Source organism: Lepeophtheirus salmonis, chromosome 8, assembly GCF_016086655.4.
Source record: "Lepeophtheirus salmonis chromosome 8, UVic_Lsal_1.4, whole genome shotgun sequence".
NCBI lineage: Eukaryota > Metazoa > Arthropoda > Copepoda > Siphonostomatoida > Caligidae > Lepeophtheirus > Lepeophtheirus salmonis.
This window is the reverse complement of record NC_052138.2, coordinates 6989216-7047492: the sequence shown is the minus strand read 5'-3', so window position 1 is coordinate 7047492 and position 58277 is coordinate 6989216. Positions and strand designations below refer to the sequence as shown.

The 58277-nt window shown below is 33.0% G+C and overlaps 8 protein-coding genes and 1 long non-coding RNA gene across 11 annotated transcripts; 3 read left to right on the top strand and 6 right to left on the bottom strand.

The window, feature by feature from the left end:
• Positions 1-13707: 13707 nt before the first annotated feature.
• LOC121122696 (uncharacterized) lies at positions 13708-15267 on the bottom strand. The gene has a single exon (XM_040717721.2). The coding sequence runs from the start codon at positions 15092-15094 to the stop codon at positions 13775-13777; it is 1320 nt and encodes a 439-aa protein (XP_040573655.1). The 5' UTR covers positions 15095-15267; the 3' UTR covers positions 13708-13774.
• An 857-nt stretch (positions 15268-16124) lies between these two features.
• Positions 16125-18959, top strand: LOC121123418 (N-terminal kinase-like protein). Its single transcript, XM_040718540.2, has 5 exons — positions 16125-16443; positions 16512-16719; positions 16779-18422; positions 18476-18594; positions 18654-18959. The coding sequence occupies exons 1-5, from the start codon at positions 16381-16383 to the stop codon at positions 18807-18809; spliced, it is 2190 nt and encodes a 729-aa protein (XP_040574474.1). The 5' UTR covers positions 16125-16380; the 3' UTR covers positions 18810-18959.
• Positions 18816-22396, bottom strand: scat (VPS54 subunit of GARP complex scat). Of its 3 annotated transcripts, none has more exons than XM_071890352.1 (8): positions 22284-22396; positions 21820-21940; positions 21650-21758; positions 21492-21584; positions 20642-21436; positions 20289-20583; positions 20016-20205; positions 18816-19952 (listed from the first exon to the last, which is right to left on the bottom strand). In XM_071890352.1, the coding sequence occupies exons 2-8, from the start codon at positions 21902-21904 to the stop codon at positions 18979-18981; spliced, it is 2541 nt and encodes an 846-aa protein (XP_071746453.1). In that variant the 5' UTR covers positions 21905-21940; positions 22284-22396; the 3' UTR covers positions 18816-18978. The 3 variants fall into 3 exon arrangements, with proteins under 3 accessions (XP_071746453.1, XP_071746454.1, XP_040574473.1); XM_071890353.1 differs by lacking the exon at positions 22284-22396 and adding an exon at positions 22073-22233; XM_040718539.2 differs by lacking the exon at positions 22284-22396 and having other exon boundaries at positions 21820-21990.
• Positions 22397-22506: 110 nt separating this feature from the next.
• LOC121123422 (thrombin inhibitor rhodniin) lies at positions 22507-23832 on the bottom strand. Its single transcript, XM_040718543.2, has 3 exons — positions 23343-23832; positions 22887-22997; positions 22507-22808 (listed from the first exon to the last, which is right to left on the bottom strand). The coding sequence occupies exons 1-3, from the start codon at positions 23532-23534 to the stop codon at positions 22746-22748; spliced, it is 366 nt and encodes a 121-aa protein (XP_040574477.1). The 5' UTR covers positions 23535-23832; the 3' UTR covers positions 22507-22745.
• A 52-nt stretch (positions 23833-23884) lies between these two features.
• On the bottom strand, positions 23885-24960 carry LOC121123420 (probable U3 small nucleolar RNA-associated protein 11). The gene has a single exon (XM_040718542.2). It carries the CDS (start codon positions 24958-24960, stop codon positions 23971-23973), a length of 990 nt encoding a protein of 329 aa, XP_040574476.1. The 3' UTR covers positions 23885-23970.
• Positions 24772-27060, bottom strand: Nop60B (dyskerin pseudouridine synthase 1 Nop60B). The gene is made up of 2 exons (XM_040718541.2): positions 26574-27060; positions 24772-26486 (listed from the first exon to the last, which is right to left on the bottom strand). Exon 2 carries the CDS (start codon positions 26478-26480, stop codon positions 24960-24962), a length of 1521 nt encoding a protein of 506 aa, XP_040574475.1. The 5' UTR covers positions 26481-26486; positions 26574-27060; the 3' UTR covers positions 24772-24959.
• Positions 27061-28941: 1881 nt separating this feature from the next.
• Positions 28942-30168, top strand: LOC121123415 (uncharacterized). Its single transcript, XM_040718537.2, has one exon. The coding sequence runs from the start codon at positions 28942-28944 to the stop codon at positions 29890-29892; it is 951 nt and encodes a 316-aa protein (XP_040574471.1). The 3' UTR covers positions 29893-30168.
• A 1053-nt stretch (positions 30169-31221) lies between these two features.
• On the bottom strand, positions 31222-33817 carry LOC121123414 (protein MTO1 homolog, mitochondrial). Its single transcript, XM_040718536.2, has 2 exons — positions 32902-33817; positions 31222-32827 (listed from the first exon to the last, which is right to left on the bottom strand). The coding sequence occupies exons 1-2, from the start codon at positions 33222-33224 to the stop codon at positions 31264-31266; spliced, it is 1887 nt and encodes a 628-aa protein (XP_040574470.1). The 5' UTR covers positions 33225-33817; the 3' UTR covers positions 31222-31263.
• Positions 33818-39614: 5797 nt separating this feature from the next.
• On the top strand, positions 39615-41739 carry LOC139906177 (uncharacterized). The gene is made up of 2 exons (XR_011781514.1): positions 39615-39756; positions 39823-41739. It is a non-coding gene; the product is annotated as an uncharacterized lncRNA (long non-coding RNA).
• The last annotated feature ends 16538 nt before the right edge of the window (positions 41740-58277 follow it).

Sequence of the window (58277 nt, the reverse complement as noted above, 5' to 3'; positions counted from 1 at the left end):
TCTGACTTCAATCCCTCTCTCCTTCTATAAAATAGGACCATTAAAGATATTTTTATTATTTAAGAGAGTTTTCATCGTTCTGGCAAATCACCCTTCAAATTTATCAGATTTTGAGCCCTTCAATCAGTCTCAGTTCTGATAAATATAACGTTAAAAAGATTCGAGAGACTAGAAACGTTGATAATAAAACAAGAAATGGACACCCAAGGTCCGTTCGGAACCCGAATTACGTCCGGAAAGTTAAATTAACAATATACAGAAACCCCAACAGATCAATGACAAAAATGGCCAAGGAGATCAACGTGTCAAGGACTTTGATGAATCGAATCATCCATAAGTACCTAAAGATGGTTTATCTGAAGGTTAGTTACGGTCACAATCTCACGGAAGATGTACGGATGAAACAGATTCAAAGAAGGCAAACATTATTAGAACTTTGCATGCGGAGAGGAAATATGGTATTTTTGGATGAAAAGAAATGGGACCTGGATCAAAAATTCAACCGACAAAAATCATCAAAAGATGTATCCTTAGAGTAAAGAACATTTCCGAAACGGATTAAAATCCATTTTGGTTTGGGCAGGGATTTCAAGTAAAGGAGATAAGCTTCTTTTGGTTTTTATTACGGAGAGCCTCCGTATGAAGACGGGTGACTACATTTCATATGTTTTGGAGCCTGTGTTCCTTCTGCGGTTTAAAGCTAATTCATCTAAAATGATTAAGATGACCTTTCAGAGGGATGGAGCTCCAATACATACCAGCGTTCAATGCCAGAAGTGGCTTAAAGTAAATGTTCATTTTTGGGACAAATCTATTTGGCCCCCTTCGAGTCCAGATCTTAATCCCCTCGACTACTTGCTGTAGGATTGTCTCGAGTAGAAGGTAAAAACTCGTCAATATTTAAATTTGAAAGATCTCCGTACCTCAATTTAGATGGAATAGGTGAAACTTCCCAAATCTATAGTGCGTGGATCATGTGAAGCATTCCAATCACGTCTAAGGGAGGTAGTCAATAAAAAGGAAGTTATACTGAGCAATCTAATAAATATGGAATAAAATTTGATAAATTTTCTAAATTATTTAGTTAAAGTGTTTGTCTCTACGATCAATTTATCACTCAATATATAACATTTAAAGAGGTTTAAAACTTATGGTCACCCCTGTATATACTCGTATATTGTGCCCAATATATAATTATAATTTTTGACTTTTTAATAAACATTATTAGCAATTAATAAGTTTAAAATGACACATTAGATAATTAATTAATCAAATAGTCGACAGTTCGAATAATCCTAATTACGTAAAAAATATCTAACTTTAAAGGATCATAATTAAATGAGATCTTCAATTAATAGATAGTAATTAAAATGATGGGCGTTTTACTTAAATAAGACGTTATGAGTGATTTTTTACGAGTTGTCACGTGAGCATACAAGTATATAATATAAATTGCACTGTCTTTGTCTTAAAATTTTGTTGATTTTGTTATCAATCCAACCGTTTTAATCACAAATTTCATTTTGGTCTATTAAAATTAACAGGTTATTATGTATTTAGGAATGTACAAAAGCGGGTTTTGGAACTTGATTATTTGCCTCCTAATTAGAGTTGAGTAGTTTGTAATGAAAAAAAGACTGGGATGAGAAAGAGAGAGAGAGATACATATGGTGCACCTGAATTAAGATACTAGTTATTCACAGCTGCTTGTTATATGATCTTTGGAGGAGAAAATGAATTACAGCTATAAAGAGGAGAACCTTCTACATTTAAAATTGTCCTAGTGACGGAAAATATTCTAATTTATATTATTATATTAATATTTAAATTCATATATATTTATAAATATATGCATTTTTAAAATATTTACAGCAAAGATATGCAAGGATGCTTACTTTACAGAGAGAATTTGACGACCATTTTAATAATAAACAAAGAAGAAGAAAAATTACTCGCAACAACCGTTTTTCCCTTTCTAATTTTTAAAAGTAGTTTTTTTCCATTACAAACTACTCAACTCTACACATAAATGTCCTATCAATTAGCAGAGGTTGACATCTGCTAATAAATTTGACTAATCTGTTAATTAGTGGATTAAGAAAAAAATTGCGGATTAGTAGTTAGGAAAATACTAATATTGTCATAACACTAATCCCATAATTACCTTTTACTTACGTAGAGATATACTGGTTTTTGAAGATTCGATGTTTGAGCCTTGTGTTTCAGTAAGGCTTTGTGTTTGTTCTTAATGTGCTTACTAAAGTCCAATTTTTGAAAGGATAGATTTATAAGCACGTTGCCTCGATCCTCCCACTCTGTTAATCCCTCTTCCACAAGATCAAATGAGGAAGAAGTCTTAATATACATGCAAATTATAATGAAGACTAAAAAAATCAGTTGGCCTTTTAAGATCATTTTTTTAGCACATTAGCTTTAGCTAATGTGGTAAATGAACGGAATAAGAGAGAGTGGAACGCCCAAGAAAATTAGCAGATTAGTGTTTAGTGGAACCACAAAGAAATTAGTGGCATCCCAAATATATAATTACTAATTATTTTAAAAGTCGGAAACTGTACTATTAACATATTTATATTTTTATATATAAATGTTGAATTGTCCTCAATTTATGTACTTTCAATTTTCCATTTAAAATGATTCATTTCATTTTTTGGTTGCAACTTGTACAATTTGGTTATACAAGTTACAGCTTGTAGACAACATATACAAAGTGCGCAAGTTATATATGCCGCCACTTTCGCTCGTATCTTGGACCAACACAGGGACGTAGGTAGCTGATTTTTGTTAGTTAGATAGCTTGTTTAAACTTTGATCAGTTGGAAAAAATCGAATAAATTGACGAATTTGTTTTCCCAAATATTTGGGAAAGGCACGGAGCCCTCCTTGGAATCCGTGCCGGGAACGACAACATAACAATTACTTGGACTCTAAAACGCAATAAGACGTCTGTTTGCAAAATTAGAAGGGAATTTAAGGCCAGTAAAGCCTCCTCGGCTCCCTGCCACACCTCGAAAAAAACAACACAATTTTGACGGCTTCATCTAGCCGGAGTTTTGGCCTTCAAACTCGCCAGATCTGAATCTGATGGATTTTTTTTTGTAGGGCACGATCGCAAGCCAACTGAATCCCCTGCAAGAACAAAGACGAACTTATCCGTCGTAAGGAATTCCAGGATTTGCCAAGGGACTAAGTGGTGAACACCTGATTGCACATTCAGCCTCGTAACCCTTGTACTTTAATTGAGGCTGGAGATGATTTTATTGAATAAAATAAATTGGAATCCATCTATCCATTTCCAGACTCTGATTTTTTTTTTTTTTTTAACTGATAAATTATTTTCGAGAAAATTGTATTTGAAAAAAAAATCATTTTTGCAGCTGAGATAGTTTGTACTTCATGTACATATATTGTGTACAAGTTCCAATAAAGAATGAAATGGAATATTTTACAAGAAGAATTAACAGGACTTACTTGTTATAAACTAAATTATAACAAGTAAGCGGGTATAATTATGCAATGACTAAAATTATATTAGATTAAGATATAATTTTTGACATTTTGATGAAAATTAAAAGTTGATAAAGGAGTCAAAAATTATGTGACGTTAATAAATCAAAATGAAAAATTGAAAACAATTAATAGTTAATAAACTAAGTAAAAAAACTCATTTTACGTTTGATACTTAATTATGCTCGTATTTTACACACAAGTTACAAATATATTTTATTTTGTTATCAAATCTACTTCTCGTGAAATTTTAATTTTCTTTAGTATTTTTACATATAGATTTTAACGTACTTTTTGTGTTGAGTGAGGGGAACATGCACAAAAACAGACTTCTTTGCTTTAAAATGAACGGTTATTTTCAAATATAGATTTAAATTCCATGTGGGATCATTTAATTATATGAAAAAACAATGTGAAGGCTAAAAAAATAATTTATTTTTTTGTTCTCAGGTTTGCAGATGAATGACCTCACAATTTTTCATATGTTTGAAACGTGAATAATAATTATATAATACTAAACTGGTCTCACATTTTTAAACCAGTAATTCCTTCTAGAATCTAGACTAGGGATTCTCAAACTTTTTACAGTGAGTACCACCTCAGTAAACATCAGGATCTCCTTGTTACTCCATTATGATAAAAATTACATAGGCAGGATTAGCGGGGGCAGGGGCAATGTTACTATAACAAAGTTAGTCAACAACAATTTTCAGTTATCACTGAAAATTTACTAGTATAACGGATGACGTCATAGCGACTCTAAATGCAGGAATATAAGGATGGAGAATAATTGAAAAATCTAAATACATATAGCTTTAGAAATTAGAAAGCGATTGTATCTGAGGGTACTGATAATTAAGTCCTCTTAGAGTGACCACCTACATGAGAGGCAAACTCGTTGACTGAAATAGCAGAGAGTCATAGATACAGCATGGAAAAAATGATCCTAACTTCTCTTAAGACATAACTTCAACCGTCTATTCTTACAATCTTTAAAATTATTATTTATCACTCATATTTTTTGATGTAATCTCATAAGAAAAGAATAAAATAATTGGGATTTTTTTGCTAGTATCTAATGGCGTCCACAATTATACATAATTATGACAATCGAGTTTACTTTTTAGCTTGGTCGGTTTTTTTTGGGTTTTTTTGAGTTAGCAAAGTGAAGGTTAAATTTTCTTCTCTTAAGATGTCATTATTTTATAATTTCTGAGGCGTGAACTTTCTTTTCGCGCCCATGAAGAAACCCTATCATAATTATTTTTAGCAAAAAAAAAAAAAAAAAAGAAGCCAGAAGTTACTAATAACTATTGCAGCTATAATTGACCAATGGCAGTAAAAAAAAGCTATCTGACGGAAAAATGAAGGTTAATAGAAATACAAGATTATACCATAAAGCGTGTACTGCTGATGTTTGTCTTCCACCACAAATTTAATATAGACGTCATAGTGTATGAGTGGTTGCGTGTTTTGTCAAAATCTGTTTTTCTTGCCCAACAGTCGATACAATAATACATCAGATTGAAAATTCTAGCAAACCCGATTACATGAGGGTGTACCCCTGTATTTCTATTAACCTTGAGAAAAACAATGTTTACCGATTAGGAAAGAAAAAATGGTCGATAAATGTAATCTTTCTTCTTTTTTCTTAATTCTTTAATAGATCGTGGGGGTGTTAACGTCTTCCTCTAGAAGAATAATTCTCGGCTATCTTTCGTATAAAATGGTCTAAAATATGAATTTAAATATAATTACAATATTTACCCTGCACTAATGCTATGTTTAATCACGAAGACTCTTTAAACCAGTAAATCCTTTTCTCTCTCGTAAATAATATAACAGTCAGGTGATATTAGCAAAACTTCTTAATTCAGGTATATGATATCTATGGCTCCCGCCTTCTCCTTGTTTTCTAACAAAAAAATCCATCTCTATAGCGGCAATTAAACCTGACGAAACGAGAACGAGTTCTGAACGAGTTGAAAACTACTAGAAACGAGTAGTAAACTATTAACGCTCTAGATAAACAAAGTTTGAATATCTAATGTATATAATCAGACGAATGTTGTATGTATCAAATATCTAGATTTTGATACAAATAATCCCTAACGTAACGTCAATATCCACAGATCCTAGGGTAAATCTCCCCCCTAGACAATTATTCTTATTTGTATTTACCTCATTCTCAATTTATAAGCATCTGAAATGAGCCCAAACTTAATTTATATTCAAAGGACTGGTAATCATCAGGGGCGTCCGGAGGGGCTGTATTCCTCCCCAAATTAAGGAATTATTGATTTTTACTAGAATTTTTTTGGTAAGGATAAATAATGTACTTGAAAATAAGGGTTATTTTTTTTTTTATTCCGGCAAATTATGTAGCAGAGCAAATAATGTAACATTTAATAAAAAAATGTGGATTTTGAAAAAAAATTACGGAAAAATTAATATTTGAATTTTTTTTTTTTTTGCTATGGATTTTTGATATTTTCTTTACAATCCCCCCTCCTACGGACACCCCTAGTATGTAGCCAACAACTGATTGGCAAATCAAATAAAGAACAATTCAATAATAGTTCAGTAATATTTATTATTATCAGTTTTCACATTTAACTACTGGAGGGATTATAATGAATAATGAATATGTACTCTTTTCTTATTTCAACTAAAATAAGCACTGCTTTTAAAATTAAAATATATAAGAAAGAGCTTTTGAAAAAAGAGCAATTTTGAAAAGTGTTTCATTTGAGAAAAAAAAATCCAATGAATTGCTTTCTCTTTTTTAGTTAGGGAAGTGATATTTAGCTTGTTCCGCCAGGATTTTAAGTCTGGGCTGGATTGGTGTAAAGGCCATTCTCATACACATGTGAAAAGTGTTCATTGGTCTTGATAATGCCCATAGTAGAGAAGCTACCTCACAACTGTATGTGAACCCAAGCATGGTCAAGATATACAGGGCTACTTTCCTCAGATTTGGAAAAGCTTTCTTTGAGACCTTTTAGAGCCAGAAATTGGCAGAGTTAGTACCTCCCAAAATGCTCATTCAGTGCCACATCTGCTTGAAGATTCTCCGGTTGCATCTAAAGAGGTCTAGCAAATGACCACTTCAAGTGACTTCCTTTGGGAAGTCACTTGCAGAGTTTTCCTACAGGGCTTCCTTCAACAACTCAAGTTTCCTCTGGAAAGAAGGGATATCTTTCATCGGATCACGAACTGAATTGCCCTGTAGCCTTAAATTCTGTTTATTCAGGTTGAAGTGATATCAGCCAGTAAAGTCACAATATCCATCTTCTTTTCATTTTTTAAAAAGAGTAAAAAGTGTGTAGCCTTCTGGCTTTTCGTCTGTTCCAGAAATGCAGCGACTTTCCTTCGGACTAGGATGGTTGCATGGGTTTTTTCTTCTTTTTTGTTTATTATTTAATAGTCAAATCCTCTATCTGAAGTAAGCAATCTCGCCTATCCTTGGTGTAAATTGTTTTAAAAATGCATAATAAAATAAATATATATGAATTTAAATATAATTACAATATTTCCTGCACTAATGCTATTTTAAATGTAGAAGGTTCTCAACTTGATAGTAGTAATTCATTTTCTCCAAAAACATATAAAAGGCAGCTAACATCAACAAAGGGCTCCTGAGCTCTCCTTGGGCTCTCTAGTTATGAGACATAAATTTTAAATTAAATCGACCGTTCTTTCCATCCTAATCGGTACAAATAGTCTTTCCCAAGCTTAAAAGAAATACAGGGTTAGACCATCATGTAATTATTTGGCAAATTAATGTATGAGAAACCGTTATTTAAAATACTGTCGACTATCTACTAAAATAAGTATTTAAAACACGTTCTCAATTGATGATAAATTACACAGGTTGAATGTGAAGTGAGCAAAAAAAATCATTACAATAACAAAGGATTTAAAGTACCTGCCTAAATTCTACATTATTAATAATAGAACTACTGATTTAAATTCCATTCAATAACGGTGTTATTTTGATTTTTATCAAGGAATTGACAGTTTTTTTATTTATTTAACGACACATTAATCAATTCAAAAATCCTTTGATGTCTTTGACATGGCTAAATGGAAGTATCAGGATGATTAGTTACAATCTAGAATTGTGGTCAAAACTGGAGAACAACTCGAAATCCGAAATGAGGATTACTTAAAAATCTAAGGATTAGAAATAAATTTATTTATGCAGATAAGAGTAGAGTTATAAAAAGGGTTACAGTTAAAAACTCGATCGAGAAACGAATTCAGCCCCTAGGAGTTTAGTAGCAATACAGATTTTTTTTTTTTTTTTTTTTTTTTTTTTTTGCCACTCATTTTACACTACTGAATTCAAAAATGCATTACAAATGACTTCAACGGAGGGAGATTAATTTTAATTCTTAAACTTTATGTAAAAGATACATTTATGCTATAATATATGTATGAATGCGAAACTTCTGCAGGGAGAAACTGCTCGGGGCGTAACACCCTAGAACCGTGTTGGATCAGTTTAAAATCTAAGAAGAAGGCAGTACTGTCAGCCCGGTCCTAATAAAAGTTTTCAGTCCTAAGTCCGGTCTTTATCTGTCTTTAAGGTAACTACAACAGCCGAAATGACGTAGTTTACAAAGTCCTTTCATCTTTGGAAACTAACTTCTTTAAAATAAACAAGATTACTGAAGTTTAAAGTAGGAAGTATTTGTCTATAACTTATTATCATAGGTTCTAGCCATAGAGAAAAAAGAAATATTATTTGTATAAGCAATATATTGCGGTCTCGATTCGACTTTGTTCAAGAACCGTAACTGTTTGAACTGTTAGAACTGCAAGACCGCTAAGGCCACAACCTTGGATCGAACCGATAAAAAAAAGACTGAAAGGGAGAGAGACCGATTAGAAAATCAGTACTAACTACTAAGAGAGATCCAACACAAGTTGTCGGTGGTTTTAACTTCCCCTCTGTATTTATATATATAGATAGATGAATTTAAATATAATTAGAATATTTTTCCTTGCACTAATGCTATTTTAAATATAGAAGGCAGTAATTCATTTTTAAAACATACAAGAGGCAGCTGATATTAACAAGGTTCTTAATTCAGTAAGACCAAATGAACATCGTTTCATGAAACATTCATTTGTGCTCATAAAAGACGGAGCATAAGCAAGTAATCCGAAATCCGAAGTAATTCCTTGTTGGACTCAGAATAGAATTGGATATCGATATCGGAGTAGTTCTGGACAATGTCAATTACTTCTCCCCCTCCAAAAAATATAATTTTTGTAATTTGTTTTCAAAAAAATATTGGACTTTTGGTTTTTTTTTCAAAATATGTTAGGATGAAGTTTTTGGTCGCAACTGAATGCAGAACTCACATTTATGACACAAAAGCTTCCAATAAAAAAAATGGGCGACATTACTGTGATCTCCTCATTCATCTTCCTGGGTAAAATAAGAGCAGAGGAGAACATGAGAAAAACTGCAAGAACAGAGCCAATAGTAATTGTTTTTTTTTGTTTTTGTTTTTTTTAAATAAATAACATTAGTTTTAAAGATATAATAGCTGTGACGAGGGAGGAAGAGGAGAAGGAAATAAACAAGGACATTGGCACGAATTATTCCGATATCGATCCTCAATTCTACTCTAAGAGCAACAATGACTTACAATTATAACTTCCTGACAAATCCTTAAGGTTACTCTCCGTCTTTTATGAGAACATACGAATTTGCATTCAGGTTTTGAATAAATTGAATGTAGTAGAAAATGAAGTTCACTAGTTAGAAGTTAAATAATATGACAACAGATTAGGAAAAAAAATCATTCTTCAGATTACCAATTCCAAAAAAGGGGGAAGCTATAATATACACACGATTTTCATTACTATATATACTCATACTTGCCTGCATCCCCCCTTCCCCCCATTAAGTATCAAATCGGGAACACCTTTGACCGGGGACAGGTCACACTCAAAATGTGGTGTCCTTGAAAATAGAGGAACAATTAGAGGGTCAAAATTTCTACCAATAAGGTTTAAGACAAGAATATAAATTATACTTGATTGCAAAATCCAAAACTGATCTCATTTTTTCTCTGGGTCGTCAGGTTTCAGAAATATTTGAGATTATAGTAATTCGAGACTATTATTGTTCAGAGACATTTTTCATCATTACGAGAATAAAAAAATTGAAGTATGATGAATAACACTGATTTAAAAAGGTATTTTATGATTATAAGTGGGTTTATTGATTCTATATCCTCTTCTGAACTCGACAATTTCACATTTTTAGGGTGAGAAATGGTGAAAAACGACACTCTTCTTGAGCCCTTTACAACTTATTCATCATTTATAGGGATAAAGAGTAACATAGCTCATATTATAGAATAATATTCTCTCTTTTATTTTAAAAATTACCTATTTAAAAAATAAGGATCTCCAAGGACTTTAGTTCGATTTGGTATTTTTTGAGTGATCCTATTTTTTAGGTGGGGGTACCCGCAAATATGCAACATTATTTTATATTGTTTACGATTTCAATTACCTCATAATGACGTCATAATCCTTAATAACCATATACATATATCCCCTGTGTTATTAATTCAATAATTTTTTGAGCATTTAAATAAAAAAAACCTTCAACTATGTTTTTGGGGTTATCATACATGGAATCCAAAATAGTTGAAGAGATCAGTCTGAAACTTAACAAGTTGACGTATAAAATAACCAAAAGTTGTTTTTAGGATATTTTTTTGATCCTCCGAGGTCATTAAGAGCGTGCCTGCAAAACTGATCTTGAGAAAATTGTCCGTCGAAGATGGCCAGTTAGGAAAATTGCATGGGTTTTATTCAAACATCATGATGAATATAATTTATGTATTTTCAAAAGATGTATCATATAATTTGCATCTATTTCAGGTCTTTAAAAGCTATTGTAAGATATGAATTGTATTATACTAGGTAGGAATTTATAACATATAGCTATTTATAGAGTTAAATGGCGTAAAAACACAGAAAAAATGCGGTTTTTAAAACGCAACTCTGAATTTTGAACAACTTTTATCTTATATTTAAAGTCTTTATCTGCCTCCGTTTTTGAAATAAATGGGATTTATCATTGATTTTCTAAGCTAAACATACATCACTCACACTAATAAATTATATTAGTACTATGTAAGATGAGATATAGAATATAAATACTTATTATGTCAAAAGTATATCCATGTTGTATCGCAATTTAACAATAAGTTATCATTAACTAGAACAGGTAAAATAACAATGAAACTAAGTTGTATCCCTTAAAACTTAAATTTGATTCATTAGACGACAAAGGGCTGTCTCATTGATTATTGTAAAACGTATTTAATAATTTTATTGCGTGTTAAAAATTATTCAAAACACAGCATGCGTTACAACTCACAGCCCATTTCTTACATATGTATGTTCTATAGTGTGTAGAGAATTGCGAAGGGAAAGAACTACGAAGTAATGCATACGTAAGGCATATAAAACTAGTATTATAATAAGCGTAAGTACTTATTCAATACAGAATTGAGAATACTATTTGTACTTATAAAACTAACTATTTATTACAGCTAGATATATATTATACAAATATCTAGACAAAGACCTAGCTTTAGCTAGATTACGGGAAAGGAGAAACACAAACTGTGACGTAAATAGACAAGAACAATAAGTATGGAGGAGTACCAACTCAAATCACGCAACCTTTTGGGGTAAAAACCATAATTTGATAAAAAATCCCTGTTGGTAAATTCATATGAACTTTGTTCAATTTAAACCTATAATATTTGTCGTAGTTGTAATTTTATATGATATTTCAAGCAATTCTCGCATTTAATATAAAATTTTAAATGAAAAAATAAATGTTTTGAAGCAAAAGTGATGGATTGATTGCATATTTATAACTCCAAATCAAACTAAAAATATGTTAAAGGGGTTTGTTACGTAAATATTCAAAAAGACAGTGAATGAATTATTTAAACTTATAAATTTGTTCTTCAAAAATAAAGTATTAACTTCAAATTGATTATGTACAAGATCATTATGTCACAAATGAAACATTATATCCTCTATTCATCTTTGAATAATAATGTAATTAATTAATAACAATGATTATGTATTTATATGTTGATTGCCGAACTGAAACGGATGGAAAACTTCAAATTAGACTGTATTGATTTCCAATATCTCCAATTTATTAGCTTAACCGGATCAAAGTATTGTAATTTTAAGTGATATGTTTGGAATAAAATATAAGTTTTAATCTAATAAAAGAAAATATTACTCAATTACTACACATTGATGAGCAAGGTTATTATGTTTGTTACCGAAATTGAATCTAATGGATACATCAGTCAGACAGATTTCCTATATCCCCATTTATGACCTTAAGAGGATACAAATAATGCTATTTTTAGTAATTAAGTAAATCATATTTTCAGAAAGTAATAATCATGGCTGATTAGTGAGCCGGGAGTAAGCAGAGTCACGTGTATTTACACACGGAGTCAAATAGAATTGAAACATAATATATTATCTGTGATAGAGAATATGTAAGTATATTTATCTATGACTTAGAGTTGCAAATAGCTGGATTCGGAGACGGGATTTCTATATATTATAAATTTAATCTCAAAATAGTATAAGAATCATACTTTATAAATTAAATTGCGATTTCAAATCAGTTCAACCTCGTGTGCAAGTACACTCTAATCTACCGAGTTTATGAATTAATCGCATTTGTATTGAAAGATCAATCGAGGAATAATATTTAATATTAATTCATTATTTAAATGAAACTTACGACATAATTATCTTGTACAAATACGAACTAAAGTTAATACTTTATTTTTAAAGGGGAAATTAACCAGTTTAAAAAATACTTAATTAATTAATTTCTTAATCATTTACGTTAGAAAATCATTAACATATCTCTATTTTGATTTCGAATTGTAAATATGTAGTAAGTCTTCACTTTTACCTCAAAAACAATTTTTTGGGACTTCAAATATTATTTTTAAATGAAAGAGTTGCTTAAAAAACCACTTGATATTGTTAAAATAATTACAATTACGACAAATATTATAGGTTCATATGTTTTTCACCACAACAGGTTGCGTGGGTTGAGCTTGTGCTCTTCCATATAGAATGAAAACTCACTGCCATCATCACCTATTGGCTATTCAATGATAATAAATAGACAATAATAAATTAATTGTAGTAATTATTTCGTATTAAAGCGAAGCTCAATTCGTGGATTTAGGAGACTAGGACTCTTCAGAGACAAATTATATCGTTGAATATGTCCTCTGGGTTAGAGAGAATATTAAATGGGAATGGAAAAAAGAAGTTGGAGTGGTTTGTTTGGACTGATGATGAAGTCAAACTTTTACTCAAAGTCACGCTCGAGTACAAAGCTCTAAAAAAGTCGATGAATTTAGACTGGGAAAAAGTGAACAATAAATATTCGGAGATTTTTGATAACTTTATTCGTAGATATCCTTCAAACTCTGAAGGATCCGTCTCCAAGAAATTCCCACATAAAATTCAGGACATAACCAAGTGTATACTTGCCACTAAAATGAAAACCATAAGAGTGAAATATCGTGCCTATGCAGAGAGTGGGAGAAGGACAGGCCATGGGAAAGTTATTAGACTATTTCATGATATATGTCAAGATATATGGGATGACTGCGCTCCTGTAGCGGGAAATGGTGATCCAATCCACGATGATGAGCAGGACTCAGGTCCCAAAATCCCATTCATTGATGTCGAAGCTATCCCAGAGGAAGACGAGGAGGAAGAAGAAACTGAAGTGCTCCAAGTGAAACCTTCTTCATCTCTAAGTACATCTGACAACTCTTCCATACTGATACAGGAAGCTACAAGTGGAACTAGTAGGGAACAACGAAAAAGAAAGGAATCTAATGAATGTAGTATTACGGATGTACTACAACAGGACATTGCCTTGAAGAGAAAATATTTAGCCAAAATGGAAGAACTTGATCAGAGTTACAATGAAGGAATGACTGAATTGACCTCCACTATAAAAGAACTGAATCGATCCTTACTGGATAGTCTAGGGGTTATTCAAGAGTCTCTCCAATGGCAAAGATTGCAAATAAATAACAATCATCCCTCGAACAAGGAGAATAGTTGCAAATGTAGTTGTAAATGTAGGAGATAACCCATTTAATAATTAACGGACAAACAATATACAATTAAATACATATCACAGATTCATTGGCCCCCCTTGTGTTCCCATAAAGTAATTTGAGAGAACTTCCCTTATATTTTCTCCCTCTTGCATTGCACTTGATATGACTTGGACGTGAGAGGAATTAAGTCTCTTTCTAGCCTCTTCACATTTCCTAAGATCAGAATTCTCTTGAATGGGTTGTCCAAACATTTCACAGACATTGTGCAAAATGAAGCAGGCACGGATTAAACTAGGAAGGTCAGTGATTGGAATATCTGCAGATCGACCCAAAAATCTGAAACGGGCTTTAAGGCGGTACAGAGCGCATCGAATGACTTCTTTTGCCTTCCTTAAAATACTCCCGAAATGTTTTTCCTTTTCATTCGAACCACCTAAAGGGTATTCTATCATCAAATGAGGCATCAATGGATAGCATGAATCTCCAATAAGTAGAATTGGAACGGGACGCGTATTAGGAATGAGTTTACGACTGAATGATGATACATTTCCACTCATAAATGATTTATTAATACTGGAATTAAAAAATATTTCCGCAACATGAACACTCCCAGGACTATCCGCCATCACATCCATAAAGCAATATTTGTAGTCACAAATGGCTTGTATATTTAATGAATAAAATCCTAGAGAATTTAAAAACTTGCTGTTTGATCTCCTTGTTTGAATAAAAAAATTGTCAATAGCACCGATGCATTGAGGAAACCCGTGCTCTCTCTCAAAGCATCGAACCAACTCCTCCACTTCATTTTGATCTGAAGGCCATTTCAAATATTTGGGTCCAAGATGAAGGGATATCGCTTTGCATACTTTCTTAACAATATTCACTACTGAGTTCTGAGAAACTCCAAATAATAGCCCAGACTCCATCATGGAGATATTTTGAGTTAAAGTGTATAATGTGAGTGCCATTTGTTTGGCAGGGTCCTTAATTATTGCAGTTTCGTTTGATGAGATGAGATAGGGTCGTAATTCGTCTGTTAGTATTCGAAACGTCATCTGAGTCATCCGAAAGTGTTTTAACCATTCCTCAGGTAGTGTGAACCCACTCACAAATTTTTCCCACCAGTCATCTTGGGGCTCACTTAAATGGATTAATGGGACAATCTGAGCTTGAGGCTTTTTAGGGGAACTTTCAGGTTCCTCAAGACTCCCTTGTAGGTGGCATATCTTCTTTATAGGTGGTTCAAGGGCAAGGAGACGATGAACCAGACTTTTTCTCTTTCGGATATATAGGGCTTGGAAGTTTAACACTTGTAAATTTAACTCAATGAGTCTTATTACGGTTAAAGTAATCCCGGATATCAAGGAGCTTAAGTGTTCCAATTCATCCATATTCAGATTCTGGATCTGGATACATGTAGAACGAAATATAATATGAAATACTAAATATATTAGCCTAGTGACTATTACTTATTACTAGGTATAATTTATAAAATATGGAGAAATAGTATTAACTATTAATTAAGATTAGTTACACAAGTGTGACTAGCTAGCAAGCTACAAGACAGCTTGGCTAATTATAATTTATAGCTAGTTTATTCAAAAGTATAATGACGTCACGTGGGTTTCTTTTCCTCCATCAAAAATTGTATATGATTCAATTGAGCACCCCTATATATGGCTATTGACCATAAGTTATGGAATTGGCTATATTTTATCCCTTATATAATTCAGAGTTTACAAATTTGTTAATCTATGAACCTAAGATGACTTCCACAAAAAAAAATTAAACAACATTTTACATTTTTAAACCTTATCCTACGATTGAAAAATATTATAACTAAACTGGAGACAATTTTAAAAAGTTTGAAAGACTATTAATATATATTTGGTAAAAATTGAAGCCCAATTCTTTTATAAATATTTATGTAAAGTTAGATATAGGCATTGTTCGAGTTGTAAAATCAAACTAAGGGGAGTATCAGTAATGGATTCTGTTTATTGTGGGTTCGGGGGCTTATCACTCTAGAAAATTTTGAAAATATAGATGGTTTAAGTGCAATTTTAATGCAATATACTTATTTTTAGAAGGGAATGATTATAATTTACAGAGCATTTTCATAGAGGGTGATGATTTTATTAATTGTAGGGGCATCTCCTCCCCATCACCCTACAAACTCGAGCAATGATTATAGGTGTATAACATGTTAACTATATATAAGTCATAATGTATCTTCCTTAAAATTGTTTTTTTTAAAGAAACACTTAATTTATTAATAAAACGTATTGCAATAATATCTTTCCAAAAAGATTTTTTTAAATTTTTTATAAACATGGACATGAGCAAAGACACAGATTTTTATGTAATTTATATAAATTGAAAGACAGCAGCATAGTCGACAGCTAAGAAACTAGTGGAATTAGTCCTGACGTCATGAAGGTATTTAGTATTTCTACTCGTGCCACGTCATGACTCATGAGGAGTGACAGCTAGAAGCTATTATTATATTAATTATCCCACTTTGTTTATTCTTTAAATATTTTCATTCTGACTCTTGAAACCTTATTTGATGTTTTTCATTCGTGCAATTTATTCGCATACTGCCGTAGCGGAGCGTATATAATTATAATATAACAGTATATATGTGCCTGGAATAAGGAATTATTAATTAATCATCATGGTTTGGTCGTTTTTCAGTCAGAACCTGGGAAGTCAGTTTCCATATTCATATCCCGAAGAGGTAAATCGAAAAGTTAGGAATGGAATTGCGTATTAGTTATTACTCCTCCGTGTACATTGATATTTCAGGTTGGAGCAGATTGCCTCCGTGACCTCAATGTCTTCCGACTTTATAATGGAGAGTCAAACAAAGGGGAAGAAGTTTCTGTTTTTATATGCGAGAATCCTGCCTACATGTCCTATGCAAAAGCTGCAGTGCAGAGACTTAAAACCCTCAAACATCCAAGTATTCTAACTTATTTAGAGTCATTTGAATCGGACAAAGGGATTTATTTAGGTAAAAAAGCTTTGTATTTCTGCTATGATCCGGATTCATTCCAAGTTTTCCTTTTCTAGCTACGGAGCGGGTAACCCCACTGCTCCTTCATTTGGAAAAGGATCTCATCTCTTATCCAGAAATAACAAGGAACCAATATATCGCATATGGTATCTACGCTCTCACGAAAGCTCTCTCATTTATGGAATCTGAGGCAAAATTGAAGCATAATAATATACATTCAGCCTCTGTTTTTGTCAATTCGGCGGGTGATTGGAAATTAGGGGGTCTAGAATACGTTACTCCTTTAAGTGAAAAGAATCCACCCACTCGAATATTTTCTGCTCTCAGCAAATATGACCCTCCAGAAATGGGTAAAATGGATCAATCTACAAATACATCCCTGGATGCTTGGGGGTTTGGATGTTTGATATGGGAAATGTTTAACGGTTCTTTGGGCTCTACGAAAAACCTGAGTAGGCTAGGACATATACCAAAGGATTTGTGCTCATCTTATATGGAATTGGTCGCCTCCAATCCCCGTAAACGTCCAAGTCCCAAGGTACTTCACAGTCGGCTCAAAAATTCATATTTCAAAAATGATATCATTGATACTGTTTCCTTTTTGGAAGAGCTTCAAATTCAGGAAGAAGATGAAAAGCTCGTGTTTTATAATAATTTACCATCAAAAATCGACAATATCCCTGTCCACATCTGTAATAGAAAAATACTTCCTCATTTAATTAATGCATTTGAATTTGGTAATGCAGGATGTACCATTCTTAATCCTCTTTTTAAAATTGGGAAATATTTAAGTCCCGAGGAGTTTCAAGCAAAGATTGTTCCCTGCGTTATCAAACTCTTTTCCTCACCGGATAGAAATGCAAGATTTAAACTTTTGAGTCAAATAGAACATTTTATTGAGCATTTAAGTCCTAAAATAATAAACAATCAAGTGTTCTCTCAAATTCAAAATGGGTTCATTGATAGAGAGCCCATAATTCGGGAGAAAACCGTGATTTCAATAATTCACCTTGCCCCAAAATTAAATTTTTCTAATCTTGATGATAAAGTAGTTCTTATGAATTTTAGTCGACTACTACGTGATGAAGTACCAGGAATCCGAACAAATACTACTGTTTGCCTAGGAAAGATTGCTCCTCATTTAAGCAATGCAACCCGTCAAAAAGTGTTAATTGGTGCCTTCTCTAGTAAGCTGAAGGATCCCTTCCCCCCGGCACGAATTGCCGCCTTGAATGCTCTTGTGGCAACCCAGGAGTATTACACTTTACAAGAAGTGGCCTTGCGCATTCTTCCAGTTATTTGTCATAAAATGATCGATCCAGATAAATCTGTGAGAGATCAGGCTTTCAAAGTTACGAGAAACTTTATGGAAAAGTTGGAGAATAATTCTGAGAATCCAGACTTTAAACGTATCATGGAAAAAGAAATGGAGAATAATACTGTTGTTTCAGCTGCCACAGACTGGGCTTCCTGGGCTGTTGGAACACTGGGTGCGAAATTTAGTAAGCCAAGTACTGATGCTACCAAAAATAACGAAAATAAGTCATCACCTCCCTCCGTATTGTCCGTAGAGAAAATCAGACCCATTCCTGTAGAAAAGCCCTCTAGTATTCAAAAAGATGTGAACCTGATTAAAGATGATGTTAGTACTAACGACCCCAATGACGGCTGGGACGATGATGAATGGAGAGACTTTGATGGTATATAAAATAAAATACAAAGCTTTAAGCATTTCTTTTTTATATTATTGCAGATGAATCACCTACAACTGAGCTGGACTTCAAAAGCTCGTCCACCGTACTTCAAGACAATAAAGTACTAAATCCCACGATGCGCACTCCCATAAGTCATTCAGCTTTCTCAAATAATGATGTACGTATATAAATTATAATTATTATATGTGGTATATTCGAATTAATTATAATTATTAGATTGTGGTAGAGGATGACTCTGACTGGGGTGTAAGCAGTGATGGTTGGGAATCATTTGATCCTTTAGCTGAAGTAAGTAATACAAATGGTAGATCTAAGAAGAAAGGTCATTCTTCCAAAGCAGGGCCATTAAAATTAGGAGCTAAAAATCATTAAATACAATCATAATTATCATACGTTTTATTTTAGCTTTTTACATTCTTCTTTAATTAATCATATTACTCCATTGTTTATTGTTTTTCTTTTGACAAATCATATGATTAAGCATTTTCGACTATTATAATGAATATATTTTAATTTTTCTGACGTCTGGTGTACATAGACATTAATCCCATAAATTTTTCTCAAAATAATCATTACTAGCTTCGTGTTGAGGAATTATATCCGTGATTCTTAAAAGACTTTGGCCATAGTACACCATTTCTGAGAGAAGATCTCTTGAAATCCGATCTACTTTAGGGGACTTTCTTTGCTTCCGCTTTATTTCGTTACGAACGACTCTACAAAAGTTAATGTGTACTTTTTTCATAATCTGAATCAAAATACATTTAGGAAGAAATGAATTAGCTGTTTCATGAAACGTGTTGATGTTACGGCATATTTTTTTGAAGTTCTGACTAGGAACTGATTTTTTACTGTCCCAAGTCCAAGCTGAAAATTCCTTGCTCTGCATATCATCTAATGTCTCGATAATTTTTTCAACAATTTCCTGTTTGTGATCCGAGTACCTATTCATTGCATTATCAAATTGCCGACTTAAACTTTCAGAAATCTTTTTATGCTCATTGGAAGTATCCTCAAATTCACTGGCCAAGATAGGTATGAATCTAGATATAAAATCTATAGAGTTAAAGGTTAGATATAAATTGATAAATGATATTTTTGGAAGAGTCATGAACTTTAAGGCGGCTAGACCAATGATGTACTGACATATTCTTGAGTTGTAAAAGCACAAAATGTCAACTAATTTGAAACCTAATTCTCTTTTTACTACGGGGAGTTCTATGCTGAGCATATGGTAATCAATCACTATGTATAAAAAGGCTAAGGCACTCTCCAGAATGTCGTAAGAAAGCTCTTCATCTTTGTAGGATATGCAATGACCATTTGAAGTATTTTCGGTTTTAAAGAATGAAACAAATCTAGGAAACTGAGAGCATTTGTCTACGAGTTCGCAAATATCAAAAACAGATTTAACCCATTTCTCTTTAGTCACGATTTGCGTTATTTTTTCGCGCTGACGCTCATCAAAGCACTGAATGAATTGCAGGAATTGACTTAGAAGAGTAAGGTAGAGACCTAAAGAAAAAAAAGCATGGTGTCTGTGGTACAATACTTGATAATGAATAATGAAGAACTTACAGTTCCCTGAGTTCCCAAAAGAGAGTGTCTTCATCTCATTGTTCAGAATGAATATTAATTTTTCAATGGTCTTAAGCTCATTGAGGGTCATCAAAGAGATGGCTTCAGACTTGGAGCGTAGAGCAAGTAACGTAGCACATCGTTCGTTTATTAAGTCACAAACATTCATGAGTACTTGACTACTAGAATCCTGAATTTAAATTTTAATAATCACTTTTGCATTATATCTGGACGACAAAATATAATTGATTAAATAAGACAATGCTACAATACCTCTAAAGACTGAGTTTGACATGTGTAGTTATTTTCACACTGTAATGATAAGGGAGATGAGTCTGTCAGATCATTGACCTTTATAATGGCAGTAAGTATAATCCGTTGAACAAGTTTTACTCTCCTTAGCAAAACAATGAGTGAGCCCAAAAGCATGTCAAAAAGATCTGTCCAACCCTCGGGGGTTGCAATTCGTGCAAACTCCCCGACTCTATATGAAGTTGTGGATGCTTGATCCTTGGAGTGAGGTAGAACCGATACGCATTTCGCAATAATATTCTTCACAGCATTAGCACTTGACAAAAATATAAGAAAAAAAGAATTGATACATCAAAAAGTAAATTAACTCTCACCAAGACTCTTCCAATTCCTCTAAGAAGGTATAAGAATTCAGACGTAATAAACCATAAATAACAGAAAACAATTTCCCCTCATTTAAATCCTCGTTATCTTCATTCAAGTCGTCCAGACACGTTGCTCTTTTCAAAAAAGTGTGTTTTTCAACTTCCGTAACAATTATTCCCCTAAAGTCTGATACCAGGATTTTGCTGATCATAACTTGAATCTCATCCAATTGAGAGAACAAATGACGGAATGAAACAACACCTTTGAGTTCAACCCGTAAAATATCTTTGGAAGTTCGAATTAAATCCAATGCACCCGAGAACTCAGAGTTCGAGAGAAGTAATTGAATAGTAGGCTGAGTTTGATGAAGAAAAGACATAGAATTTAGCCTATTTTGTATTCGTTCATAATTATTTTTCCGACGAAGAAGCTGGGATACCTTGAGAGAGAGGTTCATGGGTTCATAGAGCTCTCTCAAATCCTCTCTCAGCTCCTTCACAACCTTAATTAAAACTTTTAGCTGGGACATGAGAGCATCCTGGTAGGACATGACTTGAAAGAAATGATGATACTTCTGTGCTAAATGATGACCTAAATTAATTTCCACAACGTCTAAATGCTGAGTGACACATTCTTGAACCTCTCTAGACTGACTAGAAAAACCGGAGAGCTCCATTCCATTTTGATTTCCTTTTGAACTCTTCATAAGGAATGGGAAAATGTAGGAAAATACCTCGGGTTTCATAAGATCAAAGTTCTCATCTAAGAAAAACTTCGGAATACCAGATAAAGGAGGAATAACCCTGGAAATACAGAAATTGAATAAGGCGAATCATTTTCTATTATTTCACTCTATACTTTTTTGGAGTAGAAGCCTGTGTTCCATTGAGGAGGGACGGGGTTTTAGCTCTTGCATTAGGCCGCAAATGCTTTCGGACTCGACGAATATACCTAGAACGAATAATACTTCATTTTAAAGCAACAGCAGATAAAAAATACATTTATCTAACTTGTACCTAGTAAAGGCATGCTCGGATAATTGATATAAATAAGGAGATGAAGGAATTGGAGCTGTATCTACAAAGGAGTCGCCCCAGCTTCGAGTGAAGAAATCCTTTTGCTTTCCTGAAATGATTTGTATCTCAATTAAATTGAAAGATAGAGGATATAATCCATCCGTAAAAACCTTTCTTCGGATCATTTAAAACAGCAGGAAGATTTTGTCCGCAGTCGATGGGACTCCACTTGTGCTCCTTTCCCGATGATTTCATATCATTCCCAAAATGAATATACGATCGACCATCAAGCTGAGATATAAATACATTACATTATTTTTTATCTCTCAAAAAAATATAAACATATGACGTGGCAAGGAGAAGCTCATGACGTCATTTACTCAATTATTAAAAAAAATGTTTTAGCAGCCTGCTATACCTTACCACTCAATAGAGAATAGGCGCAGAAATACAGATATTATTATTTATTAGTAGTAATGTAATAATTGATTACATCAGCATACAGTTCGTAGTCTTAAGCCCTTAATTCTCAAGAACATAATTTATTATATTTTATTCAGTAATCAAAAATACTCATCTGTAAAAAAGGTTCACGAAATCAATAAAAATTTGAATATTTATGACTATAGCTTACTTATAAGGAATACAATGAAGTAATGAAGCCCTTCAATAAATTCATATTTTTAAGGATGACATCATTACTATATTATAATTTATTGTATAGCAATTGCTTCAGCACACTCTTTGACACTATATTAGATCCATGATCAACACAAACATTATGAATTAATGACTAAAGCAATATCCTTTATTAAAAACTCTTTGTAGGTGGAGGATTTATGATAAATAATAAACTGTTTGTTTTCAGGTAATAATTGAATAATGTCCCTTATATAATATTATGTACTTTAAAAATACAAATTCAGTGATTGAATAATATTACAAATATAATATGTATGATATGCATTATTAATACGTCAATATTCATCTTTATGTTAATAAAATGTTGGGAATGTATGAAATCATTTTAAAAAAGCGAGTACTTTTCCAGAATGCAACTCAGCATAATATTATGTATAATCATTCATCATTGGATTTATCCCCAACAAGGACAGGCATGTTGACATTCGACGAAAATTGAATTACAATCTGCTAAACACTTTAATCATAGAGAAAGAAAAAAAATTATAAAAATGGAAGGGATTTATAATATCAAGAATATATTCTACATTCATACTTTGCTCTGATAAGTTTGATTATTGCGTCCACAAACAGCCTCAACATCAATGGTAGGACAGTTAGGGCATTTCTTTTCACAAGGGCAGACAGCGTGACATTTGATGCTCACCTATTTGATAAAAAATATTGTGTTATAAAATGCATATAAACACATATTATTATTTATTAGCAATAGTTATGATATTTTTGAAGGTCATTCATGTTATAAAAGGTCCTAACCATATGTACTAAAAGCTTTTTGCGTAATAAAAACAGCTTTGATTATTAGTACGTTAAGAACAGTAAATACTTTATTATATACTAAATAAAGTATGACTTATACAATGAGGACCCAATAATAAGAGGAACAACTAGCTGTCCAAATTGAGCTTTCTGAGATATCAACTTTTACTATGTCTCAAAATTATAATCTGGCATATTACTAAGGAAATAAATTTCAAGATCTTTTGGTTACCTTCGCACAATGAATTGCGTAGCATTCATTCAGGAATTGACGTCCCTCCTCACCACATACGGGTTCAGATGTGGAAACATCACAGCAACCTTCACAAACTGTACAGTCACTGGCTTTAGTGGATAGACCATCTATTTGAGAGAGCGCCAAAAAGAGTTTCACGATGAATAAAATGAAAGCAATCTTCTTCATCTTTGTTCAACAACTTCAATGTTATAGATCCCTGAGCGAACTGTTGACATTTCGAGAGCACAGCACATTTTATTTTTCTTAATTAATCTTTTTTTTTTTCATCCATTTCACAGATGTATAAATTGATTCAGCGAAGAGACAATATAAAACACTACACTACACGACAGCCTATAATAATTTATCTAAATAACTAAAATTCCCATTTTACTAGGACAAAATAGATCGAAGGTGCCTTGTATGTATATCTCCTTCAAGCGGATTATATTATCAATTTGAATGAATTGATATTTTTTTAATGATAAATCAGATCTTGATTGAAATTGTAAATAATAAATCAGGAGTCAAAACGATTCTTTAGCAATAATTTGGATTTTAATCTATTGAAGTAATTTGAGTACAAGTACATAATTGATATATTTTAACCAATAATTTTAATTTATCTCTTTCTTTCTTGAGCCCATTTATAGATGGGGGCCGATGTTTTAGAGCCGGTCACAACCATTTTCTGTGGCTTATCCTTCTTATTTTTCAAAAGCATTTTGGATCGCATTTTATCTTCAATAATTCCTAGCTGTCTCTCACGTTTAATTCGACTATCCAACTCCTTATATCTTTTTTCTTTGAGTAAGTCTGATGCTCGTGATGGAGTACTAATAATTACTGTGTCTAGTGTTGAGTTTGTAGGACGATTATGTGAACGATCTAGTAGGTCGGGATGTGTGTCAAGACGTTTAGCTACATCAAACCGTTTTTTTTCTCTTTCTTCATCTACAAAAAAAGTATGCATATTTTTGGAGACTCCAGAAGTGGATATGAGATGAAGAGACGACTTGAGCTTTTCAATTTTCTTGGACTCCACACTTCTTCGATGTATCACATACTTAATGTCCTGACTTTGCATGACTGCGATCTGTTCAGGAGTGAATTCCTCCTTCTCATTTTTTAGCCTTTCTTCGTGGACATCATCCACTAGTTCAGAGTTGATCATGTGATGATAGAACTCATCCGGATTCTTATCTAAAGCCTTTTGCCTTAATTTTTTTAAGATTACTTTTTTTTCATTGTAGTCTTTAGCCCGGATCTTATAGTCCTTTTTTTTCTCCAAGAGACCAAAATTTTTACGACTCTCGGGCTGATGCCGTTCCCTATGGGTTTTTTGAAGCTTGGAAGCCTTTTTAAGGGAGGACGACATGCTGAAAAAAATAAAGAAGAATGAAAGAAATAAAATCAAGTCCGGTTTAGAATATACTATATGTATGTATTGATCAGTTAATATACACAAATGTATACAATATATAACATAGGATAAATAGTACGGAGATCTACGGAAGTCAGTTCCGAGGTGGATGTTATCAGTATCACTGAGATAGGAGAGAAAGAATTTTAACTTGGATAAAAGAGAGTTAATGCGGAATGCTTCATACATTAATCACTATCTTCTGATTTATCCTTTTTACTCTTTTTATCCTTCTTTTTCTTCTTCTTCTTTTTGTCTCCATTTACTTCGTTTGAGGTATCCTCATCCTCCAGGGTCTCTTTCTTCACTTCGACCTCAGGATCTAACTCAGCCTTAATCTTTTTCTTTTTCTTCTTTTTCTCCTTCTTGGCTTCCGTCTCACTTTCCTCACTTGAGTCCTTGCGTTTTCGTTTTACTTCCGTAACTACAGGTTCTTTCTTAACAGTCACTGCTCCTTCAGCTGGCTTGATATTATAGTCCTCATAACTGGGTTTCCAATTGGCGGGAGTATTCTCATTTGGCTTACCATATTTGTCCAATTTTCCAGATTTGATCATTTCTTTCTTAAAAGAAGCCTTTGGACCTAATCCCCATTTTCTAGGATAGGTATCTCTCTCCATGATCACTCTCTTAATTTTAGCGACAACACCATGATCACAAGAGCAAATGTTAGATGTGGTCATGAGAGCAATGGCGAGACAAATTGCCTCACCTTTGGTTGTGCACACAACAATTTGTTCATTTAATTCAATGCCATCTTCGTAACGAAGAACACCAGGTAACATGATTTTTGCACCATAGCATACAGCATTTACGGAAGAGTCCTTCATTATAATGCGTTTGTGCCCTGTAAGAAGGGCTTCAAGAGGGCGAACTACTCTTCTCAAGTAGGCTTCGTCTTTATGGTGATCATATAACCATTGTGCGTCCAAAACATCATGCATTGTACTAAGTCCATCCATTTCACCCTGTATACCTGAGCGAACTCGTCTCAACTCCTGCATTTGACCTCCACACCCAAGTAAGAGCCCCATATGTACACAAATAGTACGGACATAGCTCCCTGCCTCACATGATACCCAAAATATACCCATGTTACGCTCGTCATCATGTTCAATGAGCTTGGACTCATAAACAGTTCTTACACGAAGCTGACGTTTGACTGCTGATATGAGAGGGGGTCTCTGGAAGAGGGCACCTTTAAGACGACTAAACTCCTGTTGAAGACGCTTCCTCTCTACGGACTCGTGAAGACGATAAATGCAGACATATTCTTTTCCAGCACACTGTTGAGATTTGACAAGACGCGTGGCTCGATCAATACACACAATTAGACATCCAGTAACTTTAGGATCAAGGGTTCCGGAGTGACCCGTCTTATCTACACGAAGTATGCGTTTGATCCAGGCTACAACTTCATGGGAGCTAGGATTCGCGGGTTTGTCCAGGTTAATATACCCAGATTTAACATATGTGGAGATATCTCTTTGGAGAGGAGAACTTCCATGAGGGAGTGGAGTGTAATGATTGGTACGAACGTTGAGACGATCAAAGTTTTTGAGTAATAGAGGCCATTCAGAAGTATCGAGTGCTTTTGCAGGCTTGTCAGATGGCTCAACACGGAATGATCCCTCAGCTTGGAGATCACCCACACTCTTGGCGGAACTCTTTCTTTTCTTTTTTTTCTCGGATAATTCGACTTCAGACATGTTGCACTACAGATGAAAAATAAAGATCCTTTGTCAAGTCAATGAAAGAAGACTCAACATGTGAGTGCATTCAAGGATGAGTGAGATACTTACGGATTTATCGAGTATTCGTTTATGTTAATGGTAATCAAAATATGAGCGCACGTTGTTTATCACGCGGCATGTGGATTTCATACAGTTTTTGTATATATTACAATACTATCAAAGTTAGAGATGTAGCAGTAAAACTCACACTCCCAAAAAGGTAGCTAATTCCTTGTTCGAACTCTTTAAAAAAATAATGAAAATAATAATGGGTCGTAGTTACACACCGACCGTATAGTTTTATTAATTACAGGGTGATTGAATGACTAAATCTGCCGTGCCGAAAAAATGAAAAATATCTTTTTTTTGTATATATAAAAAATTAACTTAATATGGAATGCAATGCTAAAATTGGTAAGGTGTATAATGTTAGAACTACGGAAAGGATTAACTTCCTCATAAACATAATTCTTGTTTTACACCATTATATACATATTAAAATTAAAGTTTAAGATTAAAATCAACTAATCATTATTCTTCTGATAATATGTTAAAACGATATTTTATATATGGCAAGGTTTTATAATGCAGTTCTATAAGTATTCGATAAGTTTATAAAGTATCATATGGTGCATATAATTATATAAGAAATATTATGAGCATAAATATATTATAAATCATAGAGATAAAATATAATATAGATGTTGACGCCGTTGAATTGTTGACCAAAACATTCGAACTGCAATAGTTAGGTATCTTTAAGCAAAATTATTACCATAATTATATCAATTTCGAGATGTCAAGAGCTTAATAAAGTATTTTTAAACAGATCATTTTATGAAGTATATTAATATTTATTCCAATTTTTAAATTTGAATATAATTTCATTTGTTCTTTCGAAATATTAATACTGGATCTGGGACATTATTTGGATTATAATTCAATGTATGAATAAATAATTATAAGATTCCTGAGCATGCTCCGAACTTTGGTCACTTGAGTCCCCTCGCTTTCAAGCTTTCCAAAACGTGATATAATATTATCCCTGCATAACATTTTGAAATATTAATTTATTGTTGTGAATATATATATGGTTTGACTCAGGAGATGAATCAAAGAGAGGATCATTAATATATTCAATTGAAATACCTACCTAATAATTTTTTCTTATTACTGATATTTTTACAACTCTTAACTCATACTATAAAATTGTAAGAGCTTATAGTGGGAAATACTATGTTTTCGATTGTTTTGGTCAACTAACTTTTTCTCTTGTGTGCTGTCGCAACGTCAAAGAAATTCCCTTGCTATTGCACAGTCTCACCATCAGACGTGACTATGTATTTTATCTTTATTTTATGAATGATGATTGATGATGTAATACAGCTTAGCAAAATTAAAAACGATAAAAAGTGTGAAATCATGACGTCATAGGGAGATGACGTGTAAGTTAGGCTATTCTTTTTATCTCTTTCTAGCAGCGAGGTAGATACAGAGAGAGAGAGAGAGAGCTCCGCCTTCACTAGTGCACTCCTTCTGTTTGGTAGTCTCCTCTCAGTAGTATTGCCATTGGTAGTGTGCGCGTGTACGTGAAATAAAAGAATACTGAAATCAAAATGATGACGATGAAATAAATAAAAAAAGGGATTCTTTAGCTCCTTCAAACACCCATCCAAAAGGGCCCTGTCACTTTTTCCCCTTGAGGTTCTTCTTGTGATTGCAGCATATTTCACTATCAAGGATGTCCAAAGTCAGTTTTAAAATCACACTAACCTCTGATCCCAAGTTACCATTCAAGGTGCTCTCCGTTCCCGAAGGAACTCCTTTCACTGCAGTCCTAAAGTTTGCTGCAGAAGAGTTCAAGGTTCCTCCTGCAACATCCGCCATCATTACGGATGATGGCATTGGCATCAATCCTCAACAAACTGCAGGAAATGTTTTCATGAAACATGGCTCAGAGCTAAGACTCATTCCTCGGGATCGTGTTGGAAATTATAATTTGCATTGAATGATGACTTGTTTGTCATCACATCCATGTCCGTCTCGTGCAAAAATAATTAAATAAAACCATCAATCAAGCTATTTAATGAAATCCCTCTTCATATGGAGAGTTTAAAAAAAATAATTACTTTGTTGGAATTTTTATGATTGAATAAAAGCGGTTCATTTCTTCGCTCCATGGTAGAGAAGACTCCATTTTGATGAGCTGTGGAACATTCAGATAATTATTTGTACATACATTCATAAAATATACATTTGTTGCACACATGAATATCCAGTTTGTCAGTTGTTAAATATATATCTTTTTTTTATCATATGTTAATATACAAAACACTATCGTTGTCTTCAAAAACAAATGTTTATCTTCAAAGTATTCATAAGTATTTTTTTCATTTTAATTCCAGATTGATTAGTGCTTTCAAAGGAAGGCAATAGAATGAGCAAACTAATGATAAAAGCCACTTTAGGCAATGATATTCGTCGCGTCTCTATTCACAACGAGGAACTAACCTATGATGAATTAATTCTCATGCTTCAGCGTGTATTCAGAGGGAAGTTGACCAATGATGATGAGATTTTACTCAAATATAAAGATGACGATGGAGATCTCATCACAATTTTTGATAGTGCAGATTTGGCTTTCGGTTTGGAGATATCTCCAGTTTTGAAGCTAACACTACTAGTCAATGGAGCCTCTGAAGAAAGCTCAAAGGCACTTGGGTTAACTGGAAATGTAGAGTCTGTGAAGAATGAACTTCGTCAAATTAGAGATCGTGTTAATAGATTGTTGGATTCTTTGGAGGATGATACTCAAGTTGTAGGAGCATCCAGAAAGAAAGAAAGAGAGGTTGAAAAAGAGGTATCTAGTCCTTCAACTGGAGATGAACAGAAGTTGTCCATGAATGGAGAAGAAAGTAAAGAGTTTGATCCTCTTCAAGGAAAGGCTTCACAGGAAGAATCACAACCCACACCTACTCCAACACAAGCCCCACCTGTTAATACTACTACTGTTCCTCAACCTGAGCAACATTCTCTAAATCCAGGGTTACAACAAAACCATCAACAACAGTTATATCAACAACAGCAGCAACAGCGTATACCAAAGCCACCACAATCCAACGTCCATCGTCCTTATCCACCCATGATGCCCGTCAACATGTACACTCTACAAAATAACACTCCTTCAACACCCACTCAACCTAATCCAGTAAATATCCCTTCGAGCTCAGCTCCAGCTCTTGCACCACTTCCACTAACCTCTACGCCGTATCCTGGAATGCTTCACCGAATGCAACCTGGCCCTGGACAAGTTACTGGATATAATCCCTATTATAAAGGGGTTTCTTCTTCTGCGTATAACATCCCTCAACAACCCGGATGTAATTAAATTAAAAGTGTGGATCTTAAGATTTATTTTAAATCCTTAAAATATTTGTTAACTGAAAAATAAAGAGCTTTGCATGATTTAAATCTAATTGTTAGGAATTTTCTACCAAGATGTTGAAAGGCTTTCTTTATAGATTTTTTTCATGTCACCCACTCACTAATTAGCTAATCATAATTCACTTTTATAAAATTTACTTTTGACACTCTTTATATGTTTATACAATTATTCAGTATATAGATATCTTATTATAAATTAATAAATTTTAAAATATGCGTATTCCGTGAAGTTTATCAATGGATATTTTGTTGTTTTTTAAATGGGTGTTCCAAGGCACAAAACATTATTGTTTTTAGGATGTAACACGAACATGGCCGCGTCACTATTGGAAAAGATATACCTATGGGCTGATTCAAGTCTCAAACTCGTGGTGGTAGGAACTAGGAGGCCACGACACATGATGTTTCGAGATCTCAAATATAAAAACACACCAAAAGTAATACCAATTGAATTTGACATATCTAATGAGGACTCTTATGGTTCCTTCATAGCAAGAGTTTTTGATATTCTTAAAAGAAATGGAATTCCTCAATTGTCTGCCATCGTTCTTTGCTGTAACCGTCTATTTCCCCGGCGAAGTGATCCAAACGGAATTGTTACTACACACATGATGCAACAATTTATGGCTGAGACTGTTAGACCTGTCCTACTCATTCAGACTTTTTTACCATATATGCTGAGGAGTGAATTAAGCTCTATACTAAATGTGAGTAACTTAAACAATGAAAACAGAGATTTGACTGGTCATACTTCTATTGGAGGATACACATTCGATGGAGCTCTAAACGAAGCATTTGAAGGTCAACAGGCTAACACAATCATAATTAATTTAACCACAATGGCATCATCCATATCTGAGACTGAGACTTTAAATTACTTATCCTATCAATGTGCAAAATGTTCTCAAAATATGGCAATCAAGGCTCTAGCAAAAGGGCTTAAAGATACGGGAATTCTACTCTATTCCATGGCTATAGACAATGGTGCTCTTTATAAAAAAAATAAAAAAGTTGGCTTTTCATCCTTGGTAGATGTATACGAAGTTACAGACTCGGGTGAGGTTGAAGTAACTCAGTATGATATAAGCGAAGATGAAACCTCATCTAGAAGTGAAGGAGATAGTAGGGAGCATAAGGAAGGAATTAGTTTGAAAAGTACAGTAACAGGAATCTTAACTCTGCTGGACAATGCTAACCCTTTTTTATCTGGCCAGTTAATAAATGGCCAAGGTATACCAATGAAATTTTAATTATAATAATGCTCATTAACTAATGTCTGTTAAATATGTTTTTTAATAAAGAATATCCCCCACTTCTATTGCTTCTTAACATACCGAAGCAAATTAATTACTGCATTTGGAGTAATTCCAGGGATTTGTGATGCATTTGCCAATGTGGTTGGAAGCATCATAGCTAACTTTTCTCTTTCTTCCAAGGATAATCCCAACTTATTATCGTCTAAATTTAGACTAGAGGATAAAATTAAATTACTCTCACGTTTCACTTGATCCATTTGATATTGAATATCCTTTAAGGATTCACTATATATAGATTCGATTTTTAACTTTTTACCAATTCCATAGATACTTTTGTCTTTGTATATGAAAGGGCTAATATTGGCTAGATCTTCAAATTCTACTCCATAGTTACTCACACCTAAAATTTCATAAGCGCTAACTTGGATATTTTTTGGGGTAGAAATTGGAATGTTCAAAAGTGAAGCCCATTCCTTCTTAGAGTAAGTAACAGTAGTCAACTTTTCTTTTAAGGAATTGTATTTTTTCTTCATTGAATAAAATCGACATGCACGATCTTTTCCGATAATTCCACAATCCATACCCTTTTGAGTCAATCGGATATCTGCATTGTCAGGACGTAAATGTAGACGAAATTCAGCTCTGGTTGTAAACATTCTGTACGGTTCTGATGTTCCTTTCGTTGTTAAGTCATCAATTAAAACACCTATATATCCTTCCGTTCTGTTGATTATCAGGGGCGGCTTTTTGAGTATTTTATTAGCGGCATTAGCCCCAGCAACCAACCCTTGTGCAGCTGCCTCTTCATATCCGGTAGTTCCATTTATTTGACCAGCAAGATAGAGTCCAGGTATTTTCTTTGTCTCAAGAGTATTCAAAATCTCTCTAGGATCCACATAATCATACTCAACTCCATATCCTGGGTTGGCAATTTTTGCATTCTCAAGTCCAACAATCTTATTTATGAAGGATTGCTGCAGTTCTTCAGGTAATGTACAAGACAAGCCTTGAGGATAAATTAGGTCAGACTTGATTCCTTCGGGTTCTAGCCAGATGTGATGAGCATTTTTAGGAAATTTAATAACTTTGGATTCAATTGAAGGGCAATAGCGAGGACCGTTAACCTCCTCTAAAACATGTCTATTTAAATGAAGGTTATCGATAATTATTTTATGAGCTTTGGAAGAGGTTGATGTTATATGACAAGGAACTTGGTCTTTAGACTCAATTTTGACTCTTTCATTCAGGAAAGAAAAGGGTTCAGGACAATCGTCTGGATGCATTAAATCAAGGCTCTCAAAATTAATTGATTTCTTAAAAAGTCGAGGCGGTGTCCCTGTTTTTAGCCTTCCAAGTCGAAAAGCAAATTTTTGGAGCGTTTGAGCAAGACCTATAGAAGAAGAATCTCCCATTCGTCCAGCGGGATAAGTAGTTGTTCCAATATTAATACAACCTCTAAGAAATGTGCCCACTGTTAGAATAGCAGCCTTAGTCATAACTTTGGATCCATCAGATAGAATTACTCCGACAAGTTTTCCATTTTCAACTACTAAGTCCTCCACAGTATTTTCATAAAGGGTAAATCTTTCAGGGTACACTTTTTTTTCAAAGTTATGGATTTCCCTACAAATAATGTATAATTAATTAATAATTGCCAGCTGTAAATATTGGTTTAAAATATAAATTGAAATACTCACTCCTGAACTCTAGCTTTAAAGAGATCTCTATCAATTTGAGCCCTTGGACCACGAACCGCAAAGCCCCTCCTAGTATTCAATACTCTAAAGTGAATACCTGTTTCGTCACAAATCCTCGGAGAAATTCCATCTAATGCATCAATTTCTTTAAGAAGATGTCCTTTGCCGATGCCCCCAAAGCTGGGGTTACAAGACATAGCACCTAGAGTGGAGCGTTTTTGTGTGACAAGAAGAGTGCGACAGCCAGAGCGCAAAGAAGCACCTAGAGCCTCTAAACCAGCATGTCCTCCGCCAACAACAACTACATCGAATATTCTATGCATTTTGATTTACTCGATAATTATCAAATTCCAAGGGGCTACCAAGTGCGGAACTCAATTAAAGTCTTTAATATTATATAAATAATGTTTTTAATTAATTTAGTGTGACTCAAATGGATTATTTTTTAAGTCTCTCTATGAATTGATCAAAAGACTCTCCAGAGTTTTGATTTGCAAATTTTTTTTTGAGCCTAGCTGTACGCTCTCTAGCAATTTTACCGTTGAGCTCCGTTCTTTCAATGCGTTCCTTTCGTAAACAGTTTCTCACTTTTTGGTATATTTCGTTACAGCCTCCTGTCCACTTTGTGTAGCGATTGCGGCAATCTGTTAATTCACGAATCAGTTGCACACACTCAGGGGTGTGGAGATGCTCATCCAGGTGCGTATGCATACTTTACGCAGAACTCACTTCTCACAGAATAAATACCGATGGTATTTAAACTATAAAATAATGAAGTTCAATGCTGATTTTGCTTATATAACGTTCATAGTTACAAATTACAAATATCGTACGGACATTTTTTACTTTTTCTGAAGTAAACATGAATTAAGTAGCAATGACGTCAATGGAGTGGTCCCAGATCTACTGCGCAACCTCATCCGTTTACAAGTCACGTGGCATATATGTATCTCTACCAAATCATCAAAATTTTAATATTAATATAAAAACATTTTTCAATTAAAATAGATACTAAGACTAATTGTTTCGACCTATGTCTTACATATAACCTTTAAGAAATATTTCTACATAATCCAAAGACGAAAAAGTGGCTAAAAAAATGAATTTTAGTAGATTATTTTATATGATGAATTTGGGGATCAATTTTTGAAGGTGTTGAATAATTTGATATATGAGACGGGATTTTTGGATAACTCCTTAGATCAAGGTGACTTTGCCTCAGATATAGTAAAATAGAGTTATAAATATCAAAATGAGTAGCTTAAATAAGATAATGATGTCTAATTTTTAATTTATGTACTATTTCAACATTGAAAATGAAAAAGATTAATAAAATATCATGTGATGTTGAACTAAAATTACAACTACGACAAATATAGTTGGACAAAGTTTAAATGAGTTACCAATAGGAATTTTTAGTCAAAAATGTCATTTTCACCACAACAGGTTGCCTGGTAGGAGTTTGTACTCCTCCAGATAGTATTAGCCTAATTGTGTCTTTTTTTAGAATTTCATACTATAATTTGACAATGATAAGTCTGGGAGGTCATGAGATATAAATAACAGTGGGGATGATTGACTTATTTGGCTAACTAACAGTTGATTTCGAGACTTTTTCTGTTTCTTTTTGTAGGAAAGATTACTTAAAGTTGAAAAATGAAGTTAGGATTATGAAATTTCTCAGACATAATTAATATGATGTAATAAACTAACAGTAAGAATTTACAATTTGCATTGATAACAACTGAGATATTGGTGCGTCGACAAATCTACCCTCCCGCACCTTAATCCAAATATAAACCTAAATAAGTTAAATATTCAAAAAGCCTTCCTTTTTGAATTTGTTAATATTTTTCAATATGTTTTTATTTAAATATAATAAAAAGCTACATTTTTTTAGTTCAGACTAGTGCTGACATGATCCTAATATTTATAAATCGATTTAGGTACATAAATTTGTATCGGTATTTCGAGACTTTTTGGCTAAAAATATATTAAAAAAATTTCGTCGAGTGTAGTTCATATGCACTTTCAGGGTCTTCCTAGGGGTGTCCGCAGGATTCTATTTTGAGGGAGGGGGGTTAGTTTTTGGATTTAAAAAAGAAAAAATACAAAAATTTTAATTTTTGGAAACAAATCTCAAAAAACTATGGCTATTCACAAAATATTAAATATTTAGGGGAAAAAATTTCAAAATTGAATTTCAAATATTAATTCAAAAATCCATAGAAAATTATTTTAATTGTAAAAACAATTTCCGCCATTAAATTCTTTAGATAAAAATTCAAAAACTATAGTAACTCACATAAAATTAAATTTCTTGAAAAAAAAATTGAAATATTAAATTTTTTGTTAACAAATTTCAAAAATGAAATTGCCAATATTAATTTTATTGAAAAAAAAAAAAATCCGAAAATCCACAACCTTTTACACAAATTAAAATTTTTCGAATTTTTTTTCAATAATTACATTTCACATATGAAATTTTTTGAAAAAAAGTTTCAAAAATTCATAGCTATTCACAAAAAATTTAATTTTTTGCTTTGCTGCATAATTTGCCAGAATGACGAATAAAATTTCTAGTAAAGAGCAAACATTCCTTAATTTGGGGAGGGCAACAGCTCTTCCAGCCCATATCTTGGGCACGCTCCTACTTCTGCAGGTTTTTTGTTTGGAATTGAGGTTGGGTTCATAAAATTTATGACATTATGTCTAATAGATAATTGTGTTTGGTGCGGAGAGCTCATAAATTACGTCATAAGGCGGCTCATTTTTACTTATTTTATATTTATGACATAGTTGCACTCTATTCACAAGTTTAATACCGATTTTGTATTGTGCCATCTTAAATATATTAGACTCCAGAACCACTATATTCCCGGTATACTAAACAAGGCTTGTTTAAATTAATCGTACTAATAATATTAATTATAATCGGAGTTGATCTAATAAGTAATTACCATGTATACAGTGATGAATTGCTGGTACATTTTGAACATTTAGGTTGAAGGCCCACACTTGAACTTTGTACAAATAAATAGAGCATTTTCACTGACGTTATATATGACATCATAATTGATGGAGACACCATCTGGGGGTTCAAAGTGTATATTCTTACTACGTTAAGTTAAACAAATTTCCAATAAACTTTGATAAAAACTCAATCAAATGGCTTTATTAATAAAAAAGACTTATACTTGCATTAAATGCTACTTGATGTCAATGATAAACATTGATTTTTGAATTTTTGTGAATGGCTATAGATTTTTTGAATTTTTAGAAAAAAAAAAAATTCTAATTGATATTTAATTATTAAAAAAAAAACAAATATTATTGTATATTATTATTATATTATTGTAAATTTTTGTTTTAAAAAAGATTAATTTTCGACAACCTTCGTACATCTAGTGTCAACTAAGGACAGGATTTGGTAAACCTTAGACTTTTATTTATCAAGTACCATAATTTCATAAAGATATATCCGATCTGTAAAATAGTTCATTATTAATGTTATAATAATTCATCAACCTCAATTTTCACTCTTAAGAAAGAAGTATCACAATTCATCTCTAAAAGGAATATTTACGATTGGTGTTTAAATTCGCTTGAATCGCATGCAGCCTATAACAACACAATGAAGAACATTTTCATATTTGATTTTTTCTTATAAATTCCTAATATTCTCGTTTGTTCTAGTAGATACTAATTTTAATAAAAATTTTTTTTAGAATATTTTAAATAAATAAACATCTAATCAGTGAAGTATAATTTATTCTAAAAAATATTATATACTAATAAATAAAATTAAGTATTTCAAGATATTTTTGATATTTTTCAAATTATTGATTCTTAAACTGTATCAGATTCGTGAGAACACTCCGAATCTTGGCTCCTTCAACAGTCTCAGTTTTATACTTGCATAACATCGAGAAATTGCTTTTATAAGGGAAAATACATGATTATATTCTGGAGATGAATCAAATATTTGATCACTAAAGCATTGAAAGACCTAATTTTTACGAAAGCTAATATTTTTCAAAACTGCAATGCTAATTTTAAGAGTCAGGCTGGAATCTCTCCGCAAGGCCTGTTTTGTAGAATTTAAAAGTCTTTCAAACATCTTTTCAGTTTCTAGACAAACTTCAATTACATCCTTAGAAGGATAGGTTAGTATTGTTTGATGCAATTCTCCCCAATCTTTTTGTTTTATCAAGGCATAATCGACCCAGAATTTGTTGTTAAGACACCACAAAGATTCAATACATTTTTCACAAATGATTGTTTTTTCCAATTTTTTCACTACAAATCCGGCAATGTAAGTGATGACCCCTCTTTTATAGTCCGAAATTGCTATGCAAGAGTTAGGATTAGGCACTTTGCTGTAGTCATGTCCGATCTGCAAGGGACCTTTATCAATTAAGCCATGTTTACGAGTAAATTCCATATGATTGCTATTCATATTTATCTGGCATCTTCCTTTGTTTCCGTGGAAGATAGAAAGGTGGTGGTATATTGACTTAAGCAATTTCCTCTCGTGCCTGCTTTAATCTCATGTTAAATAATCAATCTTTTATAAGCGGAGGAAAACTGACTGACCGAAGGATTATTATTATACCCGTTGGCAGAGCAAATTGCAGAGAAGAAAAGTTCCATGTGATCTTGACTGAATTTGTAAGTCAGAATATATTTTAGATAATTTTTGTCTATAAGAGAATGATGTAAGTGTATAAAACTTTTAATTGCAATCAAAAATCCAACATATCCTGTTTTTTGGTTTGTATTAACAACTTTTTGACCTCTGCAAGTTTTGAATTATTTGATATAATCTCTTGATTCCAAGAAAGGGCGCCAATAATCATAGTTGGATCTTCTTAATGGGGCTTTAGTTGAGCTTCCTAATATATTCAGAGAGTTAAAAATGTCAAATAAGGCGTCAAATATTCTAATGAACTCCACTGTAGCCGTACAGTTCAAAAATATTTTGTGTTGAAGACCAATTGTGAGCATGTGCAAAGCATGTGCTATACTTCTCGAAAGTGTTTGGCATGCCAAATTTACTTTCATTTTCATTATTCTACATTCAATGTGAGCTTTTCGGAACTTTATTCCAGCTCTCAGACCTTCATGTTTCTGTAATAAGTACAGTTCATTGATAAAGCTCCAACGAATCTCCTCTTCTCTTTGATTTTTCATGACACCAAAGGATGTAAATGTATTCCTCTCGAGCTTCATCATATGGCAAATATCAAATATAACTGCTATCTTGATTTCAGGATTAGAAGGATGAGGAAACGTAGTTTCCATATTATTTGGATGGAGACCAGCTCTGAGGGGGTTAAACATAGGGAAGTTGCAAGAGGGTCCATTACATGTAATACTAGGAATGATTATACCCGTATCATACACTCTACTCAAAGCCGTACGAACAAAATTTGCCTTTTCTCTCCCAGATAATCCATGGATGATCATAAAGTTTCCAATAGATATTTTCCAGCTCCCATTGACGGCAACCACCATCAGTACAAGAGCCTCTGTGGCAGGAGGCATTGAATCGTCGGACACTCCTGTGTCAATATCCACGTACCCATGGTACTTACTGCCATCAAACTCAATCATTTTCTTTATACTCATTTCATCTAGAGTGAGGTTGCAATAGATTTTTTCGCCATTGAGCTCGTATTTTTAATGCTTCAAATGATTCTAGAGTAAAGCCAGGAGAACCATCAATCGATCCATACTAGGTTCTAATGACACAAAAATGTGGCAATGCCATGTTGGGACATAATCAAAACCTTCTGAGAGAAAAACTGTAAAGTCAATACAAATTGCTTTAATTCCTCTGAGTATCTTTTCCTTGCTGTAATTTGAAGTGCTTAGAATAAATTCTTGACCATTTGGTTGGTTTCGAATCTTGGCGATGACAATGTAATGCAATGCAAGCAGGCATTGAACTCAACGAATAAAACAATAAGAATGTATCAAGTTCCAATTATATCCACTATGACAAACTTACCTAATACCAAACTCCTTTAGTAGAAATTAGAAGGTTATTTTATTACTAATTATTCATTTATTAAGATTTTAAGAGTATTATTCGTAACAGAAAGGCTTATGTGGACATAATAACTGAATTTTTCGATCCTTAAGTTTCTTTTATTCAATTTTCGGCTTTAAAAAAGTCCAATAACTCTGTGCTTATCTAACAAATAAAAGTCATTTTAGTGTTCACAAAGTTCTGCACTTAAAATATATCGTAGGAACCTGTTTAAAGTATTTGAGTAAATTATTATTGATTCTTTGTAACATACCTGTAGGTATATATATAGTAAGTATGTTAAAAAAATCATATTCTATTTTTTTCCCCTTTTAAACCTGTTTTATCTAATAGATAATACTAAAAAAGATCATGTCTTTAGCTCCAATATTAAGGAAATTATGAGCAAATTATCCTCGAAATTGCACGTCTTTTTTTCACACTGTTATAACCTACACCAAAATATGTGATCTAATAAAATATGATATTTCAATAAAACAACACAACTTTCTTAAAGATTGAAAGAATTGCATGGAATTTTCAGGAAAGCCAGAATACAGTATTGTGTAAAAGATGATACTTTTAAATACCTGCAATTGAATTGCATAATTAGTCAATTAGCTACAGCTAATAAATATTCATGGCGGACATAACAATCAATATTATTGTTATAAGCATTACACAAATATAGTACATGCAAAAAGCACAGACTCAAAAGAAATTAAAGTTTTGTAATTTATTTAATAATTAGCATGTATAATACGTGTCCATTTTTCGAGTCCTTCCAAAGACTCAGGGATCACAGTAAAGTTTTCTTCTAGGTAAGTTCGTGTTACTCCAGGCTGAGTCTTTGTGATTACTACTTTTTGATTTTTTTTTCTCGACAGCATTCCACTCCCTCGTAATGGAGCCCTTCAGTGCCGCGATGCTCTTGTGGCTGACCTTGCACACCTCCCTCTCCAACTTCCCCTACCAGTAGTAATCACACGGATTGAGGTCGGGTGAGTTGGAGGGCCAGGTGTTGCGATCCCAGAAAGTGATTTCGTGGGAGTTGAAGATGTTAGTGGTCCTCATGGCGATGTGTGCGGGCGCGGAGTCTTGTTGGAATATGAACTCCCTCCCAGCGGCCGTATCCTTCATCCAGGGGATGACAAACTCCTCCATGACTTCGCAGTACCTTATCGCGTTAACCCTTTCCTTGGGATTGAAGAAGAAAGGAGGTGTCACCTCACCGGTGCTGCAGATGACACCCAGGGGCATCACGGAGGCCGGGAACTTTGGGGTGAAGACCGCAGGGACCTCTTCTCTCTCCTTGGGAAGCCACCTGTCATTCTGGACGTTGTAGCTTTTGTTGACAGTCTAGTTCTTCTCGTCGGAGAAAAAGATGATTCTTCCTCCATGGCTCTTCAGGTCATTGAGGAGACGCTTACCGTTGGTGAGCCTGGTGGCCTTCACGGATGCCATGAGGATGTATTGTTTGGCCATTCGGTATGAACTGTATCCGAGGTCCTCATTCACAGCCTTGGAGACCAGCTGCTTGCTCACTCCACGGTTCTTGGGCAACCTGGACAAGGAAGTCCCCGGGGAAGCCTTGATGGACTTCTGGAGGCCTTCAAGGAAGCGGGGAGTGCGGATTCGGTCACTTCTCATGTTGTGGGCCTTTCAGCAGACCTTCCCCTCAACCTCCCAGGCATTGAAGACCCGGTACAGCGTGGTCGTGGGGTAGTTAAGAAGCTTGTAGATAGCAGAGGGCTTGTGTCCCGCGCAAGCCCATTCGAGGATGGCGTCTCTCCTTGCTTGTTCCATGATGACTATTGTTTGTTGTCAAAACAATTGTGGTGAAAGTTATAGTGTATTGTTCACGCAAGTTTTTATATTAGTATGATTTAACCCCAAGTATCCACATTATGGATCTGGATGAAGTTTAAAGTAGTTCCAATTTATCGTGGATACCCTGTATAAAAACTTAACCGATTTATACTTTTTTTTTTAAATTTTAATATTAAATCCGAGTATATGAATATCTTCCACCACTCTCCATACAATAAATGATATTTATTGAAGAAGAAAAAAAAGAGGTTAAAAATCAAGACAAAGTAATTTTATATTGCGCAGTACTAAAGATTGAAGTGCTATTGTCTGTTTGAAATTTGAAAGGACATCAAAATTGATTTCCCACATTTAAGTAATGGAAATCTAGCATTTTTATAGGGGTTCCCAAAACATTTGTATACTTTTGCGCATGCCTCCTGCAAGTTTTTCTCTCCCCGTATATCGGAATTTTGTAAAACTCCTATATATATAGCTGGGTCGTACTTTTCATTTTTTTTAAAATCAAAACTGGTAGTGTTTACATACTGTGTTTGTTCACGTAGATTTCAAAATATAATTTTCAAAAAGATTAAATAAACCTAAGCTACATCAATTTCACTTTGAAAATTAGAGAAAATGCGGATTTTCTATATTTTCCAGTACTGTCTATCTTTACGTAATTCATAAATATTCATATTAAGGGAATGTATATTTATTATCCTAGATGTGAAGGGCTCAAATATGAAGAAATTTTAATCATAACTTAACATTAAGTTAAATAAGTTTACGTTTTGATGATATTTAGTGTTGTTATAAAATTCAGAATTGAGCCCAATTGGTAGTTTATGTTTACTTTTAAATATTATATTTTATAAATCCATTGGCAAAACATGTTTCAACATAATTTACATAGACTTTATATTAGTTAATAGAACTAATATTAGAGTCATGAATTAGTTTAATAAACCATTAACGTAAAACATTGAAAAAAATAAGATTAGAAGAGGGCAGGAAAAGTTGATGAAAGAGATAAGAGACAAGTTTGAAAAGAGGTGTAGAGAAGAGGAGCCAATCTCCTGTATCCTCTTTGATGAATGAATCGACTTGACTATCCATTTATTGGGAGGATCAAGGAAGAGTACTATACCTAGTTATGTTAGTGAGCCTGTGAGCCATTACTTGTTCCACTTTATACCATCGAAAGCAAACAAGATAGAATCAAAACCTGCACAAATTGCATAGTTTATATTTAGATGGTTAAAAGAGAGGGCGTTTGATAAAAAAATCCTGGTCTTTGGAGGAACTCAACAAATTTAAACACTGGTGTAAATATTGGAGTTATCCAAAAACTTGTAATGCAGTTTGGGAGAAAACTGGTCTGCTAAGTGTGGAGTCTGCATGCTAATGAACTTGCCTTATGCTGTCTAATTCTTGAGCTTGATAGCCCAAATCTCTCTGATAATAGATTATCTGGACCAATAGGAAAGCCAATAGACTCGATTAATCCAAACTTTCCCTGAATCTCTATTGACTCACCATTACTCAAACTGTGTGATAAGGTTATTCAAGATTTGTCTACAGATCAAAACTACAGTTTGTACGTGTGCTATCAGAGAAGGAGTGTTTCATGAAAGAATGGATATCTTGGAGACCAGATCTGTTTACTACACCCTCTGACTCACCACTGCTAACATAGTTTTAAGACTATGGGCTTCAAAGTTGGGACTGTAAGGGGGAAAAAATAATCTGAGACTCATAGTTGAGTTTACAATTGGTGTGTATTATACATGTTGGTTCAATGCCAAGGTCGTCATATTTCAACTTATTCGTCTCATGTCCCAGAAAAAATTGGCGCGTGAACACGTGATGCATACAGTGAAAAGATCTACTTGGCTTGCTCACGGTGAAATGATCCTACAAACTCTGGTTTGTTCTGATATCCAGAAGGAAAGAATCATAGTTTCTTCACAGTATTTCTCAAAAAAATAGAGATGGAGCAATAATTACTTTTTTGAAATAAGAGTGATCACTATTATGTAAGGTTGACCAAATTCATAATTATAATGGATCACGAGATGTGTTTAGGTGTTATTAATGACCGACTAAAAAAAAAAAAAAATATGCCATCAAAATCCATTACCTTCCATACTATCAAAGTTCCAGTGTACCGGAAGTACTTCAAAATGATATCAAATTAAAAGAAGAAAAAAATCTTATTACAATTATGTGTTATGAAAAGAAAAAAGTATTTTATAATTTTTTTGAATAGGTTTGTAACTTTTTTGACTTTATTATGTAGTCGGTTTTGTAAGTTAAAAGTCATGAAGTAACCCTTGACGGCATAAAATATAGATACAAAATTATGGATTTTCTATTTATTCAACAATTTATATTATTATATTTTTTCAAGATGAAGATACAAAAATGCATAGTTTTTAAAGCTATGAATACGAAGTAAATTAATTCATGAAGTCAGACTATTGAAAGATTTTATTCAATTCTGATCTTGGTAGATGCGTAACAATTACACTTTTGTGTCTTTTTTCTTGATCATATATTTTCTTGGATTCCTTTGCTGTTGATGCTACTTATCTTTACACGTCTTGAGAATCACACTTGTAGACCTAAATCTTGCCTTGTGAACCTTTTAATAATTCATTATTTGTTGTATCAAATGCTAAAGGAGGCTATGTTTGGTAATTTTCAGAATTTGTATTCAAGTTAATTAGATCTAGATAATTAGTTGGACGTAAATTTATAAATTCTTTTGTATGAAAAAATTATCTTACTTGACCTCTTTGTCTTCTTTTACGATCTTTTAAAATGATGTCAACTGGGTTTTTCTTCTTCATGAAATAAAACAAGGCTTGTATAAGTACATTTTTTGGATGTGCAAAGAAGGAATTTGCATTAAATGAGACCGAATTTTTCGTTTCTTTCTTCAGAGTTGAGAAGCTGGTTTGTTTGATTTATTGAAAAGAAAAAGTGTTTCGATCCGTGTTTGATGTGAGTGAATCTTTAATATGTAGGACCACAGACATTCAATATCATTATGACAAGTTTTTGAAGTTCCATTGATGGATTTTTTGAATGTATAATCTTAAAGAGGTGGAAAAAATGTCTACCTACCTTACATCTTGCAGTGTTCTAGGATATTTTTCAAAATAATGTGCCCCTTTTGTAGAATCCAACAAATCTGGACAAAGTGTTACTAACATCTCCTAAAACATTTAAATAGTTATTCATCTATGTGAGTTATACTTTCTTTGATAGCTACAAATGTCATAATTGTCCCCTTTACATGAAAAGTTGGACATTTGAGAGGAGTATAAGATTTTGGCCCTGTTGTTTTCGTTTCATAGTATTCAATTATTTTTTTTAAAGTAAGTTAATTCTTGTGCAGTAAACAAATAATCCATTGCAATGGTATACCCATTTTTTTACCAATTTTCTAATTATTCCACCTTGATATCCAGTGTTGACTGAGACACCATCATATCCAATAGCTCTGAGGGAATTGCAACTGCCATATTCAACTATTATGGCATGCAACTCATTTGCAATGTGTAGTGATTTTCTTGATATTGGTGTGAAATTATATATGTATATAGCTTTGGGTTCTGAACTAAGACTAATATGTTCTTCCAAGGTTTCTATATTCGGAAATTGAGAAGAAGATTTGATTCTATCTTTGCGCTTATTGAATTTGATCCGGATAAATCCTTTTTTTTTCTTTGTGCCTGTGGAGTAACTGATTAAAATATTTTTCTTCTTCATAAAATACTTTTGTTGTGGAGAGGAACTTTTAAGATCTTTCAATAAGGCATTGTCAGACAGAGTTGCAACTCTCACGGACAAAACATATCTCACGCGTACTTGACTGGATTCTGAGAGGTCTGCATGTTTTTTTATTTATTTATTGAATTATGTTCCTCTTCATTAAAAGAATCATCACTAATTACCAATTTTCTCGATGATTAATAATCAGAATTGTCAAAGTTTTTGACATTTTGGAGTATCTTCCTTTTCTTTTTCCAAAACTATGTAAGTATAATGTATATGCCATTTGTATGTTAAATATTTAAAAAAGTTTATAGAATAAAAATTGTTGTAATCAGAAAAAAGTAACAAAGAAGTTTTATTCTTAAAAAATAAAATAATATAAATGGCTGAATAAATATAAAATCTATAATTATTTATAAATACTTCTATTCCGTCAATAATTACCTTATGATTTTTAACTTTTAAAACCGACTATGTAATAAAGATACTGAAGATATTGAAGAAATTGACTCAAAAATTAGAAAATTTATAAAGCCGTTTTCACTTTTCCATATTTTTATTTTGTGTCTTTTTTATGGGAAAATTTTGAATCAAAAGTTGGTAATTAAAAAAATTTCTACACTTAAAATTCAATATGTCCCCTCCATTCTGAATGATGGCTTCGAAAAGGGAGGAACAGTAGCATAGCTGGCCTTGATGAAGTCTGAGGAGAAGTTATTCCACTACTCCTTGTTGTCAGCCTTCAATATTCGACATTCGAGTGAGAAGTCTTATTCTTCTTGCCCTCCAAGCGGCACCAACCAACGAAGTCCAGGGGATTCATGTGAGTAAGAACGAAGACCAGAAGGCAGCCATGTTCTCCCTGCTAAATTGCTGCACCTTCTTGGACGGGGCGCCGTCTTAGGTAGATACATAGTTGTCCCTGGGAAACGTGCTCTTCAACCATATCAAGACATGGTACCTGAGGACCTTGTAGTAAACGCCCGTATTGACTTTCTCCTTGCCCTTGAAGAAGTAAGGAGGCATCATCCTGCTGCTGTTGGATGCCACAACGACGATGACCATGCCCTAAGCCTGATATTTAGTCTGGAAGGTTCCCTTGACCTGAGCTCTTGATTCAACAAAAAGCGGTCATTAATCTCCTTCAGAATAGCGTACAGTTGTCGACTTATGCACGAAGGAAATCGCACATGCCATTTGCTTGTTCCTCGGACATTTTTGATTGCACAAACACAAAAACAAACATCAAATTGTTGCTTTTTCGAATAGTGAAAAATACAAAACTGTCAGAGTTTTAGAACTGAGGCTAGACGGCATCTAGTTGAACTAGTTGATCAAAAAAACATCATCCTTCCACCATTGTACATCAAACTCGGTATTATGAAGCAGTTTATAAAAGCTCTTGATCACAATGGTGATTGTTTTCAATTTTTCCGAGTCTTAGTGATGCGAAGAAAAATACAGGGATATTCGACGGACCCTATATCAGAACATTACTCAGGGACATACATTTCATTGAGAGGATGACCGCTGTCGAATCTCAAGCGTGGACTGCATTTACTAATGTGGTGCAGGGATTTCGTGGGAACAAGAAAAACGACAATTACCAAGAGATTGTGGATTAACTTCTCCTTAGTCTACGAGAGCTCGTGTGCAGAATGAACATCAAACTTCACTACTTAGACGGTCACCTGGACACGTTTCCAGACAACCTTGGAGATGTTAGCAACGAACAGGGTGAGAGGTTCCACTAAAACATTAAAGTCATGGAAGACAGATATCAAGGTCGTTGGGACTCGCATATGATGGCTGATTACTGCTGGAGTTTGATGAGGGATCATTCAGATGCTCTACATAAGAGGGCGTCATCAAAAAGGAAGTTTACCCCAAAAATGAACTAATATATTTGTCTACAAACACAAATACACTGTTCCTGCATCTACTAGTTTTACATTCTATGTTTGTAGTATTTTTTCATCACCCCGTTATTCAAAAACTTGATGTGATAGGCAAAAACTAATGTCAGATTTGGAATCAGCAGCCAAAATGGAGTTAGATTCATTCTAAAACCCCCATGCAAGAAAAATTGTGCTGGGTAGTGTAATCTAAAAAAGGGGCGTCCTCAATGGGTGGGCTAGATGGCTGTAGCCCTCCACCCAACTTAAGGAATTTTTGCTTTTTACAAGATTTTTTTTTGTCAGGATTAAATTTTTTCTGAACATCTGTGGATTTTTGAAATTTTTTTCGATAATTTTTAATTTTTTGTGAATAGCTTGTGATTTTTGAATAAAAAAAATGGAAAAACCAAACTGTTCAAATTGTACTACCGTGTTTTTTTCCAATTTTTTCCTTGATCTAGTCATAAATTATTCCTTTATATCACAAAAGGTTGGGAACTATTCAGGCTTTCATATATTTGTTAATTTTACAATGAACATTTGATGTCCACAGTCTCTTTGCATAGAGTCCTTACATATTTACTAATGTTGAATTTCAGTCTGGAAATTCTTGACTGGTCTCTGATACTATAATTTTTGTTAGACCAAACTAATTTTGAATGGTTTGGAATGGTTAGATAAAATATGTTTGGTCAGATTGATCAAACAAAAAAAAAAAAAAAAAAATCGGTTTGATCTGTCTCATTTAAAATCGGGTCTAGATTCCGTCTCAGGTGTTTCAATAATTTTTTCTTGCTTATTAGATTTTTTTTTTAATTTGGGGGTGCCCGTACCCTCTCCGAGACACCCCCTGTGTACGTCCCTGCGGAATATGTTTGCAATTAGAGGGGATCAAATTATTTTGGGTCCGTTCAGGTAAATCCAGAATACCTTTAACTGCATCTTGATCGATAAGGGAAGCAAGTAGAGGTTTGAAATTTTATGCAATCTTCGCCAATCGTTTGATCGATACGATGCTTAAAGGATTTGCAGGCCTTGCCCACGTTCGGGGGAGGGGGCGGGAACTTCTTTGTCCCAGTAATGGTAATGGAGGTGCTCATAAAGACGATGCTATTGTGCTCTCTAACTTCCCTTGAAAGAAGTAATCCATATAATTCATATTGGAGGAGTTGGAGGGCAGGTATGGGGTTCCCAAAATGGCAACTCTTTTCTTTCAAAAAGCTTTTTGACATAATGTTTACTTAAAAAAAAGTTCAAACATTTGAATACTTAACTTTTTAATAACAACAACATCATACTTTTATATTACAGCTTCAAAAATTTAGTAAAATTGAGGGATTAATGGCCCCTATGCTTCCAGCACCAGTGTATAGAGCAAGAGGGGAAAAATCGATCCATGATTTGAAAAAAATTAAATTTTTTTTGGCATGGTCTGAGGGACAAAAATTGTCTAGAAAAAATCCCTTATGGCCTAAAAAAAAAGATAAGTCTCTCAAATTGAGATATACAATAAAAACAATTGTTTTGGCAAATAAAATAAAAACAGAATATATCGTCAAAAGTTGTCATAAGTCAACATATTTATGGTCCAAATATTAATTATATTAATACATCAATCAATGTCATGTTGTTAAGCATTCAGATTGTAATTATTATCAAATTTGATAATTAATGGATATACGTCGTCATAATAACACATACCTATTAAGTATTGTATGGGCAGAGACCAAAAGTCCTTGATCCATTAGTTATTCTTTGAATAAATGTTATCGAGTATACATATATGTATATCCACTGGTTATATCAGTTTTGTCTCATCGAAAATGGACGGCAAGAGTTTTAAGATCATCAAATCAATCTCATTTCTTTCTTTCATTTATCTTGTTTTTGTAAATGTAAGTAATTACTAAGTAGGTCCGTACTAGGGTTTCTCTGTTTCCCCGGGAAATTGTCTTTGTCTCGTTAATAAATACTGTTAAAATTAAGAGGTTTTAAAAAAAACAAATATTTTAAGATGAAAGAATACATTTAAACTAGTCTTACCCACCACCCATACTCAGTTCTCATTCACCTTATTCTTCAAGTGATCGGGTCAAAGTATTTAGAGCTTGCGAGTAAAGATAGGACAAATCTACATTCTCTCAAACTCGGCTAGGATTTTATGAGCATTTTACCCAAAGGTAGGACCTTAATAAAATAAGATACGGATTAGAGTTGTATTTTTACTGATTCCGAAAGAATGAATAACCCAATGTTATAACTATAGAACATAATTGTAAGTTGTTATACAGGTGTGGGCGTCTAAACCTTTAAATTTTACGCCATGCCCATATTCGTGATTTTATTGAATTGAAACTTCGAGGTAAGGGTCTTGACTAGTTATAAACAAAACTCCAGCAAAATCTAAGTAGCAACAGTGAAACAACAGCCGATAATATGGAGAGACGTCGAGTCGCAATTTTGGACCTATCCGCCCGAGTAAAAACTCACACTGAAGTTGCCAAGTTTCTGAGCTGCAGCCGCACCACCGTTTATTGCGTGGTGGCCAAATGGACTCCTGAGGTGACCACAAGATCTAAGGCAAGGCCTCCAAAGTCGGACGAAATGGTTACTGCCGTGAAAAAGTCTGTCGAGGACAAGAGAGGCAAGGTCACCGTTAGCGGCCTCTCCAGGGAGTTCAACGTGGGCAGAAGGACTATAGACCGGCTAGTTAAGAAAGATATTGACCTTAAGTTCGACAAAAGAACCCCCCGTCAAACCCTCAAGGGCTAGAGAAGGAAAAACGCCTTGCAAGGTCGAAGATTCTTCTCAACTAGCTTAAGAAAAAGCCAGCCGAACAGCCTAATTTTTCGCCAATTGACTTTGCAGTGTTTGGGCGTTTAAAGGAGATGCTGTTGGGAGTCCAATGCAAGTCCAAGGACCAGCTGAAGTCTGCCCTCAAGAATGCCTGAGCCAACCTCGACCAGAGCTTCATCGCCAAGTCATGCAGCAAGTTCCGGTCCAGGCTGGAGTTGTTAGTGGAGAACATGGACGGCCATATTGAGTAGACATGTGTCTAAGACTCTCATCTTTCATGTTAAATAAATTAATTCGTCGACCACCCTAAAAATTACAGAATTATTTAACTATTTTTAAAAATTTCAGAGTGTTCAGTTTTAGACGCACACACATATAGTAACATTGGACACGTCGTTACATATATTATAAGTTGCAACCTCTCCTCCGAAAAGAAGCAGAAGAAAAGGTCCAAAATACTTGATAGTTAGCCAATCTTTCACCTATGAAATTTTTATTCGGTAATAGTTGATCATTCTTCTGAGTATAATAAATACTAATTAATTCAAATCCAACTAATCAATATTATGAATACTTATTAGAGGGAAGGAAGAAACATTGACAGCTGACCAGGAGAGTACGCAGAATTATATAGATATGTTTTTTTTCGAAAAAAAAAAATCAAAAATTCCATTTTTTTGAAAAATGTTTCAAAAATCCATCGCTACTCACAAACAAATTTAAAACATCTATAATTCTTTAGGAAAAAATTTGAAACATCCATAGTTATTCGAAAAAAATTAAATAATTTGGAAAAACATTCAAACCCCACAACTGTACACAAAAAAAAAAAAAAAAAAGAAGAAAGTTATAGAAATTTTTTTTAAAAATTAAAAAATCCATAGTTATTCATAGAAAATTAAATTATTTTAAAAAATAGTAGAAAAATTAAATTTTTTGTAAAAACTGAAATTTCAAATACCATATTAAATTTCTTGAAAAAAATTTGACAATTCTCAACAACTATTAACCAATAATACCATAATTGGGAAGAATTGGCTAACTAATAACTGGTTTTGGACCTTATTTCTGTTTCTTTTCGGAGGAAGATTACGTGATACAATAAAGATAACGACGTACATGATGCAACAGTTTAAGGAAATGTCACTACAAGCATTACTAAAAATAAACAGAACGTTCAATATAGGTATTATCTTCTTTTTTTTTAACTTGGGGTTAAGTCATATTTTAAGCTTTTTAAGATCCAAAAATTCCCTTACGGATCTATTTTAAGAAATGTATGGAGTACCTGAAGCCGGTTCACATCTCGGATATTTTCTCTTACAATAGTTTACTTATATCGTACTTGGGGTACTTCGGATCCGGGTCCACGAGCTGTTCTATCTCTACTCTGTCTTTTTTGGGTTGATTCCCAAGGTCCATTTTTCCTCTTTAGAAGTTTTTTGATTTTTTTTCCCAAGATATTTAATATTTTATTTTTTTTTACAAAAAAATTAGCTTTTCGTTAACAACTGTTATTTTTGAATTTTTTTTCCAATAAATTTAATATTTGAAATCTTTTTCACAAAAATTTAATTAATCAAATTTCTTGTGAATAGTTATGGATTTTGGAAACGAAATCTGATAACATATGTTAACATTAGCCTCATTTGTTCCAGCTAAACTTATTCCATTTGATTTTAAACACAGCTCTGGTAAGTGATGACGTTAAATAATGACGTTATTCATCTTTTAATGTTATTATATTAAATTGTTCCTGAAAGGAATGAAGCTAGAAAGAAGCTCACCCAAATAAATTAATACTTGCTCAAATGAATGTGGTTGAGATGACACTTGCTGAAAATAATCCTTTTCAAATGAACGAACACAATGACAATACGTGTATGTTATCAAGGCCCTCGTTAGTATTTTTCGTTTGAAACGGGCGGGGAAGGGGGGTGAAAAATTTATCATTTCTGTATGTGAGATCCAGATAAAAGAGGAAAAAAAAATTAGGAACATATAAAATTGTTCTTGTTGTAAAGTTCCTGCATTCGAAACATTTAGATTCTTCATTAAAAAATATCATTTAAAAATTTAAAAACTATGCATATCCAGGCTTGTTGATAATTGTTTCAAAGTGCTAATCGTTCATCCTTTATAAAATTGTTTATGAAAGATAAACGACAAAAAATTACACATTTTCATCTTTCATAGTTTATTAAAATAAATTGTTTCAGACCCAATTTCTTTCAATGTAGAAAATTTAAAATCCAAGTGATAAGTAATTTTTCATGTGGTATTTCCATTTATCACAGACATATTTGAGTACTTTACACATTGCAATATTTTAATAATTTATATATTCTACGGACTTTACGCTAGTTCTGGACAATGTACCCAAAGGACGCGTTTGAATAACAAAAAGAGAGGACTATGAGAAGATATTAATTCGAAATCACAGGGAATTAATAATAATAAATTCATCTCAATCTTTATTCTGTGCAAAAATGTAGGTATATGTTAGGATATGAAATAAATCAATTACAATAACTCAATGAATACAAAATATTTTCATCAATCCTTAATCTCCAAAGTGAACGTTTATGTACTAAAAGGGTAAAATGGGCTGGGGCCATCAAGAGGGTATCTCAGGTTGGATGTGGCCTGTGAGCTATAGTCTGAATATACATGTATTACCCCGTCATAGGCCATAATGATTTTGGACAGTATAAAAAAATATTAGATAATATTTTTTATCTATTTATGACTCAAATAGGATAATCCCAAACTGAAGGACAAAAAGGATGAAATTTTTGATTCATGACTTTTAAACTAACTTTAAAATATGTGTCAAATATGAAAAATGTCCTTTTTTTTAATGATTTTACATGGAATGACTCTATTTGATGTGTGAACACATTTGTTATTCCATTTTTGGATTCAAACTTGAAAAGTTTTATGAATTTATTTTGATAGTTTTATTTTGTGATTATATGAAACAAATTTAGTATAGTATTAAGTAAAGGACTCTGGACGACAAAAAACAGAAATTAATCCATATATGTATATGAATGTTGCATGTAGATTAAAAAAAACAACACTTTTACTAGCATTAACAGAGTATCTTAAAGATAGCCAATGAAAAAATAAAAATATTTTATTTATATTGAGTATTTTTATGTTAAAATTATAAACTAAAAGGATTTACTATAAATTACAATGATATCATAGGTCAATTTCTATTGTAAAACCTCCTTGTATACAACATTTTTTGTTGTTTTTGTCCATTTGATATAAATATAATCAAACCTGCACACCCTTTGAATACTCTTGAAAATCCAACATATAATTGACCATGTGAAGATACTGATTTTGGTAAATATAAAGCAATTTTGTCAAATGTTTTGACCCTGGGATTTATTTATTGCCAATGCCATTGCTAACTTACCCTGTTCCTTCTTCAACCAATATGAAAATTGAAGATACATTCTAAGATTAACTCGCTCATCTTCTGCCTAATTCCTCTTTTTAACTTGTATTTAATATACATTCTCACATTTTCCGTTGGTACAATAATTTGTTTATTTTTTCGATACATTGTATAATCAACAACTCGTATCTTTAAAAAGTTGAGACATGTTTTGTGAAAAAATCATCTTCTTAGTGAAATATCAAATTTGCCCTCCAGAGACCCGGAATCTGGTCGTAACAAAATGATATATAGTCTTACGGACATAACTAAAAATTCTGAACAACTTTTATCCTTTGTCTAATGTTTGTATCTGTAAATAAATGCGTTTTTATACTTGTTTTTCTAAGCAGGATGTACAGGACACACACACATAAATAAATTATTTTAATATTATGTAGGATGTAATGGTAAATTAATTAATCTATTGCCTGAAATGGATTAAAAGATATTGGAAATTTGTCAATTTACTATGACTGCATTTTAATTAATTGAAATTGGTTAAAACAAAACGACAAGTCCTTTAAAATGTAAACGATGAACGAATAGACGAATTCAAATCGAACAATTAAAAAAGGTGAACGACAACAAGTTTGATTATATCAAATAAAATGCCGTATTTCCCGGTAATTTTTCGTAGGTATAAAACCCTAAGAAAGCCCGACTAAATGAAATGCAAGGCTTTATATATTTTTTACCCAATGGCCAGTTATATTATTTATTAATAGAAAAAATCTACTCAGCTTATATATCAGGGCGGTTTTATTTTCAACTTTTTTTGAATTTCGATTACAAGTAGTGCAGAAAAGTTGTCATACGGTGTAAAATTACCTATACAAAATTTCATTGTCCTACAAGGTCAACTTTAGGTCACACATATCGATCAAATTAGGAAAAAAGGGAAACACTCTTTACTTAGAGAATAAAGATACTAAGACTAATGTTTTTCTTCATAAAAATGAAAAAAAATCAAATCAAATTTTCCTAACTTTTACCCTTTTTTACTCAATAAGGTAAGGATTAATTTGTTATTTTAATCTTTATTGACGAAGGTAATAAATTTTGTCTCCTTTCAAACTTTGAAGGGGATGTGCTAGCTAAAGGAAAATGAAATTTTGCATAGGTTATTTCCTTACCAAATCTCAACTTTTCCAAACTAACCTTAATCAAAATTCGAAAACAGTTGACCAACAAACTGGCCTATTATAGTTACGTATATCATTATATATTCATTTTCCAGGCTTCAAATGATGACATAAAGAAAATAATAACGTTTCACCCGGATCTCTCTATCAAAACCGATTCCATAGTTTACAACAAAAATCAATTCTCCTATGCCATGCCACCCAACTTTGATGGTTCCAAAGTCATTACGAATTTCACATTTTGCTTTAGATATAGTCTGGCATATTTAACAACGCAGAGTATATTTTCCAGCTCTTTCCTCAGTTTCAAAATAGTCAATCCATTAAAGGGTTACGGATTTCTGACTATCAGTAAAGATTATGCTTATTTACTTGAACTCAAACCACCAGATCCAGCTATTTGGCATGGTGTCTGTATCGTAAAATCTCCATACAACGATGGTATATATTTAATTAGTTTAAAAAACAATCGCCCAAAAGCATTTTTGCCCAAGGACAATTTGCCAACTGTACATTTTGCCGAACGGACATTTCACTGAAGGACCATTAGGGACATTTGGCAGAAAAATGATATTTATTATATTGATATATGCGATGCATATTCTAATTCATAGGGTAAATAGGTATTGTTCATATTGGTATATATCATATAGGTAAATTAATTAGTGTTCTATTGGCGAAAAATATTTTTTTATTAATTACACTCTTTAATTAATTATCAGAGCATAAACTCGAATTGAAGAAGCTATTATGCTTGTTCGTCAATCCATGAGTATTTTCCAATATGAATAATCAAGCATGTCGAATGATGATTAATTGATAACGGAGAAGTGATTGGCACTTCTCCTATTTGAGTTGCTGTTGTGTTTGTTTATGATTTAATTTACTTAAAGTACTACTATAGATTCGAACTTGATTCGAACCACTTACTACCTTGTTGTGTTTATATAAGGATCATTAATTAATATAATTAGTCATTTTAAATCGAATTAAAACGTACAATTGTTTATATCTATATATTAAATATCATTTTTCGACCAAATGTCCCAAAAGGTCTTTCAGAGAAATGTCCGTTAGGCGAACTGTCCTTCGGCAAAAATGTTTTCGGTTAATAGTCCGCTCACGATTGAATTAGTGTTTTAATTCCACACAAAACCCATTACAGGGGATAACAACAGAGTGGAGTCCCAAACTTGCAATAACATTTAATTACGATTTTATCCATGTTATTATTCATTTCGAGGTTTCATTATATAACTAAATGATAGCTAAAATAAAAAGTTTTTTTATACCATGTCTCTAAGTGTAAAAAAGTTGGAGCAACCAAGATTAATAGAAAAACAAAGTTAGACCGTCATGTAATCGGGCTTGCTAGAATTTTCAATTTGATGTACTGTACCGACTGCAGGTAAGACAGACAGATTTTGACATCATAGAGTATAACAGCAGTACTCTAACAGTAACAGTTCATATATAGCTTCTCTTGGTAGCAGTTATACTCTATGACATCACTATTCAAAAGCGTAGTGGAAGTCAAACATCAGTTGGAAAAGTGTTATGGTACAAACTTGTATTTCTATTAATCTTGGAAGCAATAACAAAAAAGGCAACGCCTATGAAATTTCCTCTGTGCCAAGAAAGCTGTTGAGACCTTTGGCATCTCCATCCAAACTGTCTATAACATACAGAAATCTATTACAGCCCCACACAGACAAGACAAAATCAAATTTATGTAGCAACAATATGGCTTACTTCCGGCTTGCCTCTCTGTGACCCTTCTACTGCCTGACCTCAACCGCCTGTACTTTGCAGTTCGGAACTTTTTGGAGAAGAATATCTGCTACATCTCTTATTCAAATTTAAATTCGCTCTGAGCAGCCATCATGACAGTCTGGTATACCATGGTCACGGCCTTCATCGTCAGATGCTGCCAATCTATTCGCTGACGTATAGAGGCTGTTATTGCTATTGAAGGAGAACAGTTTGAATAAAAATGTGGCTAAATAATTATAGTATTTCAACATATCACAATATATTGATTTGGAGTAGTCTTTTCGTTTTCCTAATTTATTAATGCTACTGCAAGATTTGTATCCCCAATCTGTACATATATAAGAATTTGCTAATTTGTTTTACAGAATATATATATGCTACTTACAGGGGCGTCCGAAGGGTTATATATATATATATTTATTTTTTTTGGAATAAAAGTTCAACAATCCAAAGCTATTCACACCAAATTGTTTTTTTGCGAAAAAATTTCAAAATTAAATTACAAATATTAATTTTTTTGCAAAAAAACAAAAAAAAAATCAAAATTCCACTGCTGTTTACAAAAATTATTTTATTGGGAAATTTTTTCAAAAATTGAATTACAAACCTTAAGTTTAAAAAATGAAAAATATTAAATTTAGAAAAAAAATTCAAATATGACATTTTTTTCTCTGTTGCATAATTTTTGAACAAAATAAATATTTAAAAAAAAAATTACTCCTATTTTCGCCTAAATATGTTTCAGCCTGACTCAAAAATTTTCTAGTAAGAAGCAAAAACTCCTTTATTGGAGGGGCGCACTCCTTGCTGACACCCCTGAGTTAAGTATGAAAGTCTTTAAACATTCAAATTTAAACATAGAAATATAGGTATTTAAAATGAGGAAAATTTAAAAATGATATATTTTAGTCAAAAAAGGAGATATTTGTCTGGACTCTTACTTCAACTAGCTTATTTTTATCGTATTATCTTGAAAATTTATGTATACATTAATTAAAGAATATTAATGAAAAAAAAAATAACATCTTTGCATATAAATGAATTAGTGTCAGGAGCGTCCGCAAGGGGTGGACTGGAGGGGCTGAGGTACACCCCCTCCCCTAAATTATTTTTTTTTTGCTTTTTAAATATAATTTTTGGCATGAGTTTTTTTTTTCATAAAATGTAATTTTTCAAATTTTTATTTTTTTGTAAATAACTTTAGATTTTTGAAATTTTTTTCCAAAAAATTTAATATTTTAAATTTATTTTCCAAAAATTTAATATAGGAAATTTTTTTGGGAATAGTTGTTAATTTTTGAATTGTTTTCGGAAAAATTTAATGCTAGAAATTTTGTTTTTTTCTTAAGTTTAATTTAGCTAAAAAATTTCCCACAAAATTAATTTATCTATTTTTTTGTCCAAAAAATTTAATTTGCAATTTATTTCAAAAATATTCCAGAAACCAAGACCCCCCCCATCTAAAATATAATCCCATAGACGCCCCTATATATAGATATACATTATTGTAAGCGATTTCAGTTTCCAATCATAGTTAGGTCCCCATTTTTTGATAACTTAATTAGATGCATATATCCTTTAAAAAACTTATTCAATTTGGAGAGTTGTGCTCATATTTTTTAACTATTTGGTGTGTATCGTATTTTATAGGCTTGCATAAATATATGTAGCCGTCAACACAAAAGCAAGTTAGAGTGATTTTTCTCAAAATGGACTGTGGATTAAGCTTATACAATTTTTTTAAATCCCTTACACATAAAGTAGCTAAAATGTATCATCACTATGAAATATTTAGAAATTGATATATTTTATTTATTTGGACGGCAATATCGGAGTCAAATACAGTCTCATATATTAAATGAAGGATCCATTGTATAGTTAATATTCAGGGTTATCTCAATTCATTCCAGAAAATTCGAAAAAAAGTATTGAATTGACCAAAATATAACTATTAAATGTGAAGCTCCATTTATACTATGATATCGATTGAACATTTTTTTTTCTTGATTTTTGTTCGATATTGATTTTGTGTTGCAGCACCACATATACGGGGTGGTCCTTTGAAATCTGAATACTTACTCATTCAATTATTAATAAAGGTTGAGTGATTGAAATTAATTTATATTTCAATATATTAAAGCATAAACAATGTGTTATAAAACAAAACTCTATAGTTTACGTACAAGTAGAGAAACAGATATTTGAAGGTCATCGATGAATATCCATTCGTGCATTCATTGGAGCTGGGCGTTTCCAGGACCGCAATCTATTAAAAAAAAGTGGATAGAAAGAACCTTGTGAGGGTAGAGAAGCCACTTTATACACCAGAAATGAAAGAACCCCATCTCCTACGTTGCAAGACTCTTTTGAATGAGTTTTTCGAGTTTATTTGAAATCTATTTAGGTACTTTTGGTCCCCCCCTACAGCACTCATACCAATGCCCCTTGACTACACCTTTTGGGTGCATGTCAATGGGAAGGCCCGCAGTGTCCGTCATCCAAACAATGAGGCCCTCAAAGCCTGTATCAGCCAGCACTGGGACGACAAGACAGAGGACTACCTCCCCAGTGGGTGCCAGACCTTCCATCTCCACTTGGAAGCCATCATTGCCGCTAAAAGCAGCTACATTAATGATTAATAGAGCTGAGGTACTCGCCTATTTATAGTATTAGTTTTGTTAAAA

Excerpts from the sequence above, each read along its gene's own strand:
- LOC121122696 (XM_040717721.2), bottom strand. The coding sequence starts at position 15,094 with ATGGATGAATTGGAACACTTAAGCTCCTTGATATCCGGGATTACTTTA.
- LOC121123418 (XM_040718540.2), top strand. The coding sequence starts at position 16,381 with ATGGTTTGGTCGTTTTTCAGTCAGAACCTGGGAAGTCAGTTTCCATAT. Across the intron at positions 16,720-16,778 it reads GGACAAAGGGATTTATTTAG|CTACGGAGCGGGTAACCCCA; the intron begins GTAAAAAAGCTT and ends TTCCTTTTCTAG. Across the intron at positions 18,595-18,653 it reads CAGCTTTCTCAAATAATGAT|ATTGTGGTAGAGGATGACTC; the intron begins GTACGTATATAA and ends TATAATTATTAG.
- scat (XM_071890352.1), bottom strand. The coding sequence starts at position 21,904 with ATGAAATCATCGGGAAAGGAGCACAAGTGGAGTCCCATCGACTGCGGA. Across the intron at positions 21,759-21,819 it reads TTTAAATGATCCGAAGAAAG|GAAAGCAAAAGGATTTCTTC; the intron begins GTTTTTACGGAT and ends AAATCATTTCAG. Across the intron at positions 19,953-20,015 it reads TTTTGGGAACTCAGGGAACT|GTCTCTACCTTACTCTTCTA; the intron begins GTAAGTTCTTCA and ends TTTTTTCTTTAG.
- LOC121123422 (XM_040718543.2), bottom strand. The coding sequence starts at position 23,534 with ATGAAGAAGATTGCTTTCATTTTATTCATCGTGAAACTCTTTTTGGCG. Across the intron at positions 22,998-23,342 it reads ACGCAATTCATTGTGCGAAG|GTGAGCATCAAATGTCACGC; the intron begins GTAACCAAAAGA and ends TTTATCAAATAG. Across the intron at positions 22,809-22,886 it reads ATCAAACTTATCAGAGCAAA|TGTTTAGCAGATTGTAATTC; the intron begins GTATGAATGTAG and ends CTATGATTAAAG.
- LOC121123420 (XM_040718542.2), bottom strand. The coding sequence starts at position 24,960 with ATGTATGAAGCATTCCGCATTAACTCTCTTTTATCCAAGTTAAAATTC.
- Nop60B (XM_040718541.2), bottom strand. The coding sequence starts at position 26,480 with ATGTCTGAAGTCGAATTATCCGAGAAAAAAAAGAAAAGAAAGAGTTCC.
- LOC121123415 (XM_040718537.2), top strand. The coding sequence starts at position 28,942 with ATGAGCAAACTAATGATAAAAGCCACTTTAGGCAATGATATTCGTCGC.
- LOC121123414 (XM_040718536.2), bottom strand. The coding sequence starts at position 33,224 with ATGCATAGAATATTCGATGTAGTTGTTGTTGGCGGAGGACATGCTGGT. Across the intron at positions 32,828-32,901 it reads TTTAAAGCTAGAGTTCAGGA|GGAAATCCATAACTTTGAAA; the intron begins GTGAGTATTTCA and ends CATTATTTGTAG.